Source organism: Drosophila gunungcola, unplaced genomic scaffold (genome assembly GCF_025200985.1).
Source record: "Drosophila gunungcola strain Sukarami unplaced genomic scaffold, Dgunungcola_SK_2 000010F, whole genome shotgun sequence".
Taxonomy (NCBI): Eukaryota; Metazoa; Arthropoda; class Insecta; order Diptera; family Drosophilidae; genus Drosophila; species Drosophila gunungcola.
The window spans coordinates 1,874,026-1,946,114 of NW_026453198.1; the positions used below are offsets into that span (position 1 = coordinate 1,874,026).

The following is a 72,089-nucleotide window of genomic DNA, read 5'->3' on the forward strand; positions in this document are numbered from 1 at the left end:
TCCTTATCAAACAGCGCATTAGGCATCACCCTCTGGAGGCGTTTGCTTACAACCACATACAGGCCACATCCCTACGAATCAACATAACCAGTGGTCCTGTCACCCTATCGGCTGTGTATTGCCCCCACGATTTAATATTTCAGAGAATGAATTTTTAGGCTTTTACAACTCATTGGATAACTGTTTTATATCTACCGGTGACTATAATGCAAAACACCACTACTGGGGCTCTCGTCGTATTAAGCCACATACTGGCCAGCAGATCCGAACAAAAAAGCAGACATTATCAATTTTGCTGTAACTAGGAGAGTGCCTTCCAGGCTGATACATACTGAAACCCTGGCGGAACTGTCATCTGACCACTCGCCTGTTTTACTTTGTCTATCTGAACACGCACAGTTTGTAGAACGACCACAATTTCTGACATCCAATACAACAAAGTGGCTAAAGTATAAACTATATAAAATAACTTTCAGCCACATCCCTACTACTAGACAGATCCAGTCGCTCCTTCAAGAAAAGCGGCGACTTCGCCGAGACTGGCCGGCACATAACGCTCCCTAGCTACTAAGCATAGGTTTAAAGAAGCTTGTCGGAAGTTGTCTAAAGCTTTACTTACTGAAAAGAAAGAAAAGAAACTTTCGCCCACCAAACATTCAACCACCAATAGAACCCGATTTTCCAATTCGATCACCAACAGGTGGGTGGGCCCGTTGTGACAAGGAAAAGGCCAACATATTCGCCTCTTAATTAAAAAATGTCTTCCAACCACATCCGCCGACAAACCAATTCACTTTACCAAACCACCACCAGCGGAGCCTTTCTCCACAATAATTCTTGAAACAAGCACAATCATAAAAGCCATTGCAGAACAGATGATTCCAAAAAAAGCCCCTGGCCATAATTTAATTTCGCCTAAAATGAAACTTAAATTACCTCTATGCGCTATGGGACTCCATTTAAGAATTGAGTTGAATATGGTGGTTATGCTTTTGACACAATGGAAAAAGTCTGTTATTACAATGATACCAAAACCAGGCAAAGACAAATCCCAACCTTCGTCCTATAGGCCCATTAGCCTCCTTCCGTGCCTATCAAAGCTATTTGAAAAACTGCCTTTGTGCCACCTCAGAACACACCTCCAAAATGACAGAGCGATCCCCCTACATCAGTTCGGCTTCAGGAAAAAGCACGGAACTACCAAACAGGTAAATCGCATAACAGCTGAAATACGCACAGCGTTTGAATGCAGGGAATACTGCAGTGCCTTATTCCTAGACGTATCTCAAGCCTTCGACCGCGTTTGGATTGACGGTCTGGTTCATAAAATCAAGACTGTCCTACCACAAAACACCCACAAATTACTTGAATCTAACCTTAAAGAGTATTTACTGTCGGATGCAAACATTTCTTCTCCGTCAACCACAAAATCGAAGCTGGAGTACCCCAAGGAAGTGTGCTCGGACCGATCTTGTATGTCCTATGCACGGCTGACATTCCCACAAGCAGTCAGACAACTCTATCCACCTTTGCTGCTATCACAGCTATAACCAGTCGTTCAAAATGTCCAAAAACAGCAACAGCGTTTTTAAAAAACCACCTGGGGGCCGTAGAAAAATTGCTAGCAGATTGGCGCATACAAGTCCACGAACCAAAATGCAAACATATTACGTTTACACTCAATCGGGCAACCTGCCCACCACTAGCCCTAAACAAAAAACAAATCTTCCAAGTCGACGAAGTCACATCTGTGCATCCACTTAGACAGGCGGCTTACCTGTAGAAAGCAAATTGAAGCGAAGAAGATTTCCATTAAAGTCAACAGTTTCACTGGCTCATCCATTCCCGCTCACCCCTGCCACTGGAACTCAAAGTAGTTATTTACAACTCTTGTTTAAAGCCAACCTGGATGTACGGGTCTGAACTCTGGGGAAACGCAAGCGGTAGCAACATAGAAATCATCAAACGAATACAGTCGAAGATACTGCGAACAATAACTGGGGCCCCCTGGTATATTCGCAACGCAAATTTCCACAGGGACCTGGATATAAAACCCGTTAAAGAAGAAATTGATAGTAAAGTTTCGAAGTACGAAGCTAGACTATCAATACATCCAAACCAACTAGACAGGCAGCTCAGGCGGTTCAGTAATCACTCTCGGTGAGTGAGTGCCCAACTTAGGGCCATTAACCAATTAACAATTATAATACCGTATAGGTTAAGATTTGAATACTTATTGAAAGTCTCTTTTAGAGAAAATTCAATAACAAAAAAAAACGTATAAAAAAAAACACCTTTTGACGTTGGTGTGGACCATTTATGGAGCTTACAGATGTGTCCTCGTTTGTAACCATCCGCTAAAGATTGGCCAGCTATTGTCATCCCCTTCTCATCCCCTTCTTTTTTTCAGGTCTATGTAATTCGTAAATTCGCCTCGGACACCGAGGACAATAGAAGCTGTACGAAACAAATGCATAAACTCGACTGAGAAAAAAAGTAATTAGGAAACTAGCAAAAAATTTTCCACTTTCAATAAAAGACGAAATTTTTAAACTGTGTAACGAATTTTTCGACATTTTTGGGATAGATACAGAAAAAATAACCTCCCATAATATCTACAAACAAAAACTTTGACTGAATAACTCCAAACCAGCATATACAAAAAACAATAAAATAGCTCACCGTTGAAAAGCAGACATTGATAAACAAGTGGACAAATTGATCAATTATGATATCATTGAACCGTCAATACCTGAGTTCAATAATCCCATTTTATTAGTGCCAAAAATTCACTACTGGGCACTAATCAAGAACGCTGGAGATTGGTAGTTGACTATAGAAAAATAAACAAATAAATTTTGGCAGACCAGTTTTCACTACAACATTCTTGAGCACTTTTCAAACTTTTCAAACATAAAATATATATTTAATTTAATTTCATCCGGAAAATAGTACATATTTTGCACACAAGGTAACATTTCTTGGTAACAAATGCACAAAAAAAGGTATTTTACCAAAATACCCAACTCCGAAAAACGGAGACGATGCCAAACGCTTGATAGTCTTTTGCAAATACTAAAGCAGGTTTATTCCAAATTTTGCTACAACCGCACAATGCATAAACAGACTATCTAGAAAAAAAGTTAATTTTTGCTGGAATAAAAATTGACAACTGAGTATCTAAAAAATCAACTATTAAGCCCAGCAGTGCTTTAATATTTTGATTTCCTAATGTAGCTTGTGGGGCAGTCAAGAACATCGCGGAAAGCAATTACCCATTTTGAACGCCTTTTAAACTTTACAATAAAACAAGAATTTACAGCCATATACATATATATATGGAAAGAAATTTTTATTTAGAACGGATCATAAACCATTATTTTACCTCTTCTCCTTGAAAAAACATTCATAAAAACTATTTAGAATTAGATAAGACTTAAAAGAATACGATTTATAAATACAACATATCAGAGGACAGGAAAATGCAGCAAACGATGCACTTTCAAGATTATAATTAAGGGATATAAAGAAATTAGCAAATAACAATATACTTAAGGTTACACCCAGATCATCATCGGCGAACAAGAAAACAGGAAAAACTTTCGAAAATCGACGTGTTAAAAAACCAAAAGTATACGAAGCAACAAATCCAAGGGAATTTAAAGAAGAACTGAAGAACAAGAGGCCAGTGAACACAAAGTTGACAAATTAAAAATAAATTCCAAAGATTTTTAAAACCATCCCAATGCTCAAATTTGAACAACAAAAAAATAGTATTTGAAAAACACAGAAATTACAATGTTACCTATTGTAAAAATTCTAGTACAAGGTGTAAGCGCAAAAACAATAGCAAGGTCAATATTTGAAAAATGTATACGGTTACTGCCCATTTGAGCTCATCTTCGAAAAAAAAAAAGAAATTTCATGTATTCAACTAATAGTATCGAACCTTTTTAAAATAGAGATGATTACAATGAGGAACTTAAATATACACTACAAAAGGAAAAAAAGAAATTGAAAATTTTAAAGTAAAACAAAAAAACAAGTAAAGAACGATACAAAAAAATAAATTATGAAATAAAAAATAGTCAGTATAAATGAATATGATGATATTTCAATAATAGATACAACAGGAAAGTTCATATACCTTTGCACCTATTGCAAAAATTAAATATTTTTGAAAACATTAAAATTATGATTTACTTGCGTATATGTTTTAAAAAAATTGAAGCGATGTTGATTTGAAGCTCAATTATTCAATAGTTCCTATGACAGCTTTTTGATATCGTTTTCCAATTTTAATAAAATTAAATGCGTAATTCTGAACTGTCAAATTTTTAGAAAGTCAAAAAGAATGGATAAAAAAATTACAAAATAGAAAAGTTAAATTTTTTAAAAATGTATTTTTTTTACATTTTTATTGTTTTCATGGCAGCTATATGATATAGTCGTCCGATTTTGATGAAATTTAAACCGTAATTCTAAAATATTTAATCGCTTGATGTAACTTTTCGCGTGTCTCCGAGGAACATCGTCAATATTAATTTTGTTTAAGGTAGTCTTAATCCTGTGCCCGCTGAATATTCGCTTTTGCCTTTTGTCTGAGTTGCTGCCGTTTCTCATCAAAATATAAATATAACTTCTCCTCTAAGAGCTGTATTACAAAATCGCTGGGCGAATTGTTCATCCTCACGCAAACAAGTTAGCTGAGAAGGCTTCTATTAAAAACAATCCGCACTGCATTGTGGTCTTTGTAGGAAAAAGCCATATAAACTTCGTGAATGAGTCGACAATAGCAAATATGTACTTGTATTGTTTTCCAGTCGCATTCATGGAACCCAAATGATCAACGTGCAGCGTATGAAGCGGCGGATCACCTTTGTCAATATAGTTTTAAAGTCTTTCCCTTTGGCGTGCTTCTTGTTGCTTACAGCCTGCCGTACCTTTTGCTTTAGATGAGGAATTGTGGGCGTCAACATAACAATAACATTGCCGTTCATTTAGCATTTCGTTTTTACTGAGCATTTTTAATTCGAGCTGTAATTTCTAAAGGCACCAGTCGTTCGCATGGACGCGACTGCAAACTCAAAGGCCAGCAGATAAATTATCCACTGTGTCACTGCTCTTGGCACATCCACTTCTGTAGAGTTTTCTTGAATGCGACGCAATCTGTTACCAACCTAAACGGCGATCCCAGCAAACAGTGTCTGAATTCCTTTTACGGCTTTTGCTTCTAGGATGTTACTGTGCTGGCGAGACTCAGCTTAGGTTGTCTTTTTGCTCCAATACTGGATTGGGTGAAGTCTGCAATCCGACCACTGCATTAACCCTGCTGCAAATCCGTCTTTTGATGCATCCGTGTGTAACTCAGTTTTTGCTCCTCTGATATACAAATTCAAAACCTGTTCCTTTGTCAGCGCATTTTTCAAACTCTGAGATGCATTCATCTGAAGCTCAGCTGTTTAAAAACGAACACATTTTCGCAGCAGGTCAGTTAATGGTCGAGCTATCTGGGAATAATTCAAGACAAATTTTCTGAAAAATCTAGTCAACCCCAGAAAAGCTTGGACTGCTCTGACATTCCTCGGCCCCGAAAATTTGCTGACTGCTGCCGTCTTCTCTTGCCCAGGCCATAAGTTTCCGTTTTCAATGTTTTGACCCAAGAAGTAAATTCTTTCCTGCAATAAGTGACATTTTCGCCACTGGATCTTCAAGCCAAACGCTCCAGCTGCTTTGAAAAAGAGTGCTATCTTTTCCAAACAATGTTCTGCAGTGAATTATTATATCATCCTTATATAAATCAAGAATATTCTGGTTCATCAGCTCTTAAATTGCGTGGTTTATATAGCGAATAAAAACAGCCGGCGAGTTCCGTAATCCAAAAGGGGTTCTATTGAATTCCAAGAGTCCTGATTTGATGATGAATGCTGTGTATTTCTTGCTGTCCCCTTCTACAGCAACGTGGAAGAAGCCATTCTCCAAGTCCATCACTTTCCCTGCAATGGCGAATCGACTCGGGGACTGACGAAATAGGATGATCTCGCCGTCTGGAACGTTTCGCAGCTTAAGGGGAACCTCTGCTATCAAACCCGCTGCCTTGTAGTTTTTTTCCCTTGCAGGGAAGAAAACTTGTATCCTTCCGCAGTCAATGAAAGGTTAAAACTAGAGACGAAATCATATCCGATCATCGGATCATACTCAATCTCTTCATCGACTATGACAACGAAGCTTTGTCAAGTCGTCACTTCGTCTACCGCAACATCAGCAAAAAAAAAACGTCCAACTGTGCATGTGATCTTCTTTCACATACCACGCAGCTTCGATTCACTCTTCTCCAAGATAACATTAGGACATTTTATTGAAGATGAACTTTCTCAATACGGATACATCGGCTCCAGTATCTACCAGGCACTCCGCTTCGACGCCGTTAAGGGTAACCTTTTTCAAGCGATTCGCACTGCGCACAACTTGGACACCAGCAGCTGATCCAAGTCAATTTTTAGATTTTTTTTTTGTTGCATCTAAAGCATTTCGTGGCGGCCTTACAACCCTAGCGCAATTGATCGGCGGAACCACAGCTAAGGCAAAGACTCCTTTGCAATCTTCCTCATCTGCAAAAGATATTCGTGAAAAGATTCCTGTTTGCGCTGTTTAAGAGTTAAAGAAGGTTCCAGATTTTTTGCACTCTCACTCATTGGCCTGCGTAACTCGCATTTCATTTCATCTGAGACCCCTCGGGACACTTTCCAGACTAGGACGAGCCCACAAATGTGAGCTGTGTGGTTAATCTCAACTTGGTTTGTATACCCTGGCAGAGGGTATTATAATTTCAGTCAGAAGTTTGCAACGCAGTGAAGAAGACATTTCCGACCCTATAAAGTATATGTCGGAACATCGAGTTCAGCATTTCATGTTAATTCTTATTTTAATAGCGTAATACCACGAAAACAAAACTAAAGATCCGACATATATATATTTTTGATCATTTTGATCAAATGTAACTATTTTATTTTTAATTTTTTTTTCGATATTCTTTTTAATTAATTAATAATTTGATAGTTCAAAATTACGCTTTTAATTTTATTTAAGTCGGAAAACGATATCATATAGCTGCCATAGGAACTATCGAATAATTGAGCTGCAAATTATCATAACTTCAATGTTTTTAAACATATACGCAGGTCAATCATAAATTTAATGTTTTCAAAAATATTTAATTTTTGCAATAGCTGCAAGGGTATATGAACTTCGGCTTGCCGAAGTGTGCTTCCTTTCTTGTTATTATTATGTTTATAGTAAATGTGTAAAAGATACAAATGTTCGGCTTTGTCGGCTTTTTTCCTGCGGCTTCACTTTTTCTCTGCTGCTTCTGCTGAATTCCGATTCTAAAACTGCACATTCTTTCATCATCAAAAATCCATAACGCGTTTGATACTTTTCTGCTGCTGCATTACTGCTCTACTTCTTTCTGCTTTTCTACTGATGTACTGCTTATGCTGCTGCTTCTCTGCTAATATTCCGCTTATGTAAATTCACAATCTTACATGTATAAGTTAAAATGATCTTGAATATATTCACAAGTTACTTGTAATAACTCTACAATAATTCTACAATAATTCGGGTACGTTATTGAAAAGTGCCAACAGCAAGCCAGTGAGTCAAAGTCGTGTACAACAACAACAGCAAGACGTGCGTCGACTGTCTTCGCTTCAACTGTCTTCGTCTTCGAAAAATAATGCATACTTAGCAATTTTCTCATCGGAGACAGTAAATAACACAACAGCAAGTGCAATGTCGCCACCGGCTACTGAGAGAGTTCGCCAGCACTATTTACCAACTTAAGCTGCGCTACTCCAACGCAGTCATGGAGTTCGCAATGCCCTTCCCGCCTTCCACCTATAGACGCACCGACTACATCAGCTTGTGCGCACACTAATACGGCGCCCTCAATAACAACTGTCGTATCGACTACAACTTCAACATCGACCAACGTGTGGCCGATTTTGGCATCGCGAGCAAAACTAGCTTCTGCTACAGAGCTCTCACAATCTACGCTTGTACAGACTGAGATCGATCGGTATGTACAAATAAAAAGAAAACTTAGTCCGCAAAAAGCTAAAGAAGCTAATTTTCCTAAACTTACGAAATCTTCAAACAACACCAGTAAGGCAACTTCTGGCCGATTTTGGCATCGCGAGCAAAACTAGCTTCTGCTACAGAGCTCTAACAATCTACGCTTGTACAGACTGGGATCGATCGGTATGTACAAATAAAAAGAAAACTTAGTCCGCAAAAAGCTAAAGAAGCAAATTTGCCTAAACTTACGAACTCTTCAAACAACACCAGTAAGGCAACTTCTGGAAACAAATTTGCCATACTTGGCGAGCTCGATAAAGATGAGGATCAAACACCCCAAGCCAATAAAATTGTAAGGCAACTACCTATGTACATTTGAGATCAAAATTGTTCAGATCTAATTAATAAACTCAAGCAAAAAATTGGGCAAAACAGCTTTTATAACACTAATTTAAGAAAAGGTAATATATCTGAAACCAAGATCCAGATCACCAATGAAGCCAACTACCGCTCTGTAACAAACTTCCTGGACAGTGAGCGTGTTAATTATTACACCTACCAGCTCAAAAGTAGCAAAGGACTTCAAGTTGAAATAAACCGTCCCGGCAGATGATATAGCTAAAGGACTTAAAGAAAATGGTTTTGACGTTAAAAACGTCATGAACATAACCAACAGGGCAAAAATTCCTCAGCCACTCTTCAAGATTGAACTCAAACCAGACGTGACTACTATGAAGAAACTGCAATACCTACTCCATCGAAGAATAACCGTAGAAGAGCCGTATAAACGAAACGGCCCGGTACAGTGTACAAACTGCCAGAAGTTTGGGCACACAAAAAGTTATTGCACCTTACGACCAGTCTGTGTTGCCTGTGGCGACCTGCACTGTATAGAAGCTTGCACGGGTAAAAAAGAAGACCCAGCACTGAGAAAATGTAGCAACTGTGGTGGAAACCACACTGCTAATTACAGGGGGATGCCCCGTCTATAAAGAGATCAAGAGTCGGCTCAACCAGAGGCGCCAACAACGAACCTCCGCCCAACAGGTTGCTCAGCCAAATTTTTACATTCCTTCGCAAACCTCACCTGGAGTTACTTTTGCGGCTGCACTTCGATACCCTGGATTGTCGCCTACAAGAACCGCTCAGCCCGAAGCATTACAGCCCCACCCGCCTATACCAAAACCAAAATATACTCCGCTTCCAGAGCAAAACGCTCAAAGACCAACTCAACCTTATAACCAACAAAACCAGACTTACACTCCACAAATACAAAACAGCATTGAAGCTACTTTAGCTACACTCACGAACATCATGCTTTCAATGCAAGGAACCCTCCAGGAACTAATGCGAAACCAGAACAACCTTATGGAACTTCTAATCAAACAAAATTCAACTTAAAAGGATCCCTTCAGAATGTGCTTTTGGAACGCTAACGGTGCTTCGCAGCACAGACTTAAACTTCTACAGTTTATCGATATCATGCTCCTCTCAGAAACGCACCTAACCAATAAATACCATTTCCATCTCACTGGCTACATCTTCTATGCGAGCAACCACCCAGACGGCAAAGCTCACGGAGGCACCGGAATCCTTATCAAACAGCGCATTAGGCATCACCCTCTGGAGGCGTTTGCTTACAACCACATACAGGCCACATCCCTACGAATCAACATAACCAGTGGTCCTGTCACCCTATCGGCTGTGTATTGTCCCCCACGATTTAATATTTCAGAGAATGAATTTTTAGGCTTTTACAACTCATTGGATAACTGTTTTATATCTACCGGTGACTATAATGCAAAACACCACTACTGGGGCTCTCGTCGTATTAAACCACATACTGGCCAGCAGATCCGAACAAAAAAGCAGACATTATCAATTTTGCTGTAACTAGGAGAGTGCCTTCCAGGCTGATACATACTGAAACCCTGGCGGAACTGTCATCTGACCACTCGCCTGTTTTACTTTGTCTATCTGAACACGCACAGTTTGTAGAACGACCACAATTTCTGACATCCAATACAAAAAAGTGGCTAAAGTATCAAAAATATATAAGCTCACACTTTGAAACTGAACCTAAAATTTCCTGTGAAGCTGATATTGAAGACTTACTTAAGCATATAACGGATGTAATGTCCTCGGCTGCCAAACACTCTACACCCGAACTTTCAGCCACATCCCTACTACTAGACAGATCCAGTCGCTCCTTCGCCGAGACTGGCCGGCACATAACGCTCCCTAGCCACTAAACAAAGGTTTAAAGAAGCTTGTCGGAAGTTGTCTAAAGCTTTACTTACTGAAAAGAAAGAAAAGAAACTTTCGCCCACCAAACATTCAACCACCAATAGAACCCGATTTTCCAATTCGATCACCAACAGGTGGGTGGGCCCGTTGTGACAAGGAAAAGGCAAACATATTCGCCTCTTAATTAAAAAATGTCTTCCAACCACATCCGCCGACAAACCAATTCACTTTTCCAAACCACCACCAGCGGAGCCTTCCTCCACAATAATTCTTGAAACAAGCACAATCATAAAAGCCATTGCAGAACAGATGATTCCAAAAAAAGCCCCTGGCCATAATTTAATTTCGCCTAAAATGAAACTTGAATTACCTGTATGCGCAGTCAAAAGCGTAACCACCATATTCAACTCAATTCTTAAATGGAGTCCCATTTAAGAATTGAGTTGAATATGGTGGTTATGCTTTTGACACAATGGAAAAAGTCTGTTATTACAATGATACCAAAAAATATGATAAAAAATATTAAATGATACCAGGCAAAGACAAATACCAACCTTCGTCCTACAGGCCCATTAGCCTCCTTCCGTGCCTATCAAAGCTATTTGAAAAACTGCCTTTGTGCCACCTCAGAACACACCTCCAAAATGACAGAGCGATCCCCCTACATCAGTTCGGCTTCAGGAAAAGCACGGAACTACCAAACAGGTAAATCGCATAACAGCTAAAATACGCACAGCGTTTGAATGCAGGGAATACTGCAGTGCCTTATTCCTAGACGTATCTCAAGCCTTCGACCGCGTTTGGATTGACGGTCTGGTTCATAAAATCAAGACTGTCCTACCACAAAACACCCACAAATTACTTGAATCTAACCTTAAAGAGTATTTACTGTCGGATGCAAACATTTCTTCTCCGTCAACCACAAAATCGAAGCTGGAGTACCCCAAGGAAGTGTGCTCGGGCCGATCTTGTATGTCCTATGCACGGCTGACATTCCCACAAGCAGTCAGACAACTCTATCCACTTTTGCTGCTGTCACAGCTATAACCAGTCGTTCAAAATGTCCAAAAACAGCAACAGCGTTTTTAAAAAACCACCTGGGGGCCGTAGAAAAATTGCTAGCAGATTGGCGCATACAAGTCCACGAACAAAAATGCAAACATATTACGTTTACACTCAATCGGGCAACCTGCCCACCACTAGCCCTAAACAACAAACAAATCTTCCAAGTCGACGAAGTCACATCTGTGCATCCACTTAGCAGGCGGCTTACCTGTAGAAAGAAAATTGAAGCGAAGAAGATTTCCATTAAACTCAACAGTTTCACTGGCTCATCCATTCCCGCTCACCCCTGCCACTGGAACTCAAAGTAGTTATTTACAACTCTTGTTTAAAGCCAACCTGGATGTACGGGTCTGAACTCAGCGGAAACGCAAGCGGTAGCAACATAGAAATCATCCAACGAATACAGTCAAAGATACTGCGAACAATAACTGGGGCCCCCTGGTATATTCGCAACGCAAATTTCCACAGGGACCTGGATATAAAACCCGTTAAAGAAGAAATTGATAGTAAAGTTTCGAAGTACGAAGCTAGACTATCAATACATCCAAACCAACTAGACAGGCAGCTCAGGCGGCTCAGTAATCACTCTCGGTGAGTGAGTGATAGGTATACAGTATAGGTTAAGATTTGAATACTTATTGAAAGTCTCTTTTAGAGAAAATTCAATAAACAAAAAAAAACGTATAAAAAAAAACACCTTTTGACGTTGGTGTGGACCATTTATGGAGCTTACAGATGTGTCCTCGTTTGTAACCATCCGCTAAAGATTGGCCAGCTATTGTCATCCCCTTCTCATCCCCTTCTTTTTTTCAGGTCTATGTAATTCGCAAATTCGCCTCGGACACCGAGGACAATAGAAGCTGTACGAAACAAATGCATAAACTCGACTGAGAAAAAAAGTAATTAGGAAACTAGCAAAAAATTTTCCACTTTCAATAAAAGACGAAATTTTTAAACTGTGTAACGAATTTTTCGACATTTTTGGGATAGATACAGAAAAAATAACCTCCCATAATATCTACAAACAAAAACTTTGACTGAATAACTCCAAACCAGCATATACAAAAAACAATAAAATAGCTCACCGTTGAAAAGCAGACATTAATAAACAAGTGGACAAATTGATCAATTATGATATCATTGAACCGTTAATACCTGAGTTCAATAATCCCATTTTATTAGTGGCAAAAATTCACCACTGGGCACTAATCAAGAACGCTGGAGGTTGGTAGTTGACTATAGAAAAATAAACAAATAAATTTTGGCAGACCAATTCGCACTACAACATTCTTGAGCACTTTTCAAACTTTTCAAACATAAAATATATATATATTTAATTTAATTTCATCCGGAAAATAGTACATATTTTTCATACAAGGTAACATTTCTTGGTAACAAATGCACAAAAAAAGGTATTTTACCAAAATACCCAACTCCGAAAAACGGAGACGATGCAAAACGCTTGATAGTCTTTTGCAAATACTAAAGCAGGTTTATTCCAAATTTTGCTACAACCGCACAATGCATAAACAGACTATCTAGAAAAAAAGTTAATTTTTGCTGGAATAAAAATACTCAGTATCTAAAAAATCAACTATTAAGCCCAGCAGTGCTTCAATATTTTGATTTCCTAATGTAGCTTGTGGGGCAGTCAAGAACATCGCGGAAAGCAATTACCCATTTTGAACGCCTTTTAAACTTTACAATAAAACAAGAATTTACAGCCATATACATATATATATGGAAAGAAATTTTTATTTAGAACGGATCATAAACCATTATTTTACCTCTTCTCCTTGAAAAATCATTCATAAAAACTATTTAGAATTAGATTAGACTTAGAAGAATACGATTTATTAATACAACATATCAGAGGACAGGAAAATGCAGCAAACGATGCACTTTCAAGATTATAATTAAGGGATATAAAGAAATTAGCAAATAACAATATACTTAAGGTTACACCCAGATCATCATCGGCGAACAAGAAAACAGGAAAAACTTTCGAAAATCGACGTGTTAAAAAACCAAAAGTATACAAAGAAATAAATCCGCGGGATGCTAATAACTATGAATTTCTAAAATTTTATAAAAAGAACTGTAGGACAAGAGGCCAGTAAACACAAAGTTGACAAATTCCAAAAAAAAAATATTTTTTAAACCATCCCAATGCTCAAATTTAAACAACAAAAAATTGTATTTGAAAAAAACAGACATTACAATATTACCTATTGTAGAAATTCTAGTACAAGGTGTAAGCGCAAAAACAATAGCAAGGTCAATATTTGAAAAATGTATTCTTACCTTCGGACCAATGAAAACCATTTTAACAGACATGGGGACAGAATACATGAATTTGGTATTAACTAAACTCTGCATAAATTGTAACATTGATACACATAATTGCACAGCACACCACAATAAAACTCTGGGCACAATCAAAAGATCCCATAGAACATTTGACGAATGCATTAGATCATATATATCAATACAAAAAGACATTTGGGTCCAATATATTCAATATTGCACCTATTGCTTCAATATCACTTCATTAAGTGTACACGGTTACTGCCCATTTGAACTCAGCTTCAGAAAATACCAAGAAATTTCATATATTTAACTAATAGTATCGAACCTTTTTAAAATAAAGATGATTATAATGAGGAACTTAACTATACACTACAAAAGGAAAAAATAAATTTAAAATTTTAAAGTAAAACCAAAAGAACAAGTAAAGAATGATATAAATAAATAAATTATAAAATAAAAATTAGTCAGTATAAATAAATATAATGATATTTCAATAATACAGCTATTGCAAAAATTAAATATTCTTTAAAACATAAAAATTATGATTTACTTGCGTATATGTTTAAAAACATTAAAGCTATGATGATTTGCAGCTCAATTATTCAATAGCTCATATGGCAGATATATGATATCGTTTTCCGGTTTTAATAAAATTAAAAGCGTAATTCTGAACTGTCAAGTTTTTAATAAGTCAAAAAGAATTGACAAAAAAAAATTACCAAATATAAAAGATACATTTTTTTATAATGTATTTTTTTTTTTCATATTTTTGTTTCCATGGGAGCTTTATGTTATAGTTGTCCAATTTTGATGAAATTTAAACCGTAATTCGAAAATATTTAACCATTACTATATGTCGAAGAACTAAACAAAAAATTAAGAAACAGCAGTTATAATTTTTTTATTATTTATTTTTTCGATTGTTTTTATGGGAGCTATATGCTATAGAAAGACAACTTTTGGGAAAGTTTCATGCATATAGCTTTAAAACTGAGGTACTAGTTTGCGTAGAAACGGACGGACAGACTGACGGACATGGCTAGATCGACTCTCCTAGTGATGCTGAGCAAGAATATAAATATAGCAACATATGCACAGTCCCGCAGACTTAGCAGATGCCTACTTATAATTACACAGTACATGTATAATCATCATACCCTATTCTACCCTACAATTGTACAAACACATAACACATACACCCCATGCTACCCTACAACTATGAATCATTATCGAATGATAAGGATACAGTCACAGGACACCACAACTCCACATAAGTCCCAATCAGTTGAGTAAAGTCATCTTGACTGTAATATAACTTTTTAATTTAAGAATTAAGACACTTATTGTTAGTCTCCCAAGGGAGAATATTAAATAAATTAAATGTAAATGTAAACAAAAAATAACCAAAATTTCTTGCCAGCCAGGCTTTCTTGGGCAGTAAATATTTAAAACAGTGAAACCCTTGTCTTTGAAACAACTTTCTATTTGGTCCCTAAAGACAGTTGAGTGAATGTTTTTCGGCTGATTTTGCCAACACTCGCAATTTATGGCAGTCATACCACGGCCAATTGTCTGAATGAACCTGCATCAGCAGTGTATATGCGCGAAATTCCATATCGTAAATCGTAATTCTCTTCCGAGATGATCTGGTTAAGAGTATGTTCCAACTTGAAGTAATATAAAACTTGGCTACACATATTGAAGAAGTTTCGGTGAGGCCAATTTTTGTTGAGCAACATTTTGACAACTCAAACATTTACCCGAGGTAGACGTGTTTCCGATCGCTCCGCCGAGTGAACAGAAACACTAACTTATTTAAAAATAAAAACAAACCAATAAATATCGAAAAGACGCTGACAGCAATGCCAAACAACAAGGGCTCTCTTTCCTAACAAATCTATTAACAAACACAAAGATTTAAATAAATTAAAGTAAATAATAATGCCTGCGGGTACGTTATTGAAAAGTGCCAACAGCAAGCCAGTGCGTCGACTGTCTTCGCTTCAACTGTCTTCGTCTTCGAAAAATAATGCATACTTAGCAATTGTCTCATCGGAGACAGTAAATAACACAACAGCAAGTGCAATGTCGCCGCCGAATACTGAGAGTTCGCCAGCACTATTTACCAACTTAAGCTGCGCTACTCCAACGCAGTCATGGAGTTCGCAATGCCCTTCCCGCCTTCCACCTATAGACGCACCGACTACATCAGCTTGTGCGCACACTAATACGGCGCCCTCAATAACAACTGTCGTATCGACTACAACTTCAACATCGACCAACGTGTGGCCGATTTTGGCATCGCGAGCAAAACTAGCTTCTGCTACAGAGCTCTCACAATCTACGCTTGTACAGACTGAGATCGATCGGTATGTACAAATAAAAAGAAAACTTAGTCCGCAAAAAGCTAAAGAAGCTAATTTGCCTAAACTTACGAAATCTTCAAACAACACCAGTAAGGCAACTTCTGGCCGATTTTGGCATCGCGAGCAAAACTAGCTTCTGCTACAGAGCTCTAACAATCTACGCTTGTACAGACTGGGATCGATCGGTATGTACAAATAAAAAGAAAACTTAGTCCGCAAAAAGCTAAAGAAGCAAATTTGCCTAAACTTACGAAATCTTCAAACAACACCAGTAAGGCAACTTCTGGAAACAAATTTGCCATACTTGGCGAGCTCGATAAAGATGAGGATCAAACACCCCAAGCCAATAAAATTGTAAGGCAACTACCTATGTACATTTGAGATCAAAATTGTTCAGATCTAATTAATAAACTCAAGCAAAAAATTGGACAAAACATATTTTATATCACTAATTAAAGAAAAGGTAATATACCTGAAACCAAGATCCAGATCACCAATGAAGCCAACTACCGCTCTGTAACAAACTTCCTGGACAGTGAGCGTGCTAATTATTACACCTACCAACTCAAAAGTAGCAAAGGACTTCAAGTTGAAATAAACCGTCCCGGCAGATGATATAGCTAAAGGACTTAAAGAAAATGGTTTTGACGTTAAAAACGTCATGAACATAACCAACAGGGCAAAAATTCCTCAGCCACTCTTCAAGATTGAACTCAAACCAGACGTGACTACTATGAAGAAACTGCAATACCTACTCCATCGAAGAATAACCGTAGAAGAGCCGTATAAACGAAACGGCCCGGTACAGTGTACAAACTGCCAGAAGTTTGGGCACACAAAAAGTTATTGCACCTTACGACCAGTCTGTGTTGCCTGTGGCGACCTGCACTGTATAGAAGCTTGCACGGCTAACAAAAAAAAAAAGAAGACCCAGCACTGAGAAAATGTAGCGACTGTGGTGGAAACCACACTGATAATTACAGGGGATGCCCCGTATATAAAGAGATCAAGAGTCGGCTCAACCAGAGGCGCCAAAAACGAACCTCCGCCCAACAGGTTGCTCACCCAAATTTTTACATTCCTTCACAAACCACACCTGGAGTTACTTTTGCGGCTGCACTTCGATACCCTGGATTGTCGCCTACAAGAACCGCTCAGCGCGAAGCATTACAGCCCCACCCGCCTATACCAAAACCAAAATATACTCCGCTTCCAGAGCAAAACGCTCAAAGACCAACTCAACCTTATAACCAACAAAACCAGACTTACACTCCACAAATACAAAGCAGCATTGAAGCTACTTTAGCTACACTCACGAACATCATGCTTTCAATGCAAGGAACCCTCCAGGAACTAATGCGAAACCAGAACAACCTTATGGAACTTCTAATCAAACAAAAGTCAACTTAAAAAGATCCCTTCAGAATGTGCTTTTGGAACGCTAACGGTGCTTCGCAGCACAGACTTAAAATTCTACAGTTTATCGATATCATGCTCCTCTCAGAAACGCACCTAACCAATAAAAACCATTTATATCTCACTGGCCACATCTTCTATGCGAGCAACCACCCAGGCGGCAAAGCTCACGGAGGCAACGGAATCTTTATCAAACAGCGCATTAGGCATCACACTCTGGAGGCGTTTGCTTACAACCACATACAGGCCACATCCCTACGAATCAACATAACCAGTGGTCCAGTCACCTTATCGGCTGTGTATTGTCCCCCACGATTTAATATTTCAGAGAATGAATTTTTAGGCTTTTACAACTCATTGGATAACTGTTTTATATCTACCGGTGACTATAATGCAAAACACCACTACTGGGGCTCTCGTCGTATTAAACCACATACTGGCCAGCAGATCCGAACAAAAAAGCAGACATTATCAATTTTGCTGTAACTAGGAGAGTGCCGTCCAGGCTGATACATATTGAAACCCTGGCGGAACTGTCATCTGACCACTCGCCTGTTTTACTTTGTCTATCTGAACACGCACAGTTTGTAGAACGACCACAATTTCTGACATCCAATACAACAAAGTGGCTAAAGTATAAACTATATAAAATAACTTTCAGCCACATCCCTACTACTAGACAGATCCAGTCGCTCCTTCAAGAAAAGCGGCGACTTCGCCGAGACTGGCCGGCACACAACGCTCCCTAGCTACTAAGCATAGGTTTAAAGAAGCTTGTCGGAAGTTGTCTAAAGCTTTACTTACTGAAAAGAAAGAAAAGAAACTTTCGCCCACCAAACATTCAACCACCAATAGAACCCGATTTTCCAATTCGATCACCAACAGGTGGGTGGGCCCGTTGTGACAAGGAAAAGGCCAACATATTCGCCTCTTAATTAAAAAATGTCTTCCAACCACATCCGCCGACAAACCAATTCACTTTACCAAACCACCACCAGCGGAGCCTTTCTCCACAATAATTCTTGAAACAAGCACAATCATAAAAGCCATTGCAGAACAGATGATTCCAAAAAAAGCCCCTGGCCATAATTTAATTTCGCCTAAAATGAAACTTAATTACCTCTATGCGCTATGGGACTCCATTTAAGAATTGAGTTGAATATGGTGGTTATGCTTTTGACACAATGGAAAAAGTCTGTTATTACAATGATACCAAAACCAGGCAAAGACAAATCCCAACCTTCGTCCTATAGGCCCATTAGCCTCCTTCCGTGCCTATCAAAGCTATTTGAAAAACTGCCTTTGTGCCACCTCAGAACACACCTCCAAAATGACAGAGCGATCCCCCTACATCAGTTCGGCTTCAGGAAAAAGCACGGAACTACCAAACAGGTAAATCGCATAACAGCTGAAATACGCACAGCGTTTGAATGCAGGGAATACTGCAGTGCCTTATTCCTAGACGTATCTCAAGCCTTCGACCGCGTTTGGATTGACGGTCTGGTTCATAAAATCAAGACTGTCCTACCACAAAACACCCACAAATTACTTGAATCTAACCTTAAAGAGTATTTACTGTCGGATGCAAACATTTCTTCTCCGTCAACCACAAAATCGAAGCTGGAGTACCCCAAGGAAGTGTGCTCGGACCGATCTTGTATGTCCTATGCACGGCTGACATTCCCACAAGCAGTCAGACAACTCTATCCACCTTTGCTGCTATCACAGCTATAACCAGTCGTTCAAAATGTCCAAAAACAGCAACAGCGTTTTTAAAAAACCACCTGGGGGCCGTAGAAAAATTGCTAGCAGATTGGCGCATACAAGTCCACGAACCAAAATGCAAACATATTACGTTTACACTCAATCGGGCAACCTGCCCACCACTAGCCCTAAACAACAAACAAATCTTCCAAGTCGACGAAGTCACATCTGTGCATCCACTTAGACAGGCGGCTTACCTGTAGAAAGCAAATTGAAGCGAAGAAGATTTCCATTAAACTCAACAGTTTCACTGGCTCATCCATTCCCGCTCACCCCTGCCACTGGAACTCAAAGTAGTTATTTACAACTCTTGTTTAAAGCCAACCTGGATGTACGGGTCTGAACTCTGGGGAAACGCAAGCGGTAGCAACATAGAAATGATCAAACGAATACAGTCGAAGATACTGCGAACAATAACTGGGGCCCCCTGGTATATTCGCAACGCAAATTTCCACAGGGACCTGGATATAAAACCCGTTAAAGAAGAAATTGATAGTAAAGTTTCGAAGTACGAAGCTAGACTATCAATACATCCAAACCAACTAGACAGGCAGCTCAGGCGGTTCAGTAATCACTCTCGGTGAGTGAGTGCCCAACTTAGGGCCATTAACCAATTAACAATTATAATACCGTATAGGTTAAGATTTGAATACTTATTGAAAGTCTCTTTTAGAGAAAATTCAATAACAAAAAAAAACGTATAAAAAAAAACACCTTTTGACGTTGGTGTGGACCATTTATGGAGCTTACAGATGTGTCCTCGTTTGTAACCATCCGCTAAAGATTGGCCAGCTATTGTCATCCCCTTCTCATCCCCTTCTTTTTTTCAGGTCTATGTAATTCGTAAATTCGCCTCGGACACCGAGGACAATAGAAGCTGTACGAAACAAATGCATAAACTCGACTGAGAAAAAAAGTAATTAGGAAACTAGCAAAAAATTTTCCACTTTCAATAAAAGACGAAATTTTTAAACTGTGTAACGAATTTTTCGACATTTTTGGGATAGATACAGAAAAAATAACCTCCCATAATATCTACAAACAAAAACTTTGACTGAATAACTCCAAACCAGCATATACAAAAAACAATAAAATAGCTCACCGTTGAAAAGCAGACATTAATAAACAAGTGGACAAATTGATCAATTATGATATCATTGAACCGTTAATACCTGAGTTCAATAATCCCATTTTATTAGTGGCAAAAATTCACTACTGGGCACTAATCAAGAACGCTGGAGATTGGTAGTTGACTATAGAAAAATAAACAAATAAATTTTGGCAGACCAATTCTCACTACAACATTCTTGAGCACTTTTCAAACTTTTCAAACATAAAATATATATATATTTAATTTAATTTCATCCGGAAAATAGTACATATTTTTCACACAAGGTAACATTTCTTGGTAACAAATGCACAAAAAAAGGTATTTTACCAAAATACCCAACTCCGAAAAACGGAGACGATGCAAAACGCTTGATAGTCTTTTGCAAATACTAAAGCAGGTTTATTCCAAATTTTGCTACAACCGCACAATGCATAAACAGACTATCTAGAAAAAAAGTTAATTTTTGCTGGAATAAAAATTGACAACTGAGTATCTAAAAAATCAACTATTAAGCCCAGCAGTGCTTCAATATTTTGATTTCCTAATGTAGCTTGTGGGGAAGTCAAGAACATCGCGGAAAGCAATTACCCATTTGAACGCCTTTTAAACTTTACAATAAAACAAGAATTTACAGCCATATACATATATATATGGAAAGAAATTTTTATTTAGAACGGATCATAAACCATTATTTTACCTCTTCTCCTTGAAAAATCATTCATAAAAACTATTTAGAATTAGATTAGACTTAGAAGAATACGATTTATTAATACAACATATCAGAGGACAGGAAAATGCAGCAAACGATGCACTTTCAAGATTATAATTAAGGGATATAAAGAAATTAGCAAATAACAATATACTTAAGGTTACACCCAGATCATCATCGGCGAACAAGAAAACAGGAAAAACTTTCGAAAATCGACGTGTTAAAAAACCAAAAGTATACAAAGAAATAAATCCGCGGGATGCTAATAACTATGAATTTCTAAAATTTTATAAAAAGAACTGTAGGACAAGAGGCCAGTAAACACAAAGTTGACAAATTCCAAAAAAAAATATTTTTTAAACCATCCCAATGCTCAAATTTAAACAACAAAAAATTGTATTTGAAAAAAACAGACATTACAATATTACCTATTGTAGAAATTCTAGTACAAGGTGTAAGCGCAAAAAACAATAGCAAGGTCAATATTTGAAAAATGTATTCTTACCTTCGGACCAATGAAAACCATTTTAACAGACATGGGGACAGAATACATGAATTTGGTATTAACTAAACTCTGCATAAATTGTAACATTGATACACATAATTGCACAGCACACCACAATAAAACTCTGGGCACAATCAAAAGATCCCATAGAACATTTGACGAATGCATTAGATCATATATATCAATACAAAAAGACAACTGGGTCCAATATATTCAATATTGCACCTATTGCTTCAATATCACTTCAAGTGTACACGGTTACTGCCCATTTGAACTCAGCTTCAGAAAATACCAAGAAATTTCATATATTTAACTAATAGTATCGAACCTTTTTAAAATAAAGATGATTATAATGAGGAACTTAAATATACACTACAAAAGGAAAAAATAAATTTAAAATTTTAAGGTAAAACCAAAAGAACAAGTAAAGAATGATATAAATAAATAAATTATAAAATAAAAATTAGTCAGTATAAATAAATATAATGATATTTCAATAATACAGCTATTGCAAAAATTAAATATTCTTTAAAACATAAAAATTATGATTTACTTGCGTATATGTTTAAAAACATTAAAGCTATGATGATTTGCAGCTCAATTATTCAATAGTTCATATGGCAGATATATGATATCGTTTTCCGGTTTTAATAAAATTAAAAGCGTAATTCTGAACTGTCAAGTTTTTAATAAGTCAAAAAGAATTGACAAAAAAAAATTACCAAATATAAAAGATACATTTTTTTATAATGTATTTTTTTTCATATTTTTGTTTCCATGGGAACTTTATGTTATAGTTGTCCAATTTTGATGAAATTTAAACCGTAATTCGAAAATATTTAACCATTACTATATGTCGAAGAACTAAACAAAAAATTAAGAAACAGCAGTTATAATTTTTTTATTATTTATTTTTTCGATTGTTTTTATGGGAGCTATATGCTATAGTCGCAATAGAAAGACAACTTTTGGGAAAGTTTCATGCATATAGCTTTAAAACTGAGGTACTAGTTTGCGTAGAAACGGACGGACAGACTGACGGACATGGCTAGATCGACTCTCCTAGTGATGCTGAGCAAGAATATAAATATAGCAACATATGCACAGTCCCGCAGACTTAGCAGATGCCTACTTATAATTACACAGTACATGTATAATCATCATACCCTATTCTACCCTACAATTGTACAAACACATAACACATACACCCCATGCTACCCTACAACTATGAATCATTATCGAATGATAAGGATACAGTCACAGGACACCACAACTCCACATAAGTCCCAATCAGTTGAGTAAACACAAGTACCCAGCAGTAGACTAAACAACTTTTATTGTATAAACATTCTGCCCCATTTTTCGTACGCTCGAAGTTCGGACTCGATAGCTCGAAAACAAAATTATCAAATTACAAAAGAGCAATTGACTTCAAGAGAAATCAAAGCATTAAAAAAAAGCTATCACAATCCATAATTAAGCTCCCTCTCTCAGAATCTTCAAGATTCACCCAAAAGCTCGAGACCGAGGCATGAACGTCAACCCTTGCAGCTAAATTCAGTTAAGTTCAGTTTGAAACCTACAACGAATTGGTCGGTGTTCTTCATTATAAATAATCTTGTATTAATTCGGTTAAATAAAATGAAGTAAATTTTTTAAACTTACGAAGTATTCGAGCATTTAATTATATACTTTATAAGGTCGAAAATGTCTCCGTCATTGCGTTGCAAACTTCTGACTAAAATTATAATACCCTCTGCAAGGGTATAAAAAATAAAAAAACAAAACGTACATCCACAAATCAAATAGTAAAAACCTATTCAAATAAACATTTTTTTTAAGAAAGGAGGGTGTAGCATATTTAAAAACCCACTGTTTGAATAAAACATTATCATACGGATAGCCAAGACATCAACCGCACTAAAATATGTTACAGTAAGTTAGGATAAGAACCCCATAGTTATCTGAAGAGGTAATAAATGTGTAATAACAAAAAAACTAAAATGTAATTAAACGTAAAACAAGGATACTATTTAAATTCATATAAGTAATCCTCAAACACATATATCCCTTACCATAAGCTCCTATGCTAAGTTCTTCTATAAATAAAGCCCTATGGCCCAATAAATGTCACTCAGAGTCAAGTCCTTTTGCCTATTACTATGAGAACTATGCCGATTATTTTCAAATCACTTTTTTTTTATGCTGATCATATTCCGTCTCTGATTTTAAAGACATGGCCAACATAGTCCTCATCAATTACAAGAATGCCACCGTTGGCGAGAGTCAAGTTTAACCAAAATTAAATACATAATAAGTTTACAACAGTAAAATATAAAATATATGTTTTTCAAATAACAAAGCGATGCACATCATGTTCGTTAATAACTGTAGAGTCAAAATCGTTGCCATTAGAGTTATAGGCTTCATTTAAATTAGGTGTAATTTTATAAATTTATATTATGCCTCGCCGGGGGCATCCTTTTTTACCCTGTAAAAATACAATACATGAAAAAATTAGTTCCATAATTCAAGGTCAAAACATACCAACCTCGTTTTCTTACTCTTGGATTCCACAATTAAATTATTTGGTACTTGGAAAAGTCTTTCGCCACGCAATATTAAAACGTAAGTCAAACGGCAACACTGTGCGGCCATCTTTACTTGCTCTGCAATGCTGTTTTTGTCACTCGGGTGTATATACCGTGGTGGAAAAAAGGATGGAGCAATTATTGTAGATACATTATGAAGATTCATTTTGTTGACATCTTTAAGATCAATGATATAGTTTAAAAATCTCAGCAGGGAACGCAATGTGTTCCTGTTCTCGGGTGGAAGGAGTTGACATACAATCGATAATGCACTTCTTTGATCCACTGGTGGAAGTGTGTGACATTGATAAAATAGTTTAATAAGCTCATTAGTTAGCAAAGGTTGGGGAAGTTCACGCAACCATCGCTTTAGAAGGGTACTGAGTTCGTGAACTGTAGCTGATCCAAAAAGATGAGCTAACTTTTCTGGTCTTTGATAAAAAGTTGATTCTAATTCGTTATAAAGTATATCAGTCTGTAAGTAACAATATTATTATATTAATTTATAAGAACATTATATTAAAAACGTTTATACCTTTTGCTTATGTCCCCCTATTCGTAGTATTCCTTCTTCTTTAGAGCCACGTTGCAGAAGTTCGGCAAGCAGATTTTCCAAAAATAGTGGAACTAACGTTGAGTCAGTTCCAGTAGCTTGCTGATCCCGACGTATGAGTGCGTTTAAAGATACACCAAAGAGACTACCCTCCTCTTTGCGACGACGCTTAAAAGGCTTTCTTTTGTCCAAGGAAACTTGGTTACGATCGAATATTGTGGCTAATTCTAACCATAGTGTTGTCTGTAAACGTTTACGGTCAATTTCGCTCATTAAAACTATGTCGGACCATAATTTTGAAGAAGTATCACAGTTATCTGGTGTATCCATGTAGTCTGTACTATAGGTATCTCGACAAATACTTTCAAAGCTTAGACCATTAAAAGGCATAGGATTAACACTTGTGCACTGATTTTTTGAGTTTGGCAGCTCTAGATTATTTTTTTTGGTTAGGGAAGTATCTGTGCACTCATCACAAGAATCTCCTGATGATGTATTATTTTCATTCTGCGAATCCGCCAATTGTATTTCACGAGCTTGCCTGAAGAAATACATAATTACACAATAATGCAACTGCCAACAAAAATGAAAATACTTACCCAGCTGAACAAAATGGATCTGAGTCAGATCTATTTCGAGGCAAGTGAATGGTGCCTATTCGTGAATACCCAAGCAACTGCACACCATGAGCCGAATACAATGGTATATCACATCGCACATGTGAGCCTCGAAATATATCAGCAGAAGTAGAACTTTTAAGCGGCGCGCTGGGTGTTCTTCGCAAGTTCTGTTTAAAATATTTTCCTTTTGATTGTTCTTGACTTCTACGGGCAGTTTCACTTTTGTTTTCAAAAACACTCACAAAGTTTGGTCTGTTAAAAAAAAGATTAGCTCAGGAATTTTAGTAAACAAAGACTGTCTTACGTAGAACTGGTTATCCAAGCTTCATCGACTTGTATGGAATCTAAAGAATCTGGAGTTGCACTGCGTGAACGTGTGCCTGTACTTGATTCCTTTTTAATAACAAAAATGTAACATTAAACAAATATTTGGTGTAAAAACTATTTACATCAGAAAAATATGATTTACTTTTGCTTTTCGATTACACTGATAAATACGATCGAAGTTTAAAGGTGTGCTCTTACTTGGGATTTAATTTATCGAAACTTGAAGAAGAGAAAATTATAGTGCCTTATGGTCTTATTGCCAAGTTAAATTTCGGCGCTATAAATTCCTTTGTTTTTTGGATGGTTGATTTTTATTAGTTTCTTAAACTCACTTTTTAAAGAATATATAAATTTGTGTTTTTTTTTGTTAGAATTAAATGTTGGTTAATCGCTGAAATTAGTGTATCAACCAAAAAAGACTACGTTGAAGAAAAAAGAGAAAGGAAGCAAGCCGAAGTCTACATACCCTTGCAGCTAAAGCAAAAATTATATATTCTTTAAAACATCTAAATTTCGATTTATATGTGTATATGTCTAAAACAATTGAAGCATTGATGACTTTCAGCTAAATTATTGAACAGCATTAGAAGCAAAATTCTGAATTAGACAACCACTACTATACTTAAAAGAAATTATGGAAAACGTAAAAAATATAGAAGTTACAACTATTTTTTAGTTTATTTTTTATTATATTCCGATTGTTCTATATTAAGTCCGATTTTTATTTTAACCGTAATTCTGAAATAACAAACCAAAACTATATCTCGAAGAACTAAAAAACAAAATTATTTACAGCATAGTTAAAATTTTTTTTTCCGATTGTTTAAGGACCATAGTAAACAAAAGGGGTGCTAAAATTTGTTGACCAATCTTAAAATATAACCAAACTAAAGAAAAAAAATGATTTTCTTAGATTAAATATACCCCATATACCAGAGCTGATAGAACATAGCTGTAGTGGGAAACTATGCTTAGAAAATTCTTATTTATCATACTTATATACGGTTTGGCCTGCACAAAACTTCTGTGGTCCTGTGAAGTATTTCCTTTAAAAACCTTAATTCATCTATTAAGTTCCAAAAAATTTTGTCCTTAAATACAATAACACTTCCCCTTGTTCATCTGTGCTGATATCATCTGGAACTTAATCTTCGTCAAGCCATTTGAGGTCTGCCAATCCCTCGTATGATTACTAGACATTTTCAAATGGTAGAATATGCATATCGACTTAAATATAGGGTTGCATTCGAAACAGCGTAATCGCCGCGAAAAAAATTTAATGCTTTGCAAAAAAAAATTTTTATAACCTCTCCATGTAACCCCATAAATAAATAAATAAATAAAAGGTAAACAAAAATTTTTATAAAGCATGTTTATAGACAGAGATGTAGCATTTTTCAATAAAATGGAAAACACGTGTCTAGTTCATACTCTTTTGTGGGTGTTTGAGGTACGTCGCATTATCCATTTACTTAAAATCAAAGCCGTCACATGACCTCGAGATTGCTTTACCTATCGTATCACTGTATTTAATGATTTTTATGATGAAACAAAAATTATTGTAAGATTTTGAAACTCAGTGTAATCGGGCTTTTCTGACTTGCAAGTAAACATAGGGCAGGAAAAAATAAAAAAAATTATTTATAATTAAAAATTATAAAATAATATATCATCTTACATCAAAATCGGGAAATAAATCTCGTATATCAGGTTTACGCTTTGACCGACTCTTTGTGCGTCCTCGAACTGTTTGATTTAAAGCTTGTACACGTTGTTTAATAGCTTCCGCATGTGGCTTTGATAATTTAATCAGTAAAGGCTCCAGATCAGTTTTAGGAAGTTCTAACCCCTGAAAAACAAATAAAGAAAAAAATTAATCTCGTTTAATGTAAATTATTTGATTTATTTATACATTGGTATATTTTAAAAGTTTTCCTAATTCTGCAATTACAGGGAACGTAAATAAAAGTTACGAGTTTAAAAAAATTAACAAAAAAAGTTTTTCAGAAAACAAAACAAAATTACATCTTTTTTATCACAAATCAGGATATACAATAAATTTATAAAATTTATAAAAACTACAGGGCGGCTCACAAAAAAATTTTGTTTTCAAATAGCTATAAAACTGTTTTTTTTCAATATTTTATTGATTTTGAATAGCCTTACAGTTATTTCCAGTTCGCGCAATAGACGTGTGACTGTTTGATGCGGTATATTGTCAGGCTTTCTTTCTTTCTTTCTCCAATAGTAAGATGAAGACATCGAGATATCTCACCCAAGTACCATCAGAACGGAGTAAGGGCAGCTTTTTAAGTGGCTGGCGCTGAAGCCCAGAAGTGCATTTCCACAGTTCAAAGCCACGATCAGAACGTAGATCAATCGCACTAAAGTTTGCAGAGGTAGAAGTCCGACTTGACCACGTTAATTGCTTTTCTCAATAGAGAATCGGCCCTTTTAAAAACAGCTAAGTCTTATACATGGCAACTTAGATCAGTGGATTCCTCATGTTCAATAACTTTTGTAAGATTATCCCTAAAACGACCAATGTTGGCCCAACGGGGGAGTATCATTGCCTTAGCCGATTAGGTCGAAACAGCGGCGCATAAAAGTATTTCAAGCGGAATATGATCAGAGCTAATATCAGCCGAGTCATGAATAGTCAAATAATTTGGTGAAATACCCTTGTAGACATCAAAAACAATTTCTCCTGGTATCAGATGGAAAGTGTGTAGGTGCTCTAGTAGCTAGAACATGTAGACTAGAATATGTTAGATGGTCATGCAGTTGAAATGACGGAGGGCAGTAGATAGAAGCCAAAACGAAATCACCTAAACTTTTACGCAAGTTAATTGCAGTGGCCTAAAATTACGCAGTTGAATTAGAGCTGTAAGGAGAGTATTGGAGGTGAGAGCGGATTAAGATTGCAGTCCCTCCGCGCAGACGGTCTGACGGATGATTGGCCGTAAAAAGGTCATAGCCAAAAATCCTAAGATGTGAACGACTGTTAAAATGTGTTTCATTAATCAGCATTACGTCAATTTAATTAGTGGTAACGTAATGCTCTAGCTCAAGATTTTTGCCAGTGAGACCATTGGCGTTCCAAAAAGACATACGAAAAACCAATAATAAACATAACTCCTATTCCTAGACGTATTTGCAGGCGCCTTGCCGGTAAACTTATTTTCAAGGAAGTTCCATCATTTTCATCATCATGGACCTCATCTGGTCGATACGTGAGATAAGAAGTTCAGAACTGGCATTATGTGGGGAGGGCTGTGGTGAGCGTTATTGAGAATGCGAAAGCCTGGCATAATTAGACTTTTCCTGGTTAGAATGAAGAGAGGATAAGACTGGACCCCAGGCAGGAACAAATTTACTTATTTGTGACTTTTTGAAAATTCCAGTCTTGCGCGGAAAATTATCTTCTAGCAGAACCTCATTATTTACATTTTGGAGGTTGGAAACAGCAGGCGACGTCATTACGACGCACAGGAGGGACAATATAGACTGACTGATAGGCCAAAGATTTATTGTAAGACTTTCACATTGTGGGACCTAAGAACTATTACTATCCGAAAGGTTTGTAGATATTACGAACCACAGGACCAACGGCGGCTAGATCAATCTTGATGTCTTCAGTATTCGTTGATGAGTGAAGGTCTTTGACTACGAATATGAATGCCCGAGCATTTTTTAATTGCCAGGAGTTAAATGGGATATAATTATCCAAAAAAAGCTTTTAAAGTCACCATCAGATGACGAAACACTAACTGTAGCACGTCCAGATATCTTAAAGCGTATATTTGTTGTGGCCGCCTTGATAAGATTCATTAGTTTCTAGATTTCGGTAACAACATTAATGACAAAAGCTGGAGGCCGCGGTTGCTTACTTTTTTTTGTTATTATTCTCAATTCTTTCTTCTACTCCATCACCGAGGTGTCTGTTTCGCCCCACCTGTCGGATCGGCGACACCCCCGCCTATCTGAAAGGGTTGCAATGACATAGTTCTTGGGAGACTAATATATAAACATGGTGCCTCTATATAGTTCTTACTCTATGCTTTCATGATTTGGCCAATGTCCGCCTTGATAAGGGACAGGCTAAACTAAAACTCGCAGAGTAAAGCACGGGCTGCTGGCTTATATTCACGTAGCAACACACGTACGCGGAAGTCGGCCTGCCAGTGAAGGCAAGGCCGGCAAACACAAACGTTTAGGTAAACATGAATATGTTGTTCCAAAGACTGATGTAAAATTTTAAAAATATGTTTAGAAAAACTCTTTATTAGAAAAATTCAGAGTGCTCCGTAAAAATCGATACTAACACGTTGACATTAAAGCCGAAACTCTTCGAATAAAGTAACAAGAAACGAAGCCAAATTCGGCAAGCCAACGTTTATTTCCCCTTGCAGCTATTGCAAAATTTAATACTATTTAAAAAATCTAAATATCGGGTTAAATGCATATATGTATGTTTAAATACATACAAGCTATGATGATTTTAGCTCAATTTTTCGATCATTCCTATGGCAACTGTATGATACTGTTTTCCGATTTGAATAATATAAAAAAAATAGACTTCTTTCGACGCGGAATCCGTGATTTACTAAAAAGATGGACAATACTGAATGCCAATTTACATTTTATTATTAATTGTTTATAAATAGCTTTGTTTAAAAACAGTTGACTAATTTGAATTCTTTGCCAACTTGTACTACTTAATTACCCCTCACTGTCATCATATGTTTTTATTTTTAATTCGCTCTTATACATACAGCTCACACATGTACATATCGCTCTTTGTAATCTCAAACTTGAACATTAAAATCAGTGCATATTAGAGATCGAAACAACTCGGACGTTTTACTCTGATAACTCTGCATTTGTGCAGAGTCCGCACATTTTGGCGACCGTGACAGGACACTGCATTCGGTAAGTCTCAACATAAATCCTATCCACACAGAATCTTCACTCTGCATTTGGCGGAGAAATAGATCCCAGCATCGCTAGACCGCCAGAATACTTGGTGTGTTTTTATTTATTTATTTATTTATTTATTTATTTATTTATTCGCCAAAACAATGTTTACTGGCTACATCTATATATATCTTAAAACTAAACAAAACAAGTTAAAAAATATTCAACTAAAGAATAACGCACTAATTGCTTGTTGGAACGGAAGTCGAACCGCATGCTAGGTGGTAAAGCATTTTATAGTCGAAGAGCCCGACAAATAGGCTCATAAAAAATGGTTCGTGAGAACGTAAAGACCTGCATGGCAATCAAGGCTGCCTGTAAGAAGGTCATCCAGGATAAGTAAAGCTTGTATTTTCCTACGGTCTTCAAGGCTAGAGAGATGGACAAGACGACATCTGCTAGAGTAAGATGGCAAAGGATTAGCAAAATTATGTGAACAAAGAGCAAATCTTAGAAATTGTTTTTGAATGCGCTCAATTCTATTAACGTGCGAAGAAGCCGTAGGGTTCCAAATGAAAGAGGCATAATCTAATTTGGAGCGCACAAATGCTGAATAGAGTGTAAGTTTAGTATAAGGGTCAAAATGCATACTATTTCGCCTAACAAACCCAAACATAGCATAGACTTTGGGTATAATAAAGTTAGGGTGGCCAGAAAAACTAAATTTACAATCAAACAAGACCCCGAGGTCTAAAGACTCACATTGATGTGGCAAAAGCTATGAGTACAATGAATAGGGACTTAAAATATCAAAAGTGCGTTTACTATACCTGACGAAATAACACTTATTAAAGTTAAGTGGGAGTAACAAACGGGCAAGAAAATTACCATTAATGTTGACCCGATAGGTCCACCGATCCAAATATGATATAATTAATTTAAGCAACAAGGGATGAAATCCCAATAGCAAAAAGTATTGCCGAAGCTCTGTGAAAAGTGCTTTATGGCAAACTTTATCAAATGCTTTTGCCAAATCTAAGTAGATACCATCCACCTGACACTGACGTTGAAATTCATTGAGACAATAATTACTAAAAACAGCTAAATTTGAGGTAGTAGATCTTCCGGACACAAACCCATGCTGATTGGGCGAAATGTAGGTCTTCACAAGAAAGGGAAGATGCTTGGTGATAATCCGCTCAAAAAGTTTAGATATCATACTCAATTTGGCAATGGGTCGATATCTAATGATAAGGCATTTACTACCAGATTTATGAATTGGCGTAACCGTGACTTCTTTCCATTTATTAATAAAACACGTACTGGAAAGTGACAAGTTGGAGATTAATTTTAGGGGCTGACAAAATGCTGAGACACAATTTTTTAAGAAACAGGGAGAAATTCCATCCAGGTCAGGCTTATTATTATCATCAAAAACGTCCACCGCTTGATGAATATCATCGTAGGACAATGAAAAAATTCCAATATTACGAAGAAACGGAATATTATTCAATGTCTCGAGATGGTTCCAATCACCAAGAGGTGCGAAGTTAGAATTACAAACTTTTGCAAAAAAATTTGCCACACCCAGCTCAGAGGAAACAGTAATGATATCCATAGTCATAGAAGAAGGTATAGAAGACAAATTCTTTTTTGAATTAACAAACCTTCAGAATTTTTTAGGATTTTGCTTAAGACCATTCTCAAAATTGATAATGTACTGGTTGTACAGAAATTTATTTAAAAATTCAAACTCACTTTTGTGCTGCCTGTATCGTTCCCAGTCAATAGAGTTACGAGTTGCCAGATATCGCTTGTAAAACTTATTACGAAAGTTTCTATACCACTTGTTTACCATGGCAGCCTATAAGGACTCCGTACCTTCAGAGGTCAGTTCCATTTGAGAATATCAGAAACAATATTAAGAAATTTTAAATAGCAATCATCAACACTAGCATACGAAAAAACTGAAGACCAATTAACAGTTATTATATCCTTCCGAACAGATTATTATATCATTCCGAACAGATTATTAGATTATTTTCATTAAATGTGTAAAATGGAACTTGAGGTAATTCATGCTCAAAAGTATAAAATTGTAAATTTAAAAGCAATGGCTTATGATGAACATCACATTTCGAAATAGGACATTCGCATAGGCTTATAGAATAATTGATTACAGAATTAACAAAAACTAGATCTAATAATCTTTTTAAACAGTTAAAGATTATGTTTATCTGGGTTAAGCCCAAACTGAACAAATCATCAATTAATAGGATCTCATGTGGTAAGGGAACGTTGCTGGAAATTAAATTAGAAGAGTGGGGATCCTGCACCCACACAAGGGAACCTAGGTTAAAGTCACCCAATACGCAGATATGATCGGTATCCAGTAGCCCTTTATGAACGCATGAAATGTTATCCAAATGTGCCTCATAGAGGCTGTATTCGCTGTTAGGTGGTATGTATGATGCAATAAATACAACTTTTTCAGATGGCCCATGAGCTGAAACGCAAATGTGGTCCAGCAATGAATCCTCATTTGAGAGTAATATTTTCGGAAAGAAGAGTGCGCGGACTGCCACAATAACTCCTCCATCTCTTGAATAGTGCGTTTTCTCAGCATCCCTATCTTTACGATAGATCAGGGACTGGTTCGAATCAAAGAACTCGTCATTAATAAAGTTGGAGTTGAGCCAGGTCTCAATTAAAATAATCACATCAAAGTCGCAGGTAGAAGTCATCAAATAAACCAACTCAGCCTTGGTGCGCATGCCTGATATATTTTGGAAGTATGTCTTAAGAGAATCCTTCCGGCCAGCTATAGGTACTCGCGTATGTGGCACCGCAGAAGGAAGATTGCAAGAAAATGTTGCAAACACAATGGCTGAACCAGAAGCGTTCTGTCCAGTTTCTGACTGAGGCTTGTAGACTCCACAGATTGCCTTTAATAACGATGAAAGTTTTACATTTATTTTATCCTCTTCCTGAATTGGCGGGAAATGCATAGGGTTCTGCTGGACCGATGATAAGGTGTATAATAACTCAGGCACGTATGAGCTATATTCAGTAGAGTAAGAAAGCTACCTTGTAGATACTTGCTTATGCAGATAGTGATCTGAGAACGGTTCGAGTAATTAAAGAGATGGTCCCAAGAGCTCCCAAACGTCAGATTTTCGAAGAGCATCGTCAACGCCCGGCAACAGTGAGAATGATACGAGAATGAGCCTTAAGAGTTTGATGTCATCAGATCCAGCATGCGAAAAAAAAGTTCCAAGTCGCAAGAGCGGCGAAGACTGAAGACAGGCCAACTCCAAAGAGCGCAATTAGAACAGCATCATATCCAGCGCTTGAGCGATGCTCATGTAAAGTGGACAGCGATAAGAACTTCCGATGAAACTGTTGTTGCATCGGAGCGGAGCAAAGCGCAACGAAGAGCGCGTTTAGAATTATTGTCAAAGCCGAACCAGATAATTTTCCCGAAGTGCACCAGACGGACAACAATTGCGTATCCAAATGTTGTTGTTGGTACGTTTGAAGAACGCGATCTGAGCATCGAGAAGAATGGTAAACATCGCACAAAGCGGGCGGAGAAAAATGTTCTTGATGGTCCAGCTGGAGAAAATCGAAACGAGAGGAAAACGCCTCTATGAGAAATGCACTGCAAGCCGAAGTCATAGCAGACAGCTGTTGTTGTTGCAAGGGAAGAGTAGGCAGATGAAAAGTTGGCTGTAAAAATTGCCCCGCAACAAAATCAGCGCCAGTAGCGCCAATTATTGGGTGTTTTTTTAAGCTGCCGTAGGTGTTGATGTACGCTGAGGTCGTCCAATAAGTGGGTTATCCACAACAGTAACTTCAACTGGTCTGTCCCTATGAATAAAACGGCCTACCCTGAACGATTGAGGCCAAAATTCGCCACTAAAAACAGTTAAAAAATGCTGCTCAGGAACTCCCAGCTTAAAGTTTATTAATTTAAGCGGCGATATGTCCACATCTTTTTTTTACCAGAATGTTGCAAGATATAGTATTAACTTCGATATGCAGCTTATCGGACACATATTTGCACAACGCCTTTGGCTTCTTGGTAACAGGAAATTTTCCAATGTGAAGATAATTTCTGCTTGGCAGAGCTAAAAATGCATCACAGCTAGGGACCAGTCCAACTAGGCGCTTCTTATTGGTTTTATGAATCTTCTTTTTCATCCTACGCACCGGTACAGAGCTCACAGCAGGAAACTCTAAATTAGAAATTTCGGAACTAGTTAAAGGTGAAATGGGAAACGCTGTAATTAGAGCTGCAGTGGTAACGGCAGTCTTGTTCCGCGGCATAGTATCAACATGATTAGACAAATTCGGCAGGGCATTAAGAAATCTGGTATTCAAATCCATATATTGCCTTTCCAGTTCAATAACTCTAATATTGATTTCGTCAACTTTAGAGTGAGAGTCATTATGGACAACACAGCCATCGCACTGCCAGAGTAGGTTTGGCAGGTTCGTTAGCAATTTAATTGCATCCGGCTGCAATTCGACACAAGCAATGTGAAAAGCGCGGAGGCAAAGAGAAGAACACCGAATCGCATCGAAACGGCGAAGCTGCGCGGCGGTTACTTCGGAATTGCATTTGGAACAGATTGACATAGCGAAGAAGAAAGCACGTCCGATCGCAATGAGAGCTGACTGAAGACTAATTGGCACGCTGTGCACTTCATCGGCCTATTGGCAGTGCATTTGGCATCATCGTTGGATCTCCGGAAGCATCGTTGGATCACCGGAATCATCGCCACTGGGGTCGTGGATACCTGCACACCTCATAACCGTCGCAAGTATAGTTTCGCAAGCTAAGATACAGCGGCACAAAGGCGACGAAAAACCGTAAGCTAGACTCGCAAATGCAATCGTTTTTTTGTCATTCCACTCTGACCATATACACACATACTTGTGCAGCTGGTCTGCAAATAAATGAGCCAAAAATTGAGTTACTCTCCCAAGCATCGGAGTGTTTCTTTTCCTCACTCAGAACCAAAAGGCATTGCCATCATATTTGGATAAGGTATTTTTTCAGTCAATGATTGCTCCACAATATCACTCAGCTTGACAAATTCAACTACTTGCTTAGCTGTTTGTCTGGAGCCGCTCTGAGTGTCGTAGCCCCTTTCCAAGTGTCCGAAATCAATTATCCTACGGCGTTAAAGCAGTTAAAAAGGTTTTGATTTTCATAGAGCACATTTCTAGCTTATATGATATTCAAATGATGAAAAGATCTGATCCCGCAGTTGTTCGTTGAATCTTGTATACCGTTTCCGCGGTGCGTGAATCGTTGTTGTCGTTAGGAACTGAAGCAAATGTTATGAACGCAAAATTAATTCATCTTGTTTTATCTAAAATTGATGTATATTAAAAATTATCCTAAGATCGGGTTCAAGAATACGAGGTGTTGCCTACTTGGGAGAATTGTTACCGCAGTTTAAGCAGTCACTGTTAATATTTGGAGAGCAACGTTAAACGGTCATCTGATGAGAAGCCAAAAGAAAGGCCCACACAGAATAGGAGAGCCTTTGTTGCGGCACAGGGTGGTTGTAAAAAATGTTATGCTACTGATCACGCTCTCACTCATTTAGTTCACTAGACTGGCAGGATAAATTTAATTTCATCAATCAATCCGCTCTGTGCATTAATTTTTTTGCGCACCGACCATTTGGCGAGCAGATGTCCAAGTAGATCGCGATGTCGCGTTTGTCAAGGTTTACATCACACTATTCTTCGTAGAAGTGCTCATCCAGAGCAACCAACCCAGATTGTTGCCCACACTTCTCAGCAGGAGCAGGAACTCACACATGCTATTTCCATGCTTTCGCGTCATTCGAGGCGCGCTTAAATCCCTAAAGTAGAAGTGTCAATTAGGGATAAGTTCGGAATTTTTCAGCCAGCCAGAGCTTTGCTTGACTCAGGCCCTGAAATAAATTTCATCTCTGAAGAGTTGGCCAAGCTCCCTCAGCTCAGATTCGAAAGACAGAAGTATGACATTTCTGGCATAGGCGATGTCAGAACGCAGATGAGATTTTCTGCCTCAACAACTTTTCGATCATGACTATCAGTAAATGAAAGGCATTAACAATTCGCTGTAGCGAAGACAATATCGCTTAATCAGCCAGAGCGTTTCGTTGAAACTTTACAGTGGAACATACCTACAGAGATTAACCTTGCAGATCCAGGATTCTACAGGCCTCACAAGATTGACTTACTCATCAGCACACAGAGGTTTTTTGATTTTTTTTCGAAAGGAAAAATTCCTTGCCTGGTCAATACTGCACTTGGTTGGATCGTTGGCGGAAAGGTTTCTGAAATTCCGAAATCACAAATCGTTACATGCAACATGGCACGTTCCACAGAGCTGCAACATGCATTAGAAATGTTTTGGCTAATTCGAACCATAATTGTTTCACCGTAGAAGATGAGGAATGCGAACGGCATTATTTGGCAAACACAAAGTTTCTAACATCTGGACGGGTCCAAGTTTGATTGCCCTTTAAAGAGAACCCTCACAAGCTAGGAAAGTCCGGTTTCTGCAAAATGAACGCAGGTTGAACCGCAACCCGTTGTTAAGAGAGATGTACGTGAAATTCATGAAGTGATTCGTAGCTCTGAATCACATACAATTGGCATCTGATTTCGACTCGCAGAAGATCCATTATGTAATCCCGCATCATGGAGTCCTTAGATCAGAAAGCACGACTACCAAGCTACGTGTTGTGTTTGATGCATCGTGCAAATGTCTTGCGCACCATTTCTAGCAATCAGGAGCTTTAAATGTATTGCGGATCACTTCTCAAAAGTTTCCCATCGGAGCAGCCGTACTTAAGGATGCACCTTCTAAACTGGGACGATCCACTTCCCTCTGATCTTCAATCCCAGTGGAAGCGAATCGAAGAACATTTCCACAATCTTCAATCCATCGAAATTCCAGGATTTTTTAACTCGTCACAAAGAAATCGATCGGATTTTTAGATGCATTGCAGCGAGCTTATGGCAGTTGCCGAACAGACTTAAATGGAGAGTTTAAATCAATAGTAATTATCGCAATGTCTAAGGAGGCCCCAATAAAGACATTTTTCGGCTAAAATGGTGCGCCGCATACTTATTGTGTCAAACATGGGCCAAGGGTAAGGAAAATTTCGAAAAAAAAAACATTAATGAGAATTGTTCTACAGTGGCTAACTATGCATTCGTCCAGGCTAAACTGTTTCGTCGCCAACCCGATTTCTGAAATGCAACAACCATTTCAAACATTATTTGGAGGCACGTTCCGGACAAGGACAATCCCGCGGACATAGTGTCAAGAGGCAGCGCAGCATCTGAGCTTATGGAAACTACATGGTTTAGTGGACCAAGCTTCTTACGTCAACCGTCATCTGGATGGCCTCAACCAGTGCCAAAATTTACAGGACACCGAAGAAGAGTTGGAGCTGCGAAAATCAACAGTCTTCACATGTACCGATAGTGGCAGCAAAGAAGATGTATTCGATTACATCAAATCAAGGCCAACAGGAAATTGAACGTAGTCGATGTAATTCATACATCAGCAACTGAATTGCAATACACGTTCAAGCACATCGTATCACATATCCAGCAGAAGACCTTTTTCAACGAAATCCAGCAGCTCAAGAAAAACAAGATTTTAAAACCCGAATTTCAAAAACTAATCCATTCCTAGCAGCGACTGACGGACCAAACCGTTCTATAACACTGTTACGTGTAGCAGGCCGCTTAGCCAAGGCGCCCATTTCACTCGATGCCAAATTTCCTATTCTTCTTCCAAAGGATCATTGAATATCTGCACCGGCAGCACATGCACGCTGGACCAAAGGCTCTCATTGGAATTCTGCGACTCCAGGCCTGGATTGTAAACGCCAGGAAAATCGTTCGAAATATTGTACGGCGCTGCGCACACTGTTACCATTATAAGCCTCGTTTAACGGAACAAACAATGGGATCACTTCAAGGTGATCGCTTTCATTCTCAACGACCTTTTTTGTAACTGGAGTCGACCTATGTGGACCATTTGCCACATCATACCGTATTCGAAGCTAAGTGCCATATAAATTATACATGGCCGTGCTTATATGCTTTTCGTCAAAAGCAATCCACATAGAATAATAATAATAACTTTATTCTTTGTTTAAAGCGCTTCGTCAGTCGCAGAGGCGTCCCACTACGCATCTATTGGGACGATGCAACTAATTTCGTCGGGACACGATCTCAGCTCGATGACTTTAAGCAGCAGCTGTTTGACGAAGCCAACACATTGAATGTGCATAGCTTCAGCAGCATCGTGGGATTTGAGTTTAAGTTCAAACGATTGCAATCGAGGCGGAGGCAATCTTAAACTCAAGACCAATGGCACCCCTATCCGAAGACCCAAACGATTGAGAGGCCTCTTTGATGTCCGTACCGGAGCCTTCAACTGACAAGAGCAGACCATCCTATCTTACGCGGTGGCAGCGCGTAACGTACTTGAAGCAACAGTTCTGGGAGCTACGGAGGCGTGATTATTTACACACACTTCAGGAGTGCTCCAAATGGCTCAAACCCGATGCCAACATTCAAATTGGCCAAATTGTAATAATTTACGAGGATAATACATCTCCACAGGAGTGGAGGTAGACCCATCTGCAAGATAGCGCCCCACAATAGTCCGCACAAATACTTTAAAGCAAAAAATGTAACAAATTAAAAAAAAAAGGTGTATATACCCTTTCAGATATTGCAAAGATTAATATTATTTAAAACATCTAAATTTCGATTTATATGCGTGTATGTAGCTCAATATCTTTCAGATATTGCAAAGATTAATATTATTTAAAACATCTAAATTTCGATTTATATGCGTGTATGTAGCTCAATTATAATTGTGAAACCATTACAATATCTAAAATTTCAAAATATGTTTCAAAAATATGTTTAAAAAATTATTAAAAAATAAAAATAAAATAAATCAAATTTCAGATTGTTTAAAAATTAAGCTACATGCTATACTCGGCAGGTTTTAAATTAATTTAAATCGCAATTCCGAAATATTAAACCAATACTATCTCGAAAAAAAAAAACAAATAAATAAACAGCACAGTTATAATCTTTTTTCAATTATTTCTTTGATTGTTTCTATGAAAGATATATGCTATAGTCGTCCGATCCGGCTCGTTCCGACTTATGTACTACCTGCAATAGAAAGACACATTTTGGAAAAGTTTCATGCAGATACCTTTAAGGGGCTATACCAATTTTTTGAATTTTTTTTTAAAGAAAGTAAATAATAGAACGTTTTAAAAATTTTAGCACATAATAAGGCAAGTATTCAACTTTAATTTAAGGTTTTTGTTTTACAAAAATATTTAGAAATAACGGGACGATGGGCTGTCTGCAGAGGCTCCAGCAAAAAAAAAATACTGCAACTGCTTACATGATTTCGGTCGAATGAGTGGCTTAACTCGATCTTTAAAAATTAGCAAGACTTAACAAAGTGGCATCGGTTAAAAAAAAAAACGTTTTTTAAATTCTGCCAAATAAACAATTTTTAACAATTTTAAAAGACCCGTACAGATGGACAGACGGACTTGGATAGATCGACTCTCCTAGTGATTCTAATCAAGAACATTTGTACTTTATAGGTTCGGAAATTATAATACCCTCTGCAAGGGTATAAAAATCTTATACAGAATGGACTTTGTTTATTTTTATTCCCAACAGGCAGTTCGAGTGGGACAACACTAGGTCAATTCATTTAGATCCGATGGGTAACGTTTAAGTCATTGCATCATCTTGGGATCTAAGCTAATGCTACTCCAACATGTGAATGGCACGAGCAGCTGATCTGAGTTCGTCCGATCCGGCTCGTTCCGACTTATATACTACCTGCAATAGAAAGTCAATTTTTGGGAAAGTTTCATGCAGATAGCTTTAAAACTGAGAGATTGCGTAGAAACGGACGGACAGACGGACGGACAGACGGACATGGCTAGATCGACTCGCCTAGGGATGCTGATCAAGAATATATATACTTTATAGGGTCGGAAATGTCTCCTTCACTGCGTTGCAAACTTCTGACTGAAATTATAATACCCTCTGCAAGAGTATACATTTTATAACTTTGCTGTTTTTTAATTTTTGTTTTAGTTGTTCGACATATAGCAATGGTTAAATATTTCATAAATACGGTTTAAATTTCATCAAAAGCGGACCACTTTATCATATAGCTCCCATGGAAACAATAAATTAAAAAAAAAATTTTTTTTTTAAATGTAACTTTTCTATTATGTAATTTTTTTTTTTATTCGTTTTCACAGTTCAGAAATACGCTTTTAATTTTATTGAAATCGGAAAACGATATCATATAGCTGCCATAGGAACTATCGAATAAATAAGCTGCAAATAATCATAGCTTCAATATTTTTAAACTTATACGCAAGTAAATTATAATTTTAATGTTTTCAAGAATATTTAATTTTTGCAATAGCTGCAAGGGTATATAAACTTCGGCTTACCGAAGTTTGCTTTCTTTCTTGTTTTTAAATTAAATTTTCATATTTCAAAACTTTAAAAGAAATATTTAGAAACTATGATTTTTTGGTATCTTTGCCCAAAAAAGAAAATTTGTTGTTATTATTTTAGTACTCATGGTGTTCCCTAGACTCTTTCGCAAAATTTTTTAACTGAGATTGGACGTTTAATTTGATTTTATCCTTAATTTCTTATGTATTTTAGTATCCTTGCAGGCAAGTCACATGTAGTTATTTTTTAGTTTTCGGAACAAATTATATTTTATTAAAATCAATTGAAGTAAAAGTAAAATAAAAGTAAAAAAGTAAAGTAAAAATTAATTTTATTTATATAGGTTTTGCAACTATAAAGGTGATTAATTTCTATCTACCTATGCTTGTTGTTATGTCACAAAAGTTTTGTTAGAAAATTAATAAATCATGATTGTTTATGGCCTAGTTAATTTTCTTTTTGATGTTACATATATAACAGACTTACTTGTTCAAATGGCTTTGTCAATTCAGGATATCCAGCGGAAATCAACCATTCTGCTTCCATTTCCCCATCTTAAAATATTTTTATATTATTTAATTTTGCATTAATATATATTTTTATATACAAACCTTCATAATTAACTTCGGGCTCATTGCTTTGTGAATTGGTTTGCAATAAATATTCGCTGAGAAATTCTGAATAATCCTGATCAGATGAATTATGAAGCTCTGAGTGGCTGTTCATTTTAGCTTCTTATATAATGAAACTATATAAAAAACATATGGCACACTATGTTTTAATCATATAAATGATTGGTATATAATATTTTAGTTAGTAAATATGATGAAACGGTATCGTTTTAATTTGTATCCCAAAATGAAATTACCTTTGAAAAAGACAAAGTTTTTTTTAGAAGAGGTCGATAGATAAAAATATAAAAACACGCTTACGTTAAGTTTTACTTTATGGTAAAATTGGCCACACTACTGAAAAAAACTTTTGCTCCATTTCTCCCAATTCTTCTTAAATATTCTGTTTTATCCCTTGCAACTTAAGAGCGTACTTCTCTTACTAAGCTTATTACTATTTTTCGGATTTGTACTATCTGTACTTGCGATTCTATCCACTCAATACAGCAGTGGTACACCGATTTTTAATTGTGGTTTTTATACAATTTTTTTTTTTAATATGTATATTCAAAAAATTTGTATCCTAGATGAGTTCATATTGTGCTGCTTTCGCTAACTTGGTGCATTCTAGATGCGTTTAGTAAGGTCGCACAAGTAGCAAAATAGTCGACAAACAACTAGTACTCTGGTCTAGAAATTTGACAAAACCGTTTTTTTTATGTTTTGAATATTTAGACTTTTAAAAATATGATCCTTTAAAGATTTTTTTAAAATTGACTTGCCGTTCGAGCCATTATTAATGTTTCTTACACTTTAAACGCGTTTTTTTCGAAACTACTTTTTTTGAGGTGATTGATTTGGTATATATCTTGTTTATACTACTCTCTTTCGCGTATGTCTCGGACTTGAAATATTTTGATTAAAATATTTTTAAAATGTTCATAAAGGTCGAAAACAATTGGTTAAAAAACGTTTTTTGTTCTTAAGTCGACGCCCTTTTGTTATTTAAAAATTTTTTTTTGACAGTGGTCCACCCTTTGACGGCATCTTTTTCTAATAAAGAATTATTTTGATCACTTTTACGGATCTCTACAAGGCCTGAAATCATGTCAACCAGGACGCAGCGATTTGTTCCAAAACCTCACTCCAGAGGTCTGTATCTCGGCAAATATTGAGTTTTTTTTTTTGTATTAAAATGTAAATAACAACCATAAAAAAACTGTATTTTAAAAATGTTTTTCGTATCTTTTTTTTCTTACTTGAAAAAATGCATAAAATTCAAGCTTGTAGACTACCCCCTCAATTGGATGTGTCCGAGCTGCAGGCACATTGAAGTCGGCATGAAATCGTGAGGCAAACCTACTTGGAGTTCCAAGCCCCATCATTTTGTGAGCTTCACAAAAACTTAAGTTCTGACGAATCGCACTTCAAGCACTTAAAAGTGTACAGTGTTGCCCAACATCCGAACAAAAAATACTTGCTTTTTGCCTAACAACAACATTATTGTTCTAGAGCGGTAACATCGATGGACTTAAATAAAACCTCTCCCTCCTTCACCACAGTTGTATAATCAAATGACCTCAACCCAGTTCCTCCCACCTCCTACATGACGGAGGTTCGTGGTGATTTGAATCCTTGCGTTGGTGAAAAAGTTGGTGCCGGCGAGATGCAGTGTCGATTTCACCAACTGGCGGTACCAACTTGGCTCCAACTAAATGTTTCTCAACCTCGGCTGATGAAGAACTTATTTCTGATGAGATTTCGCTGGCTTTACTAACTGGTTCACCGGTGACGGCTCTGGTTGCTCTTCCTCGGCGTCCAACAATAATAATATTTTATTCATAATAATTTTATAATGTACCAATATCTTGGATTATAACGATTTAAACAATTAAAATGGTTAAACACAATTAAAATTACACTGCGAATCATTAAAAACTAAATCACACAACATTCGAAACAAGTGTTCTAAAAAGTGTAAACAAAAAAAAAGCCAAACCGCTGTTTTTGTTTCCGAGCGCTCCCCTAAAAAGCAATCGTCGGTAGGGTATGCAAGCAAAATCCGCTCGCATAACAACAGCAAAAGCTGATTCAGTTTGGAGCTAGGAGCACTTAGGAGCAGTTGGAGTCTTAAGTGACACCGACTACGATATGCCCTGTTCCCATCTCAGTAAATGATTTCTATTAATTCGAACACATACAAATATGAAAACATTTTACTGCTACTACTGATTTGAATTTGTAAACAAAAATAAAATGTATGCTGAAATATTAAAAAATATATTATAACATATAATATTCTTATTTTAAACATAAGCCCAACAGCAAATATTCTCATATTGTTAGGGCACCAAGTATGAAAAGTATTCTTGATGCGTTGAAATAAAAATAAACGCACACATTCACCCGTGTATGAGAACCCAGTCGGAAGTTAGAGAACGTATTCCAATAAAAAAAAGCTTCTTTCATGCATGCTTTGCAAGCGAAAAAGAACGTAATAAGCTATAAAGAAGCATTGTTAATGCATTCTAAAGAGTTTTTGTGAAATCGTCCCTTCTACTATAATGCATAAAAAAGCCTTCTTTTGCAATGTAAACAAAAAGCTGAAACCCGAAAGCTGCCGATCGTCCGATATTTTTGAGATCGTGTTTTTCACCGAAAACCTCGCCTACGAAAGAACGCAAAAAGAAGTCTTGTTTCGGAATGGACAAAAGAATGGGAAACCAATTTAATCTATTTTTCTTAATGAACAGCAGCGGCGTAAATATATTCACTTTTTATCTTTAAAAACAATATGTAAACGCTTTGTTATGTTGGTGGTATATGACTTGTTAAACTTTTCCTAAAATTAATTCTGCAAAAAGTATTAATATTTAATATATTTTATATTGTATTAGAAAAATATTAATTTGAATCAGTTTTTTATATATTTTAATTTTAGGTAATAATTTATACACGAATACATGATTTCTTTTCAAAGCGTGGTTTTGTTTTGAATTATTATTTTACATTGCCGGCGCTATAGTTTCCTCCGCCACTGTATTCACAAGGAGTAACCGAAAAAAACGGTACTCTGTAAACGACAAAAACAAAAGGGAAAATGCAAGAATGCGCGCGGTCTTTTTCGTTTCTTTTGCATTTCTCGCCACTTTCATTTTGATTTTCAATTGAAATAACTGGTGCCTCTTTGATTTGTGAAATTAATATATTCTTTGCGGTTTTAATTTTCAAGTAAGTATAGTGTTGATATAAACAAACTAAATAGGAGTTCCAATACTGTTAATAAAATAACATGAACTAAACAATTGATTCATTAAAACAATAAGTGATAAATTTATAAACACTTATCAACAGTCTTAAAAACAGTGTACGGTCAAAACAAATGTAAACAAATTGTTCCTAAAACTGTGTGTGGCTGTTAATCAAACAAATAAAAATAATTATTTTTTTGAGCGTACACTGCAATAAGACTTGAGTTTTAATTTAAATTATGCGTTTTAAATAATATTTTCGTTTAATTCTAGAAAAACTATTTCAAAACAAAAGGTAATTTATATATATGTCGCAGAATAATTTAAACATTCAAATTATAACGATTATTTGTTGGTACACATTTGTTTTATTTTTTTGTGGTTCCCCTTTCTTTCGTGCGAGGCAGATACATAGTTCTGTCAACGTAGTCTGGCCGTGGGCATGAGTGAGACAGATAGTGCTCGTCATAACTCACCACACTGTGCGTGTGTATTGGAGGGTGAGAAGGAATGGAAAAGGGATCGACATGAATTAAAGAGGGAGTCGAGTTGTGAAATTCAATCAACATGCCACGCGCCAGAAAACGTTTCGCCGAAAGTCCGGTCAAAGACTCGGATAATGAATCCTCGTCATCAGAAGTGGGATTTCCTCCGCCTCCAGCCGACGATGCAAATCTTTTGTCAATTTTGGAGATGCAAAATCGTAATTTCGCTGAGCTAATAAAACAAGTGCAGTGCTCTCAAAATGAACCAAAAGATGCCAAAAACATTGTTCTGCCAAAGTTCAACCCTGATCGTGCAGGATCAGACGCTCTCTCCTGGTGTTCAACGGTCGACTACATCTTGTCCGAAAACCAGCTAGTGGGCAGCGCTCTTGTAATGTCCCTCAGCAAATCACTGGAAGGCACCGCATCTCACTGGCTCTCGCAGACATGTTTTCCCGGCATTACGTGGACGCAGTTCCGAGAATTATTTTTGCAATATTTTTCTGGAACGGAGACTTTGGCCGCAACCGTTATGAATTTGCTAAATGCACGCCCAAACGAAGGAGAGTGCTTGTCGCTGTATGGAAGCAGAATGGTCACATCACTTATGGCCCGCTGGAAGTCACTTAGCGTCGAGCAGATTGCAGTATCCGTTACGTTGGCACATGCAGCTGGGATAGACAAACGATTGCGCCGTTTGGTTTTTACGACGGATATCAAAACCAGAAACGAGCTGCATCAGGAACTCAAAGCCTTTTCGTTCGACACTAGACAGAACCAGCATTCGAGTGACAACTTATCAGCACCCCAAGGAAAAAGAGTCAGGACTATGTCTCACATCACGTGTCATAATTGTGGCAAACCCGGACACAAGAAGGCGGAATGTCGCTTTAATAAAGAGGCAACTCAGCGTCAGCAGCCCCGTAATCAACAATTTGGAGCAAAAGATCGATCATCCGTGATCTGCTATAAATGTGGAAAAGCTGGACATGTATCTACTGTGTGCCCAGATCGTCAGGAGCGTCCGCCGATGAAGAGCAATACCATCAAAGACGTAAACATATGCACAGTACTTGAGCCCTTAGGAACGTTGCTGCAGTTTGGTGAGTCGTTCCAATTTTACTTCGACTCCGGAGCCGAATGTTCACTCATCAAAGAGACTGTATCACTGAGATTATCCGGCACTAGAATAAACAACGTAGTGACATTGAGGGGTATAGGTGGCAACTCTGTTTGCAGCACTTTACAGATATTGGCGAATGTTTTAATTTGTGAGCGTTCTTTCGAAATCTTGTTTCACGTAGTTTTAGACAATCATATCAAATACGACGCTCTGATTGGCCGGGAAATTTTGAGCCAGGGCATCGGCGTGACAATTACATCAAGCGCGCTTACTATGTTTAACGAAAAGTCTGTATTACCTGTCGTAGTCTCCGAATGCACTCCTGACCTGGCTGGTGTCGATACCGATTTACATGGACAGGATAAAGACAAACTGCTCTCAATATTACAGGGGTATTCAAATTCTTTTATAAACGGTATACCACAGAGTCGCGTGACTACGGGACAGTTAGAGATTCGCTTGATTGATCAGAATAAGACGGTTCAGAGACGCCCTTATCGATTGAGTGTGGAAGAAAAAGAAAAGGTTAGACATTCCATTCAAGAGCTGTTGGAAGCAAACATAATAAGACACAGTTCCTCTCCTTTCGCGAGTCCGATGTTACTTGTCCGCAAGAAAAATGGTACAGACCGTCTGTGTGTTGATTATCGTGAGCTTAATGCCAATACCGTTTCCGACAAGTACCCATTGCCACTTATATCTGACCAGATAGCTAGGTTGAGTGGTGCTAGGTTTTTCACGTGCATTGACATGGCGAGTGGCTTCCATCAGATCCCAATACATCCAAGCTCTATTGAACGGACAGCGTTTGTAACCCCAGAAGGGCAGTATGAATACTTGGCTATGCCTTTTGGGCTTAAAAATGCGCCTTCTGTATTTCAGAGGGCCATTAATCGTGCCCTAGGCGATCTGACTCATACATATGCCATCGTTTATATGGACGATGTAATGATAGTTGCACGCACAAAGGAGGAAGCTTTTGACAGGCTAAAAATAACTCTACAAGCACTCGTCGAAGCAGGATTTTCTTTCAACATTAAAAAATGCTCCTTTCTTAAATCTTGTGTAGAATATTTGGGCTTCGAAGTTAGAGCAGGTGAAATTCGACCGAATCCTAGAAAAATACAAGCTCTTACAGATTTACCGCCTCCGCAATCTGTGACTCAACTGAGACAATTTATTGGACTGGTCTCGTATTTTCGTCAGTTTGTACCCAAGTTTTCACAGTTACTGAAACCACTCTATGCTCTAACTTCAAAAAGCATGTCATTTTCATGGGAATTAGAGCACGAGCAAATACGACAGAAGGTAATTTCAATCCTGACTAGTGAACCTGTTCTTACTATTTTTGATCCACAATTTCCTATTGAGCTTCATACAGATGCGAGTGCCGATGGCTATGGCGCAATTTTGTTGCACAAAATCGAAAACAAGCCACGAGTTATCGAATACTTTAGTAAACGGACTTCGTCAGCGGAATCGCGTTATCACTCGTATGAGTTGGAAACACTTGCAGTTTTCAATTCTATTAAGCACTTTCGCCATTACTTGCATGGTCGACATTTTATCGTTTTTACCGATTGCAATTCTCTCAAGGCATCTCGCACAAAAGCGGAACTGACTCCAAGAGTCCATAGGTGGTGGTCGTACATGCAATCTTTTGAGCTTGACATTCAGTATAGGCCAGGCGAACGAATGGCTCATGTAGATTTTCTGTCTCGAAATCCCATATCAAAAGATCGCATCCAGTCAAAAGGTACAGTGGAGAAACATATAAATTTAGCAGAGATTACTGACAAATGGTTGTTAGCTGAGCAGCAACGAGACGTAGAAACGTCGTCTATTGTTTCTAAATTGCGTAACGATGATCTTTCTGAGGATTTGGCCAAAACGTTCGAGTTAAGGGCAGGAACGCTGTATAGGAAAATTCAAAGAAACGGAAAGACTCGTTGTCTCCCTATCATCCCAAAGCCATTTAGGTGGTCAGCTGTAAACAATGTGCACGAGTCAATTATGCACCTTGGTTGGGAAAAAACCCTTGAGAAAATGTACGAATACTATTGGTTTGACAAGATGTCCAAATACGTTCGCAAATTTGTCGACAACTGTATTACATGCAGATTGTCAAAGCCCCCATCTGGTAGGGTACAAGCGGAATTGCATCCCATACCAAAGGTTAACATCCCGTGGCATACAGTCCACATCGACATCACAGGGAAGCTTAGTGGTAAAAATGAACAGAAGGAATACATAATCGTGTCAATAGACGCCTTCACGAAGTTTGTCTTTTTATCTCATACATCGAGGCTAGACACCGAGAGCTGTATTAAGGCATTAAGATCACAAATATCATTGTTCGGCGTACCCTCTCGTCTGATCGCAGATCAGGGACGTAGTTTTTCAAGCACAGCATTCCGTGATTTCTGTTCGGTTCAAAAGATAGATTTGCATCTGATCGCCACGGGTGCTAGTCGGGCCAATGGCCAAGTAGAGCGAGTTATGAGTACTCTAAAGTCCATGCTAACAGCGGTTGAGACAGGTCAGGGGTCATGGCAAGATGCTTTATGCGAAATTCAACTGGCTCTTAATTGTACGCCCAATAGAGTGACTAAGGTTAGCCCTTTAGAACTACTTATTGGCAAAGAAGCAAGGCCGTTTGGTCTCGTACCTGTTGTTGAAAATAAGAACGATGTTGATATTGATAAAGTTAGAGAAATGGCTAAGCAAAACATGGAAAAGAATGCCAATTATGATAAGGCTAGATTTGATAAAGATAAGGCTACTATTGTAAGACATAAAGTTGGTGATCACGTTTTGCTTAAGAACGAAGAGCGACATCAGACAAAATTAGACCCTAAGTTTAGAGGACCGTTTTTAGTAACCGAAATATTGGAAGGAGATCGGTATAAACTTAAGGCACTAACTAATAATAGAACATATAAATATTCTCACGAATTTTTGAGGCGTATGCCTGAGAAGGGGATTACCACGGAGTTGGATGATGAGTGTGATGATGAAGAAATCACAGAACTAAATGATGAAGTCAGTGATGAAGATGCCACAGATCAAGCCGGCGAGGGCTGTGATCTTGAAATAGAATAAAGACCTTTCCGGATCGGTTCCATGTTTCATGACTTTCTGTAGAGGTGAGCGCCCGAGTTATGTGGTTCTCCATTTGCTGCATTAATATTGAAATTTTGGTAATGATCGGACGTCAGTTATTTGGCCGGCTTATAAATTAAACTGTGAGCTATTTGCGATGGCCGGTTTGTCTGGATATAAGCTGTGGGCTAAATTAACTTGTTTATTGGCTGGCCAGTTTATTTTGTTAATGACTGTGTGCTAGTTGTTGGCATGATTTTTGTAAATGAAATGAAGAATATGGTCGCCTTATGAAAGAAAAGGCTGAATAATTTTAATTGTTTGAATTTAAGTTGGTGGTAATCCGAATCTCATGGCAAACGTTGTATAAGAGTAAGAAATAATTTGTTCAATTTTTATTAAGAAGAAAAATGTATTTTTGCGAAACCTGCTTGAATTTGAATTTGTATTAAAAGGAAAATAATAATAATAATAATAAGAGGATATTTTGTAAAACCTTTATATTGTAAACTCACGAGGACGTGAGATAGGTCAGGAAGGCCGTGTCGCAGAATAATTTAAACATTCAAATTATAACGATTATTTGTTGGTACACATTTGTTTTATTTTTTTGTGGTTCCCCTTTCTTTCGTGCGAGGCAGATACATAGTTCTGTCAACGTAGTCTGGCCGTGGGCATGAGTGAGACAGATAGTGCTCGTCATAACTCACCACACTGTGCGTGTGTATTGGAGGGTGAGAAGGAATGGAAAAGGGATCGACATGAATTAAAGAGGGAGTCGAGTTGTGAAATTCAATCAACATGCCACGCGCCAGAAAACGTTTCGCCGAAAGTCCGGTCAAAGACTCGGATAATGAATCCTCGTCATATATTTCATAAATTTATATTTTTTGTTTTGTGAACTTGTTTTTTTTATTTGTGTGCTCTCTTTTTTCTCACTTCCTTTTACTTCTACCTAGGGTGGACTTACATCTACATACAAGTTGTGTTTTTTAGGGTGGACCTAAGAACACAATTGAAGTGAACAAAAATGTAAGTAAAATAAACATGAATTTAAATAATTAGACATTACATAATTAAAAAATTTAATAATTTAATTGAAAAGAGATGTTTTACAAAATAAACAAAACTAATATAATTTAAAATGAGGGGAATGTCGCGGTTGAATATTCACCGTTTAACGTAAAAACAAAAGGAAAAGCTTCATCAATCAGCTGCTTGAGCTCTTACTTTTTATACAGAAAATAATTCTGGAAATGAATGCCCAAATTTATGTGAACCCGAATCGGATAAAAGTGCATCAAGCTATTCTTTTGAATATGATACCTATGAATCTCCGTGAAAAATTATTAGAATGGTACCATAATAATAATGTTACAAGAGATCAACTTGATGCACTTTTAAAAATTTTGAATTCGGAAAATCTACATCTTCAGTAGGATATTAAGTCCAAGTTTGATAATGGAGCTTAACTATGGCGGTACTAGGGACAGGGAAAGTTTTGCGTCCAACATTCATTTAAATGAAACATTATTCGGTAAGTGTTTTACAAACTTACAATCATATTTTTAAAAAATTACATATTTCCTTTTCATTATTATATTTTATATTATATTTTCTCATTATTATATTTTTAGAGTCACAAAGCAGGGACGGCCACCGCTTCAACGACCACATAAAATACCTTTGACTGCCCTTCACTAGGGCTAAGAACAAAACTTACAAGGCTAAAAGTATAGCAGAAAGGATGAGAGAAGAAAAAAACGACCCGGAGTAATTATAGTAATTATAATTAATTACAATAAATTTTAAATTAAACGTTTATAAAAAAAAAATTAAATAAATAAAAATTGGAATTGAAAAAAGAAACGGTTCCCAATAGCTTTTTTGGGAACGATAATATTTGCATTCTTGGGTAAGACTATTAGAAGGCATGTTTTGGAATCATACTAAATGTGTTCTTGTGGAAGGGATCAATATTCATTCTTTAAATGTGTGACGCAATGCTTGCTTTGGAAGCTTTCCAGGAAGGTTCCCGAGGAACGTTTTTAAATTCATTCTAACAGTGCGCTGTAGAATGCTTCCTTCGTAAAGTACAAATGGAAGGGAAAGCGGAGCGTTTCCGAAGTGGAAACTACCTTCCAATGGAACGTATTAAGATTCGATCTTAGATCGGCTCTAAAAGAAGGCTTGCTTCTTGTCCTGTCTCGAACAAAAGGAAAGGGAGCTTTCAGGGATCTGGAATGCGTTTTTCGCATGCAAAGGAAGCGTAAAAGAACACATCCTGGAAGCGTGTTTTTTCGGACTGGGAATGCTTGATCACGCATGCATACAGAGACCAATTCGAGCGCAGGGCATCCTTTTTCAAAATAAGCCTCTCTGCGATTGAACGACCGAACTCTTGCAATGAATGCGCGAGAATAAAAATGAGAATAAGAATGAGAGAGCAAAATACAGGAAAGCTCACGAAGCGCCGGGGCCTGCTGTTGAGAGCTCCTGGGCCTGCCGCTAAGAAATTTTTGTGTCCATTTTCGTTGTATGAAATGACCAGTCTATATGTTTTAAGGGTTAGTGTAACTAATAATCTTCTTGACTTTACCTCATTAGTAAATCGTAGTTATTTAAACTAAATAAGTGATGTTATTTTTACACATTTTTCAAAAGTTCTTGACTCGGTTAGCCACCTAAGTATCCTTTGTTCAAATACTATTTCTAATGGGATTTTCTCCTAGATTGTTAATGTGGATACATTCAAGGCTTTTGAATCGCTCTCAGAAAGTGGAATACAACGATATAACTCCAAAACCTTTATTATTTGGCTTGTTGATAAACGACCTACCTAAAATTAATAAGTACGAAACTGTTTCAATTTTTGCAAATTATGTTAAATTGTGAATGCCGATATCATTGCCTCATCCTCGCCTTTTGGTAAACTCAATCATTTTTGTCTTAATTATGCTAAATGTAGCTTTATGACTTTGTATCGTAGTAATCCGTCGTTGTATTCGCACTCTGTTGACAACAATGTCCTCGAGCGTATTTCTACTGTTCAAGAATTGTGTGTTTTATTTTACCATAACATTTTTTGTAACAATTTCATATCGATTAAAAACCTGCTGGGCTTAATGAACCGTTGGTCTGAGAGTATGATGAGCCTTACGCAACCAAGCTTTTGTACTTTTCTTTTGTTCAGTCTTCAATGGAGTATTGTTAGTGCATATGGTCTCAACAGACTGTCAATGAACAAAATGTTAGATTCCGTTAAAAAACATTTTTTTTTGTTAACTCTAAGCGGTTTTAACGCTGGCTTCGGTTTCCATCCTATGGTGCTAGCTAACTCTTGCTTGATTTGCCCACATTAAATCAATCGTAGAACCTGTCATGGTGTAATGCTCTTGATCAAACTAATTAATATTGATGTCGAATCCTTCTTTCTTCTTAGTTCCCTTACCTTGTATGTACCATGCATAATGATAAAAATAATTTTCTCAGCCATGTCTTGATGTGCAAAGTCTGCTCAGTGGTTTATTAAATTTGGCAATATAGAAATATATAAGAAAGTATTAAGTGATTTCAATCAGTTAATTTCTTAAGTAACAAAAAATAAATAAATAAACAAGTAAACAAAATCTATCTAACTGATTGGTTAATTAAAAATTAATTATGCTGAAAAAATGTTTACATTATATCAGAGTTTGTTTTTAAATGCGTTCTTTCTGCTCAGTAAGCTGAAATCGGCGTCTAGGTGGCGTCATCTGTGAAGAGCAGTTAACGGTTACTTAGTTCTGTCTCTCTACATCAGCGCTCTCCACGGCGTTATCTATGAGCAGCGGAAGCGCGGCGGCAAATGACTTAATAGCTCAATAACTTCTTAAATAATATCTGTTCAGTTTACTGCTTGTCCCACTGGAATCGCACATCAGCAAACATCTGAAGGATCAACAATTTCAGAAACAGCAGAGGGATTTCGAAGGTGCAACAGAGCGAGAGAATACCGAACGACAGAGAACGGACGCCGCTGACATAGTTTTTACAACCTTAAACTTATGAATAATTAAATTTTCTTGAAATCTATTGTCTGCATTTGTAATCGATAAGTCAGATGGACACATTCCCGAATTCCGACCCTAACAGTATTATTAGGAGAGTCGATCTAGGCAGGTCCGATTGTTTGACCACTCGATTCTACGCAAACTATCCCATCAGTTTAAAACTATTAGTATAAGTTAAAACGAGCCGGATCGGACGACTATTTCATACAGCTCACATGGGAAAATATATTTAATAATTTCGCTGCTTTCCAATTGATTTAAATATACTTCGATGCAAAGTAATGGTTTATTTAAATCAGACCACGATATCAAATAGCTGCTGGTAAAACGTAAATGCATAAAAATCTAAATATTGTTTTAAAATATTTTTAATTTTTAGAATACTTGCAAGGATATATATACTAGGACTTGCCGAATTTTGCTTCCTTTCTTGTTAGTTAAGCTTTCAAGTCTTGCCAAACGTAGTTTGTTAAAACAAAATTAGTACTGAAGCATCGGTAAAAGTTTTTTTTTTTTAAACCATGGTCACAATGTTGGGGCACTTTGACTATATTTCAAACAAAAACACCTCTTAACGAGGTAAAAAAGGTTGTGCCGATCGCACCTTCAACATATAAAATGTCTGACATCAAATTTTTTGACGAAATATGACCAAGCATTTGGCTAAATAAATACACTTTTTAGATGTTCCCATTCGTCACGCTGAATTAAAAAATGCCTGTGTAGGCAAAATACCTGGATGAAGCGTTCCGGTGAATGCCTATATTTCAAGAGTATCCAGGTATCCAGACATCTGGCCTTCAAACTATAAAAGCTTCTTAAAAAGTGTTTGTGATTGATAAAATAAACGCTTTGAGAGCTCGATAGATATGGAGACCGACAAGAAAAAAATTCGCTATATTTTACAATTTTTCTTTGACAAAGGCGAAAACGCAAGTCAGGCAGCTGAAAATGTAAATTGAGTATATGGCCCTAATACTGTAACTGCCAAGATGAGGCACGCTGCGGAAGGCCAATCGTCAAAAATACCGACAAAGTAATGGAAATCGTTGAATCTGACCGTCAATCAAGCAGTAAATCAATAGCCCAGGACTCACATTGCTCAAAAAACAGTTTGGAACCATTTAACAAAGGCTGGATACACAACATGCCACATGAGCTATAAAAAAAAACTGTTTTTGGACCGACTTTCGATCTAATAATCGCTGCTGAATGGATGGTGACTGATGATAAAAGTGGGTCACTTACGACAACGTGAGGCGAAAACGGTCGTGGTCGAAGAAGGATGAGCCGGTCCAGGCGTTGGCTAAGCCAGGATTGACGGCCAGAAAGGTTTTGCTGTGTGAAGCGCCCCGCTTTAGCCAATAGGAAAGGAATTGTTTTCTATCAGGACAACGCAAGACCACACACATCAATAGCGACTCGCCAGAAGCTCCGAGTGCTTGGATGGGAGGTTATTTTGCACCCACCTTATAGGCCGGACATCGCGTTGAAAAAACGTGGTTTTGAGAAGTTTCTTCAATAAAATGTATTATTGTTACGGTCCATGATTTTTAATATCACTATAACACAACAGTATTTTTTAATATGATCCTCCAACACTTTTGCGAAATATTAATAAAATGTATTTTATTTAAATGCATTTAATCAAAGAGTACGAATAATTTTTTGGGTAAGTGCGTTTTTGATACACTTAATAAAATTAACTATATTTTTTAAATTGTCAACAGCTTTTTTTTAATTTTTTAAGACTTGTTGGTTGTTAATCTCTCTTTTTTTTTGTTGATTGTTCTAAGTACTTAAAAACGATGGTCCTTATAGAGTCTTTGGTTCTACATGGTACAAACATTTCATATATGTATGTAAGTCAAGGGTGTACCAAACGAGAATGAAAACTTAGTTTAGCCTGCCGAAGCTTTTGATATGTACATACATCTATGTATGTATATACATATGTATGTATATTAACATGTGTAGCTTGTGGTTAGAGGAACAATTTATTTGTCAACATCAATTTACATATGTGTATTATATATATGTATATAATTTAGCCAATGAACAGCTACTTTCTTTCTTTTCGATGAATGTGCAGTCATACGTGTTTTAGGCTTTTCCCTTTTTTCTAATATTGATAAAAATTAATGATTACGCTTGTAACGTGAACTGTACGTGCTACATATATGAAAACGTTACAAACGTATTTATTTTAATCATGTGTAAATATATATCAATTCTTTTACCTTTGAATATACATACATATCTACATACAAAAAGTATTGAGTAAAATATATGTACAATAATAAAATACCACCAAAAAACACAAAACATACGTATGTATGTACATACATGCGCATTTACATTTGTGTACATAATGTGAGTAAAGGCTGATTGCTCAATTTACCTTTTGCGTATCTTCTAAAATCTGGTACTTTCAAACTATAGAGTAACTATGTAACTTAAAAAATAACTTTTGTATTTTATTTTATATAAACAAAAATTAAGTTAAACACAGATATATATGTACACACGTACATTCATATTTAATGCAACAACTATCCGCAACAAAAACTCAAAATCAACTGAGGAAGAACAGATTATTAACTCAATTTTTCACTTGAATTGGCCGTTTATTTGCACATTCACGGTTGAGTTTGCACAAAAATACATTTTTATTATACACTAAAGTTTTATTGAAGCAAAAGGTTAGATGAATGTACATATGTTTATTTCAAAATGTTTGTGCCTAATGTTTGAGGCTTGTTTCAAGGCTTACTTACAAAGTGCATTTAATTTATCTATGACATCCCCCAACCCTACAAAGCTTTCTAAATCAGTTTGGTAAATTTGAGACTTATTTTATTTATATATATATAAATATTTTTTTGACTGCAAGCAAACAATACTTAAAATATATTAGTCCGTAATTTTTTTATTTATGCCCGTGCAGAATGTATTAAAATTTCAGGCAGTATCTTCTCGGTATTTGGCATATCGCTCTACTATCACCTCTAACAACAACAAACTTAACAAATAACAGCTGACAAACGAGGGCGGGAGGATATAGATTTTAATTTTTTCATTTTAGCAAAAGAGTCTCATGATAAAATTGTAATGGCTGTTTTATATTATAATTAAATTAAATTTTATGTTATAATTTTTATTAGCTTCACAGTTGCTTTCCCAGATTTTGTTAGTTGTAATACACAACTCAAAACATAAATAGTCCCAAAGCGAAACGCATATACCCGAGTTTAATTGCGTTAACTGCGATAACGATAGAAAACTCGCGTAAAAAAGACCAACACATTAATCATCAGCACAATGGCTTTGCCTAAACAGAAATTTACCACTTAGTCCTACATTGTTAATTAACGTTTCTAGCCGATTGTTTTTGCGTGCAATCTTATAATTTTTGGCGGGGAAAAATTTGAGTTTACTTGGCCTAATTACAGGCGTAGTCGGAAGAGAGGTTTCCCAAGTCAGTAAAATGTAAATCAAATATATAAGCATTTATATGACAGTTCAGATAAGCTTTAAGCCATTATAAAATTTCTTAAAATAAAAACTAAGAAAAGTATTTTTATAATGACACCCTTTGGTTTTTTTTGTATGTTAGATGATGATACGGTCTGGAGTTCCATATCTCTTATAATTTGGATTATGGCTCTGTAGAAACCATCAGTCCACCATCCAGCCCTCTGTCGGACTGGGCTATTGGGCTCATTTGCTTTATAGCCCAGTCCCACAGAGCCCATCCAACCGAAACGGCTGAGATTTTTTGTGGATGGTGGACTGATGTTCCCACAGAGCCGCCACAGTGGTGAAATGGTTATCTGTACTTTTAAATAATGGATTATGTCTACTCTGTATTCAAATAGCTGCCTGGGGGAGCGTTAACCTTTTAAGCTTCTCTTACGACTAGAACTCTGGTTCACAGAAACAAAGATGGCCGTCATGTCAATTTATATTCTTTCGCGAAGCACGAAAAAATGTCCTCCACGATCTTTTTATAGGTGGTCAGTAGTCTATATTTAGCCGATCTTCTTTCGGTGCAACTCCATGGTATTGGCGCCAATGAATTTGAATTTTGGCACGGCAAAACCTTATAGCCCTATGAAGCTTCAGTTCACACTGCCACCGTCTACCGTCAACGTCTTCTTCCAAGTGATCAAAACAAAGTAAAATTAAACCAAAAACTAGTTAAATATGGAAAATTCATGTGGCTATTATTTCGGGCAAAATAGAAAGACTAAGATCCGCGCCGAAGGGCAGCTCTACCCCTGGCTGTGCTACCCCCAAAAATCGGAAGACCCCGCTGTTGAAGTTCTACAACGAAGCGGGCAAGGCAAATCATAAGTTCAGTGTGCGACACATCAGGCCCATGAAACAGTTTAAGGTGCGCCAGCTGCATCAAGCCCTGGGCGATATTAAGCAGAATATAAAATGACAGTTATGCGATGGGTTCAATATATACGAAACTACTGGGTGAAACGCCATAAGATAGAAACAGCAGAAGTTGACGGTGGAATTTTATGGCAAAATTTGGGACGGCAAGCTTATACGCACCGTCATTCCCAGTAGACGTATACGGTAAACGGTAGATGGAGCCTAACGTTGATTGCCTATTACGAACCATCTTTGAAAGGGATAGTGGCTGTGGGACAAGGCCATAAATTGATCGAAATTTGTACACCAAATAATAAACGAGATGCACAATCAGACCTTAATAGCTTATTTCCACAGAGATCCATCCACCTTCCACCATCCGTTGAAGGGAAAATCCATAAGGTTTTGCCGTTCCAAAAATTTCCCAGTTAGTCCGCTGTTAAAATTTGACGGACTTTTTATGAGAGAGTTAGCCAATGTTTCTGCGGTGCAACTTTCTTTCCAAGCAGTCCATCCCTGAAAAACCGTTGGGATTTTTGAAAAAAGTTAAACTCCGGTTTCCACAGAGCACCAGTCAACACCAGTCATCCTAAGGGCTGTGGCTCGTCAAAACACAAGCGAAGTCAACAGGTCGACCATCTCTGTTTATGTTTTGATGAGCCACAGCTCTTAACATGACTGGTGTTGACTGGTGCTGCAAACGTAGATGAGCTAAAGACTATTAAGCCTGAAGTGTCTCAGGCTCTTCAAATTGCCGGATTTGAATTGACAAAGTGTTTTTCTAACAGAAGACACTGTCAAGTGCAGGTGGCGAGACACCGATATTGGCCAATACAGTAACCAGCAACGAATTGGTCAGAGTAATCAATTTGTAAGAACATACATCAGGCAATAGGTGTGCGCAGCAATTAATATGAAACCTAGCAGAATCCAGAAGTGGGCCATTAAGCCAGAAAAAAGAGAAATGCTGTACCTAAGTGGGAACACTTAGACGACCCGGAAGCAATACCACCGGTATAAAAGAGCCCCCACCTTAGGTTCGAGCAGAGACAGTTCAAGATAATTGCGAATCGGGCAGTCAAAGTCCAAGATAATTGAGAATCGGGAGTCGAGACAGAAACGACGACGGAACCGCGTTAAGTCCTCTACTGGCAGTACAGTAATCGCGGAGAACCTATCCGAGTGACCGAATTTACAACCCGATAGAAATATAACTTATATATCATGGGATCTACAACCTCGAAGGCATCCGACAACACGGCAAACGTGGTGAACAACGTCGAAATTTTAGACCACAAGGAGGACATAACCAAAGTCTACAATGTTTTGTGCCTCATTACTGGACTCTTGATCCTTATGTTGATTCGTGACTTCCTCCGGATGTACAAGCGATCTGTGCAGAGTCGTCGGGACCACGGACACGAGCTGGAGAAAGTTATAGCTGAAACCGCCAATTGACCAGAAAGGAGCCAGCACTAACATATCAACCCGTGCAAAAATAACAATTACTTCATTATTATTATTTCAATTTCGGCAAAACAATCAACAACACCCACCAATAATAAACAATCAATTAAATGCAAGCCAAAGACCAAAGTTTTTATTTGTAATTGGAACCACCAGAAGAAACCTCAGCTTGAAGTGCTACCGGCAACCGTCGCAAGTGCCGTTTTCACTTTTCTCTTCCGCGCAATTCGTATAGCAATAAAGCGAATAACTTTTTTTCTTCTGTTTGTGAAATAAGACCAACATCGCGCAATTGCTTAAGAAATGACAATTAACATAATTTTTTTTGTATAAATTAATCCAACACTTTAGTAATAATGTTAAGTGAATTTGAACTAATATGAATATATTTATGCATATGTGTATAATTAATTTTCCAAACCCAGAATACCACAATGAGAGCTCTTGTCGATGGAAAAAAAGGGGGTAAGTGAGTTGCGTTTGACTTACTTTCAAGCAAATGTATATATATATATATATATTTACACATATGCGTATAAACCTAGATCTATGTGCAACTAAAACATTTAGATATATATCTAATCCTCATACATTAAATTTAAAGTCCTGTAAGATCCATATTATTATTTTTATAAATTAACTCAAAAATATTATTCTTAAAAAATGTATTCATCCTCAACAATTTTATTATACGTTAATACAAATATTATATACACCGCGTAGAATATTTCCCAATTTAATTAATTTGGCACCCTAATTTACTCTTTTATTTGTCAATTAAATGCGCACCTTTTAAATGAAAAATCTTTTCAATAAATTATAATATGAAGCAGAACTCAATAATGTCTTGGTAAACGTTTATAAAAGGGAGAGCTGGCGCAAATGAAAAAACTCGGGTCAAGAACAATGAAGTAACTTTCGACTGACGACATTGACAATAGGGGATCGCATTGCAGAGGCCGGCGGCGATCCATCGGCATACTGGAGGTATGAAGGGGCAGGGTAAAACAGCCACACGCTGCCGATCGAAATTCGGTCAAGCGCTCGAACTAGCTACTTGAGAAGCTTGTGGGCGGCGACGACAAATGACAACACGAACTGAACGATCTCTATTTTTTTCTTAAGGCACGATAAATTTATTCTCGTTATGTAGGGGAGGGAGTGGATTCCAAAGAACCCACCCCATCCGGCGAGCTGAGCCGGCACCCAGCGTGCCTACCCACTTTGTCAATTATATGCCTTTGCCGACTCATTCTTGAGAGCTTATGGAGCTTGCATTTATATTCGTAGCAAAACTGTAGAAGGATTAAAATTATCGTTGATGACTTCAAAGTCCAAAGTAGCGCCGCACAGACTAAAACGCTGGCTCACCTCCTCGCAGAACTCTGACACAGAATCTGCCCCTATTGAAGGTTCTTATCTAAAGAATTGTTTATTGGTCAGATTCGCTTCATTGGATCTGATCTCATCAGTCGTCGTTGTCGACATTCGTTTAGAACAGGGTAGCTGAGATTCAAGAGTGGTCAGGAGTGGCGGCATGTCCCAACCAAACAGAACCCAGCTGATATTATGTCAAGAGGCTGTGGCGTTGACGAAATCGTACAGTCAATCTGGTTTACTAGACCATTGTTTTTGAAGGATGAAGAAAAGCACTGACCCCAAAAATGCACATTTAGAGATACTTGAGGAGGTCCTGCGGTTGGACTGACCGCTGCTGTAAGAAATTCGTAACATATCGATGTCAGTGAGGGTTTTTCGTTACACCTCAAACTGCTTAGGGTGTTCGTTTATGTGTTCCGCATTATAAGAAAACGAAAAGACAAGTGAATAGTTTTTGAAAAGACTCTGTCCCCGACCGATTATAATGAAGTCTTTAAGAAAATTGTCGAGATAATTCAAAAACACGAGTATCAAGAAGAAATCAAAAAGTTCGTAATGGCTCCAAAGTCGGCCCAAGTCTTCAGAGATTGAACCCATTCATTCATGAAGATACGGGAACTTGGTGTACTCCAATCGGTCCACGAGCACTACGGGTCAGGAGGTCTGCAGTCAAACAGTTCGGTCATGTATTTTAAATGAAAGCCTCGACTGATGACACAAATTATGGGAAATCTACCCGCAGACAGTCTTCGTGCTCTCCGGCCATTTGCAATATGCGGCATTATATATAAGACATTGAAAATTCGCGGAAGGCTTCCGTATAAGTCTTACATTGTCCTATTTGTTTGTTTTGCGTCCAAAGCGGTTCATCTACAAATTGTTTCAGACTTAACCAATTTTAAAGGTTTGTTGGGCGACAAGGATGTCCCCAAGACGTTCATTGCGACAACGCGAAAAACTTCGTCATAGCGACTCGCCACTTCCAGGCCCTTCGAGAACAAATAGCAAGGCGGACACAATTCGCGAAATCGCGTGAAGAAACGGATGCGAATTGCATTTGGGAGGTATCTGGGAGGCAGGTGTCAAAAGCACCTACTTCTACGAAGTGTGGGCAGCGCGCTCCTAAACGCAGAAGAGCTGGGGACAGTCCCGGTCGGGATGTAGGCCGAAAAGAACTCCACAAACGACGGAGACGCAATAAATCCCGCGCACCTGCTGTCAGGCGGGTCAGCCAAGCAAATGTTTTGGCGACAATGGTCCCGGAAGTAAGTGCTAGGACTTCTAATTCGGGGCAAGTGGCACCAGGAGCAGTTTACTGTAAGTTAGTTTAGGACGAACCTTCGTTAAGCTAGGCTCTAAGTACTTTTATAGAAATTAAATATAATCACTCGTAAAAATTGATTTGATTCGATCGTGCGCAGAATAAAGTTCACACCACCAAGTTCCTTTTCGTTGATTTAATTAGAAAATCATTCTAAGTTTTTCAGATTACTTCAAATTACTTTTTAATGCCATAACGAAATTGGGTCACTTTCCGCAACAGTATAAAAAACCTTTTATAATTATGATTCCGAAGCCAGGAAAAGATAAAACTCTTCCTTCGCCATACAGACCGATAAGCCTCCTCTCGTGAATATCCAAGCTCATGAAAAAATTAATTCTTCAACGCATTATGCAACATTTGACAGAACGCAGCATCATCCCGGATCATCAATTTGGATTAAGAGAAAAGCATGGTACCATTGAACAAGTCAATAGAATCACCTCCGAAATTCGAACTTCTTTTTAACACAGGGAGTTCTACAGGGAGTCAAAATGTTAAAACACAAATGTTGCTTAACTAAGGAGGTTGACATCGCGGCAGGGGTACCACAAGGAAGCGTCCTTGGATTTAGTATTTACCTTCTATATACGGCAGATATACCCACGAGCCAGTGACTGAACGTTCGCCGATGACACAGCTATCTTTAGCCGCTCAAAATGTCCACTTAAGGCATCATCATTACTAGCTTCTCATCTACCCCAATTGCAGTTATCTGATTGGCGCATAAAAGTGAACAAAAACAAAGTCCACAATCATCACTCAATAATGTATTGATACTATCTACAAATTATGTCACATATCTCGGAGTACACCTTAATAGTCGTCCCATTTGGAGGAAGAACATAAAAACGAAGTGCGAATAAATAAAACATTGACTGATTCAAAGAGCACAGTCAAAAGTGCTAAGCGGCCAGGTTCCTCCGCAACACAGACATCCACAGAGACCTTAATATACCGTTAGTAAAAGAAGAAGTTGCCCAACTACAAGCTAATTACATATCCAAATTATTAACGCACTCAAACCAGCTAGCATGCGCTCTCTGCGGAACTAGAACACAAACGCAACTAAGAAGAAGGTTCTTACGAGCCCTGTAGATAACGAGGCCACTCATCAACCAAATTGCCCTTTAAATGGGTATCAAATAAATTTATAGATTTAAGATTTTATAACTTTTTGTCCCCTGAAAGAGAAGATTTACAAATAAATAAAATATCATAGCAAAAAAAAAAATTTCACCGTACGAACGGAAGAGTTATCAGTGCACTTAAATAATATTCTGTATTTAATAAGTAATTGTACAAAAGGCTTTAATCGTATATAATGTTCGCGACTCCCTTTCTCTCTCCTTTCTCTCTTAGACACGGTACGCTTGTAAGCACCGGATGCTGTCTTGATTGTTGCGACTTTTAACAAGTTGTCTGCTCCAGGATGAACTTCAATAATTTTTACAAGTCTCCATTCGCTCGGTGGCAATCGATCATCTTTTAAAATTACAATGTCGTTTTCTTGTAAATTTTCCTGCTCCTATTTTCATTTGGTCCGAGTTGGCAGGTGCGAAAGCCAATAATTACTCAAACACATCCAAAATTGACGTAACATTTTTGTCCTTGGAGGAATTGTGTAGTAAGCGGCACATCCTTAGTGGTAACTTCAGTGGTTGCCAAAAGGGAATCCCCGATCAAGAAATGTGCCGGTGCTAGCACCGCCAGATCATCTGGATCTGCATTCAGTGGGCAAAGCAGTCGAGCATTCAAACAGGCTTCTATCTGTGTTAAAACGGTCGAGAGTTGTTCGTAGGTCATCTTCTGTCCTGAGAAGGCTCGATATATATGAGTTTAAACTGCTTTTACGTTGGCTTCCCATAAGCCTCAAAGGTTTGGGGTATGTGGTGGGTTAATATGCCACTGAAACTGACAAAGCGCTAGCAAGGGGATTCCTTTTTTAGTAAGTTCTTGTAGAGAATTGCTATGAAACGATTTCAGGCCATTAGAAAGTGTTCTGTTGACAATCCCGTCACAGCTTCGAGATGAATACTGCAATGTATGCCTTATGCGTTGTGTTTTCTCGGAATCAAAACGCTCTTATTTCGAATGATCCGGTGTAGTGGTTTCACCATGTGCAGAGGAAGGTCTGCCATCATTTGTATACTTGGTTTTGGGAGATGTCTAAAGCAGAGTATGCATTTGCGAAGAATACGTTTGACCACTTGTTTTCCGTTCACAATCCAAAATTTATGTCTGATCGTAGCCAGGGTGAGCTCGGTGCCACCATGTAAAGCGTTCCGATGTTCATTTTGCACACGAGATTCCGTAAACGGGTGGTTTTAGGGCACTATGATTGTTCTTTACTCGATTGCAAGATGCCTTGCGTTTCGCAGACGACACCGAACGCGTAGAATCTGGAACTCATGCCAATGATCCTGAAGCGGAGATGTTAGCGGCTCATCCCATTCTAATGGAAAACTCGTGATTTCCAAACTTCTTTGAGGATCGTTTTAGCGGTTGGGATAACTGGAGTTTTAAACCCTAAAGGATCATATAATCACGATTGGGGCTCCAATAGAGGCCTAAGGTTTTGACTGAATCCTGATTATGGACTTTCGCGCAAAACAATCTTTGGCCAAAAACTCTGGACACTGCCGCAGGATATTTTGACTGCCACAATGATCGAAGCGACTGAGGTTAACAGCTCCTGTCGTTGCGTAAAACCGGTAACCTTTGTACGATATGTTATTCTGGTTCCGAGAAACGGATTTAGCTGTTGATGGCCGTGGATGCGTACTGTGACCACGATTTTCGATGACATCAATGCTGATGGGTAAGCCTTGGCAAGTCATGCAGGGCGTTCATATGGTGCATGAACTGCAACCTGGGATTATTGTATCGCTGAACAATCAAATTCCACGCGGTAGCTTAGTTGTTCCCAGTTTAAAAATGAAACTCCTGCACGTTTGATAGCGCCGTGTTGTTTTGGATGCGCTGTAGAAAGAAGACGTAAAAGGCAGGCCAATCCACAAAATTTCCAGAATATTTAGGAACCGGCAGTGTTGGCAGCAGCACTGTCGAGTCTGCGGTAATGCTAATTTTATGTTCTTGACCTGTCTTTAGAGAGGTAGAGATGGTTGGGTATTAAGCTTCGAATGCCTCCAAAACGGCGCAGGTTATTGTTGAATGCTCCTCGTCCATATGGATGGGATTTCTAAATGATCAGCTTCTGGTGAATTTGGGTGAAACTCTGCAAATAACTCATCTACCTCGCGTAATCGAATTGAAAATACGAATGGAATTCCGATCAAAGCTATCCTTCTTAAAGTTTTTAAATAAAGATCTTAATCGACTCAGCAGGTCAGCTTGCAGGGAAAATAGTTCATCTATGTTGTTCCGTCTGTATTAGTTTTTGACATGCTGCTCAGATCTTTTCAATTTCATCAATTTGATTGCAACACAAATGTAAACACAATAATCCCTCACCGTTTGTTAATATGTCAAAGCGAAAAAGAACAAAATGAGCCGTGGAATGTCTAAACAAACGCAACCAAATTAAACAAAAAGGACTTACATCACTGTACTAAGAAATGCACTGAGTTAAAAGAGATTCTCCATTCTATGTATGCCAAACAAAGATCATAATACCGCTCAAACACTTAAATCCAAGCCACTAAGGACGCCACCTATTAATGTTCGTCGGGCAAATTGTTCTGAATTGATAAAAAAAATAACAGATCAAATTGGCATAAATAAATTCTTTGTCACGTCTTTAATATGGAGTAACATAAATAAGACAAAATTTTAAGTGATCAGTGGCCACGACACCAGAAAAATAAATTACTACACATACCAAGTTAAAAGTAGCAACAGTCCCAATCGACGAGATAATAGCTGGGCTTAATCAAAAGGGCTTTGAAGTCAAAATGGCTATGAACATAATAAATAGAAATAGAATTTTCCAACCAATGTTCAAGGTAGAATTGACACCTGAAAGTAAGCCTTTAAAAAAAAATGAAGTTCACCCAAATACCAAGCTTCAATATCTACTGAACCGCCGTCGACAAACACCACAAACGGAATGGTCTAATGCACGTATTGCCAGGAATATGAACACAGGAAATCCTATTGCACAATGCGCGCAGTCTGCGTTGCCTGTGAAGATGCACATCCAACTGAGGTCTGACTTGCAAGTAAGGAAGTCCTTTCGGCCAAGAAATGCAGCAACTGTAGGGGAAACCACACTGCCATTTATAGCTGCCCTGTCTATGAAGAGTGACAAACAAAAAATTCCGTATATCAACCACGACCCCGGGAGTTTCTTTTGCTAAGGCGTTAAGTAACTAAAACGGGTCATAGGCTCAAAGCCGGCATTTCTTCAAACCACAGCAGGAATAATACAATAAAAAATCGGACCAGGATCCCGAAATTATCTTTCTGGAATGCAAATGACATTTTTCAGCAAAAACATGAGCTTTTGAAGTTTCTAGATCATCATGCCATGTACATATCAGAGACTCACATGACGAACAAAAACTATTTTCACCTTAATGGCAATAAATTTTGGTAAGGCTCTTGGGGGTACTGGTGTTCTGATCATGTTATGGCACTGGGTGCACAACACTCCAATTACAACTGGCTCGCAGCAACGAAGAGAGGGAAAAAACATTTGCCGACAATCTAGAAAATGTCTTCAAACCACTTCAAAAAGCTTTTTGCGTCCAACAATCCTGAAGCTACTTCGCCTATCATATTCCTCTCAGAAGAAGTAACAAGAATCATAAAGTCTCAAAAGATCAAAAAGGTAAAATGAACATAGAAGTGTCGAGCTGTGCAGTATATTTTCTCACCATAATATTTAACAGCATGAATGGGGCTATTATCCTCAGCAATGGAGTAAACTTGTCATCACAATGATCCATAAAGCCGGAAAGGACAGGTCGTAACCATCGTCATATAGACCCCCTGTCGTGTCTATCGAAGATATTTCAAAAGCTGCTCCAGAATCCAACACCTTCAGGTCCATGATGCCATTCTAATGCACTAATTTGGCTTTCGCGAAAATAGGGAATGTACAAGTGAACCGAATAACCTCTGAGATACGAAACACATTTGAACGACGAGAGAACTTCTCCGAAGTTTTTCTGGATCTCACCCGGACTTTCGACCGCATTTGGTTGGACGGGCCAATTCATAAAATTAAAATAATACTTCCACAGAACACCTATAAAGTAGTTGCGTCATATCTACAGCAAAAATGTTTTTCAGTACGATGCACAAAATTTTCCCTCTAGATATCATTTATTTGAAGCTGGAGTTACCCAAGGTATCGGGCTGGGACCGACACCTTATATCATTTACACAGGAGATTTACCGACAACCAGCCTTACAACAACATCAACATTTGCTGATAATATTCCCATTCTAAGCCGATATAAGTGATCTGCAAGAGCAACACAAAACTTATCAGCACATCTCGTATATTTGGAAAACTGGCTAGCCGACTCGCGCATAAATGTAAACGAGCAAAGGTGCAACCATGTCGTGTTTACCCTAAATAGACAATCAGGCCCTTCACTATTCATATAATATAATATAATATTAATGTATTAATATAAATATATATATATTAATTACCTTGGAATCCACCTGTATCGATCAAATTTATTGAAAACTATAATTGGAGCACCGTGGTATATACATAATGATAATATTAACAAATATTTAAATGTAAGATCCGTTCAATCGACAAGGTGAAAGCTTAGCATAAGGTCAAGCTTCAGGCCCAGCCTAATAGGCTTGTCTGGTCCTTGAGCAGTAGGGCAGTTTTTTCAAAGAATTAACTGTAATTAACTAAATATAAGATTAGGAATTGCCTACTTGTCGTTAGTCTCGAAGAGAGAAAATTAAATAAATCAAAATACCGTATAAACAAAAAACCAAATTTAACTTTTTGTTAGTTTCCTTTGAAATTTTGTTTGCCTTTGCGACTTTTTGTTTGTTTTTATACATTTTTTTGTTGGATTTATATATTTGAATTTGATGAAAAACAGCAAAATGTAAAAAATATAATAAAATGGTAATGCCAACCTGATTTCTAAGCAAAAATGCTTGCAAGCAATGTTGAAATTTTCTCACACTAATGCCCTCTTTCCACACACAGTCCATCCGTTGGAAACAATTTGAATATTCAACATACGTGAAACTCCGATTTCCACAGAGCACATCCACCTTCCGATTTCAGCTGATCTGAACAGCTGTGGCTTGTCAAAACGTAAACAAAGTCAACAGGTCAACCATCTTTGTTTATGTTTGTTAATGTTTTGTTGTTTTATGCTGTTAAGGTCAGCTGAAATCGGAAGGTGGAAGGTGGATGTCTCTGTGGAAACCGGAGTTTCACTTTTTTTAAAAATCGGTTTTTCAGGGGTGGACTGCGTGGTAAGAGGGCTGCACCGCAGAAACATCGGCTAACTATCGCATTAATTAGTCCGTCAAAGTAACTGGGAAGTTTTTGGAACGGCAAAACCTTAAGGACCATGGTGTAAGGTGGATGGATCTCTGTGGAAATACGTTATTAAGCGACTTATTAACGCATTAGTAGACTTTTTAAATGTGCCTGGTTCCATTGGTGCATTTAGCGTTTAGCTAATTAGCTTTTGAATTGTCGCAAGACAAAACGAAATAAATTAAAAATCATGAAAATGAGCGTATTTACGAAAATCTTTAATGCTCAGAAGGACATCCATAATGCCATCGAGGCATTTGCAAACTTGGTGGACAAGGAAGGGGAGCTGCTGGTGTTGTTTGACGGGTTTGCAAAACAGACCACCACTGTTTCTAAAAAACAGCACGGATCCTTATATAAGTGGGAGTTTTTTGCTGCATTGTGGTACTGCGATCAGGATTTGCTGCGCGTGCTCTTGTTTTCAGTCATTTTTATGCAAATGATTTTATATACCAGAAAAATCAAAAATTGCGCCATCTTTGCATATAAGAACCAGCTGTTCTAGAGGTGGCACTAACACAATTTCGTTAAATATCGGTAGTTTTCGGTATTTTTTCTAAAAACGTTCGTGGCGAATGATTTGTAGTCGCCTATTGGGTTCCCTGCGTAAATAAATGCGCATTAGGCTAGTTTGTTTAAATGCGCCAATGAAATCCGTTTGAAAAAACACCAGCAACAATAACATTTTATGCCTACTCTTTTCCTTTAAAATTATAAATATATTATAATCAGCTGATATGCGGAGATGGAAGGTGGATGTGCTCTGTGCAAATCGGAGTTTCACACATGTCAAAATTTTCAATCGTTTCCAACGGATGTACTGGATGGAAAAAGGGCATTGAGAGGTTTTGTTCCTCGATGTAAACATAATTCGTAAATCAAGGGCTAGTTACAGTTGGGTTGCTTCATTGCGTCTGTGGCTAGATGCAGTATTTTTACATAGGTTTTGTAAAAGCAGATAGTGATCAGGAAAAAGTGTGTCAAAGTCCACAAGTCTACAAATTTTTGTTTCTTACCGATGTTTACTCGATGTCTAATCGATATTTGGGATATCGATATACTGTCGTGGGGAACTGTCACCACAAATGACCGAAAACTACAACAAAAATAGCCGGTAATAAAAAGAGGGAGCATTTTCCTTGACAAATTAAAACAAAGAAAAGCTTTTCAGATGCAACGAAGCACGTCAGTCAAGTGTAACAGCTGTGATGGCCCACCGCAAAAACAATACAAAACAAAAACCAGAAACAAAGCCATATATAGAATGGCCTTATATTTCAAAAGCCTACGCTCGCACAACTTTTTAAACGCGCGCCCATAGCGTACGACAACTGGTCACACTAAAGATACCGATAGTCCATAGTTATCGGCAGAACCGTGACCCAATAAGAAGTTATCGAAACTGGAATATCACCATCGATTTCCCTGATCTCACTAAACGGCTACTATGTAAGGCCCAGCGTTCCTGCGACTCATGAGAAAACATCACAAGGAAATATCAACAAGGAGAAATATCCGGGTAAGTGATCTGGTAGGTAGTCTTGGAAGTGGTGGTGGATCCGTAAGAGTTCGGTTTGACCCAAATCGGCTCTACGACCTGGTGAGGATCACCGACGCCCGATGTGGTTTTGGAATACGCAACCAGCTCGGTTATGATCATTGAGCCGGGCCTGGTTTCGGGATACGGGCCCAGCTCAGTTCCTCCCAGAAGTCACTGTTCCGGCTCCCGACAGTAACCGGCAGGACGAAACTAACGATGCCCGGAAGTTTGAAACTAACGATGCCCTACACACCCAATCCCTCCGAAAATCTAAGTAGATAGTTCCTCCCAACGACCCAGGACACAACATACCCAACGTACTCGACCAATGGACGAATCAATCAGTAGACAGCACCGACAGCGTCGCAAGCACTACACTATTCGGCCCTTCCTTAGCGCCGACGTGTCGAATCAAACAGTACTCAACTCGGCGCCCACACGACGAAGCAAGCAGTACTCCGCAGTACGTAGCTGGGCCCGTCCGCAGCCCCGACGAGCAGAAGCGCCCAATCATCGAAATTACCGATTATACTTTAATTTCATCCAACCGTAGTACATATAATCATATTTTATAGCGATCTTTCTCTGTACCATTATAGGGGACTACCCTCCAGTCCAAACTCAAGGAATTCTAAATATAGTCCCGCAGAGCATCATCCACCAACTCTTTCAGAGTTGTTCCGTAAGATTTTGCCGTGCCAAAAATTAGGCAGTTATTCCTTGACCGTGGAATTAACGTTTCTAATAGCACGTTTCTAGCAGATATATAGCCGATGTTTTTTTTCGGTGCAACTCTAAAGTCTTTTCGCGAATGAATTTGAATTGGGCTTAGGAAGCCAACGCATTTCCAGGCAGCAAATCGAACACAGAGTAGATATAGACAATTACTTAAAAGTTCAGATAACAAATAAAAGCACGTAAAGTACATCAATAAGAATATGATATAGCTAAAGAACCCCCTCAGGAAATCTGCATACGCCACTGTGACTTTTGATGAATGCTGGATGGCGGATGGTGGATGATGGTGTGAAGATTGTTTCGTTTTCGGCTGCACAAAAAAACTGCTTCATAAATAAACATTTTTTTGTTCCTCGTTATTTATCTAATAGCCGGATTCCATTGGCGCATTAAAACGAATTTAGCCTAATGCGCATTTATTAACACAGGGTTACCCATAAGGTTAAACGCCGCATTTGAAATAAGTGCGACAAATAAATGCGATTAAAAATTGTTCGCCCCAAAAATACCGGAAAATACAGATTTTTAACGATATTCCGTTGGTGACACCACTACAACAGCCGGTTTTATATGCAAGAATGGCGCCATTTTTATGTCTTTTGATTAAAAAATCTAAAACTAAATGACTAAAAACAAGAGCACACCCAGCAAATCCTGGTCGCAGGATAACTGCCACATATATGAAGATCAGTGCTCGTTTTTAGAAACTGTGATGCTCTCCTTTGCAAACCCGTCAAACAAGACCATCAGCTCCCCTTCCTTGTTGTCCTTATGGATGTGCTGCTGAGCATTATATCATTTCGTTTAGATTTGCGACAATTCAAACCCAGATCAGCGCTAATGCCCCAATGGAATCAGGCCCATTTAAAAAGTCCACTAATGCGGCAATGGAATGGGGCTATTATAGCATATCGGTTATTTCTTGGCGTAAGCTCTCGTTCAATTATATCAAGCAAGCCTAATACTGCAGTCCCACCAAGCGAAACGGCTGTGATCTTTCGATGGTTGATAGACT

The 72,089-nt window shown here is 37.7% G+C and overlaps 1 protein-coding gene across 5 annotated transcripts; it reads right to left on the minus strand.

Annotated features, from left to right (window-relative positions):
• Window positions 1-22,888: 22,888 nt before the first annotated feature.
• Window positions 22,889-56,513, minus strand: LOC128263642 (rho GTPase-activating protein conundrum). Of its 5 annotated transcripts, none has more exons than XM_052998714.1 (9): window positions 56,282-56,513; window positions 41,737-41,873; window positions 41,612-41,679; window positions 27,339-27,509; window positions 25,638-25,726; window positions 25,313-25,585; window positions 24,696-25,254; window positions 24,117-24,635; window positions 22,889-24,060 (listed from the first exon to the last, which is right to left on the minus strand). In XM_052998714.1, the coding sequence occupies exons 2-9, from the start codon at window positions 41,849-41,851 to the stop codon at window positions 24,025-24,027; spliced, it is 1,830 nt and encodes a 609-aa protein (XP_052854674.1). In that variant the 5' UTR covers window positions 41,852-41,873; window positions 56,282-56,513; the 3' UTR covers window positions 22,889-24,024. The 5 variants fall into 5 exon arrangements, with proteins under 5 accessions (XP_052854674.1, XP_052854677.1, XP_052854673.1 ...); XM_052998717.1 differs by having other exon boundaries at window positions 24,121-24,635; window positions 56,151-56,513; XM_052998713.1 differs by having other exon boundaries at window positions 56,151-56,513.
• Between the last annotated feature and the right edge of the window lie 15,576 nt (window positions 56,514-72,089).

What these genes read in the sequence shown, in the direction of transcription:
- LOC128263642 (XM_052998714.1), bottom strand. Translation starts at nt 41,851, where the DNA reads ATGAACAGCCACTCAGAGCTTCATAATTCATCTGATCAGGATTATTCA. An exon ending in TGACAAAGCCATTTGAACAA is followed by an intron (nt 27,510 to 41,611) that starts GTAAGTCTGTTA and finishes TTTGTTTTTCAG; the next exon opens with GGGTTAGAACTTCCTAAAAC. An exon ending in TAGGGGGACATAAGCAAAAG is followed by an intron (nt 24,636 to 24,695) that starts GTATAAACGTTT and finishes TGTTACTTACAG; the next exon opens with ACTGATATACTTTATAACGA.